At 33.2% G+C, this 72,089-nt stretch overlaps 4 protein-coding genes across 5 annotated transcripts in view; 2 read left to right on the top strand and 2 right to left on the bottom strand.

Moving 5' to 3' along the window:
* The first annotated feature begins 3,369 nt into the window (after positions 1 to 3,369).
* LOC134696432 (uncharacterized) lies at positions 3,370 to 32,928 on the top strand. 2 transcript variants are annotated; one of them, XM_063558239.1, is made up of 9 exons: positions 3,370 to 3,484; positions 16,533 to 16,854; positions 18,000 to 18,331; positions 19,522 to 19,751; positions 20,517 to 20,555; positions 21,672 to 21,916; positions 25,262 to 25,593; positions 29,007 to 29,224; positions 32,203 to 32,928. In XM_063558239.1, the coding sequence occupies exons 2-9, from the start codon at positions 16,535 to 16,537 to the stop codon at positions 32,356 to 32,358; spliced, it is 1,872 nt and encodes a 623-aa protein (XP_063414309.1). In that variant the 5' UTR covers positions 3,370 to 3,484; positions 16,533 to 16,534; the 3' UTR covers positions 32,359 to 32,928. The 2 variants fall into 2 exon arrangements, with proteins under 2 accessions (XP_063414309.1, XP_063414310.1); XM_063558240.1 differs by lacking the exon at positions 16,533 to 16,854 and having other exon boundaries at positions 3,391 to 3,484.
* Positions 7,197 to 8,742, top strand: LOC134698008 (uncharacterized). The gene is made up of 2 exons (XM_063560297.1): positions 7,197 to 7,559; positions 8,158 to 8,742. The coding sequence occupies exons 1-2, from the start codon at positions 7,215 to 7,217 to the stop codon at positions 8,740 to 8,742; spliced, it is 930 nt and encodes a 309-aa protein (XP_063416367.1). The 5' UTR covers positions 7,197 to 7,214.
* Positions 32,929 to 37,075: 4,147 nt separating the features above from the next.
* LOC134698009 (uncharacterized) lies at positions 37,076 to 42,615 on the bottom strand. Its single transcript, XM_063560298.1, has 3 exons — positions 42,446 to 42,615; positions 39,845 to 40,170; positions 37,076 to 37,388 (listed from the first exon to the last, which is right to left on the bottom strand). The coding sequence occupies exons 2-3, from the start codon at positions 40,168 to 40,170 to the stop codon at positions 37,076 to 37,078; spliced, it is 639 nt and encodes a 212-aa protein (XP_063416368.1). The 5' UTR covers positions 42,446 to 42,615.
* An 18,253-nt stretch (positions 42,616 to 60,868) lies between these two features.
* The window catches only part of LOC134698010 (uncharacterized), a 13,409-nt gene continuing 2,188 nt past the window's right edge, over positions 60,869 to 72,089 (bottom strand). The window contains exons 3-4 of the mRNA XM_063560299.1: positions 69,318 to 69,557; positions 60,869 to 60,981 (exon numbers count right to left, since the gene is read on the bottom strand). Of these exons, the coding sequence (XP_063416369.1) occupies positions 60,961 to 60,981; positions 69,318 to 69,557 (261 nt within the window). The 3' untranslated portion in view covers positions 60,869 to 60,960. The remainder of the gene's footprint in view (positions 60,982 to 69,317; positions 69,558 to 72,089) is intronic.

The following is a 72,089-nucleotide window of genomic DNA, read 5'->3' on the forward strand; positions in this document are numbered from 1 at the left end:
TACTAGAATGGCTATTGATAACCAACTAGATTTATTTCAAATGAAGTGGAGTAGGTAATAAACAAAAAGTTTGAAAACAACAGAGGTGAACAAATTGAACAAGTCACAGATATGACAGCCGAAATAAAAAATATATTACTGACAAACAAACATTAATTTAAGAAACTACAAAAATGTCTATAGGGCAAAAATATTCCAGAATTGTAGGTCTTAAATGCATTGGTAAAGATTATAACGAACGCTACCAGACCCTGAAAGAATGCTGTTTACAATCTATTTCCAACAAAAAACTTTCCTATTAGAAAAAAAAACGACTCCACGATTATACGTATTGATCGCATTTTGATAGAAAGCAAATAACAACATGAACAAGATGGATATAAATCTGGAAAATGAAAACAGAATATTTTGCTCCTCAGTAGTAAAACGGGAACAAAACGTTACAGCAGATTCTAATTCAGCATTGTCCTTATTAGTTCCTGAATCACCATGATTGTATATGCCGTTTACACATAAATCATCTTTGCCTGGAGGAAAATTGCCGCTCAATTCAGCAGTGTCTGAAACACAAACTACGCAGGTTACATGGGCATCAACTTCTGAAAAAGGTTCATCATCATTTGAGTTTGCTCTAACGAACTCGTTTTTTTATTGAAAAAGAAAATCGACATATTGTTATAAATGATGCAAAATTGATGCCAAATATGACTTAGCTATATCCTAGATGTATGAGTTACAACAAAGATGGTTTTAAAAGGGGTCAAATTCTGCTGATTTGAATACCACATAGCATTCCTATTATAAATATCAATCACTTTGGTGTATCTGTAATTTAAAATAAACAAGTATGCGTGATAGATACAGATAAATGACAGTTTGTACACCAAATTAATATTTATGACGATTTTCGAGGACTCGTTCATTTCAAAAACAATCTAATAGTAAACTGTAGACAAAATGCTTAATATATATTGATGATTCTGGTAAAAAAGTGAAACAGACTACAACTATGAAAAGCGATATCATACTTCTATTTGAATAATAAGGAATATTTACTATGTTAAATCAGGAACTAAACACATTCATGTTTACACTCTTACAAATTATAGGTAAGCTGTTTGGAAAAAAGCCTCCCTTCAACACCATTCTTTTTTTGTGGATTTGATTTATTGTTTTTATTGTTTTTGATGATTTATTTTGTATGTTCTCGTTTCTCTCTTATCGAATACAGTGATGTTTAATGGGTAATGGAAAATAACTCTCTGTAAGATGGTGCGTCTGAAGCACTTTTATGGGTTTACCTTCACCAGTAACGTTGAAAATAACACTATAAAGCCGAGGATGCCAAGACGTATGCTGTTAAAAGTAAACAAAATACGAATCTTAAAACTCATTTATCACCAAACCTTGTACCTTTGATAACTATTAACACTAAAAGGCATACAACAAGTAAATTCACAAACAAACTGAAGTCTAAGGAAACTCAAAACGGAAAGTCCCAAATTAAATGGCAAAATCCAAATCTCAAACAAATCAAACGAATGCATAACAAATGTCATATTCCTGATTCGGCACAGGCACTCTATTATATATACAAAATGCAACCACTAAGACTATTCAATACGTCTGTCAACACGTCTGTACTATAAGTAATACATGAACAAAGAAATCTTCAAATCAAATTAACAGGCGACAAAATGTAGTTGCTACATTTTAAAGACTTGAAGAGACAAAAGTATTATGGTGGCTTGTGAATCAATAGATAAGAATCGGTGTATCGGTCTAGAAAAAAAGAAGAAAATAAAGAAGAAGAAATCATAGGCGCATTACGGCATGTTTATTCCTTATTTATACTTCATGATATATGATCTATACACGCACTTTTAAAAGAATAAAAGCATAGGAACAACCTTTTATTACTGTTTTCATAATATCCCTCTAGACCTCTAACCTGAGACAGAGGACCCCATATCTTTGCAAGCTTAAGGCGCCCAATAAAACCGGTGTGTGCTTAAATGTCTTCTAGATGTTGTTTAGGTTGTGACATGTAAAATTTAAAACAAAATGAACAATATATGGAAGCAAAATAATGACAAAGTAGATACATTTTGCATACAAAATACTTTCTCTGACTATGAGGTTTTCGTAGGTTTTTCTTATTGGCCTCTAGACAAATGTCCAGGTTACTAAGGGTATCGAGATTAATCCCGAAAAAAAAATGCATGTAGTATGATAGGATATCTATATCTACTCCCGGGTTAAAAGAAAACACAAATAGGGTCAAAACATTTCGTCGAAATCATCATGTTTTTGTCATTTAAAAAAAAGTTTTAGAAATACATTTAGCTGTAAACAAATAAAGTCGAAAATTAATGTGGGGCATTCATAACTCATAAAGTGGCAAATCAATGGCAAAAAACTGAAGACGATGATGAACAAGTCGACAAAACAATATGAGGAAAGAATTAAGACTAAGGAACACGAACATCACCAAAAAACTGTGTGTGGGGATCCTTAAAGCTTTTAAAGGGTGCACAGCCCTACTCAATTAGTAAACCATGACATGTTCTTCGTCGTTAGTACACATTCTGTGTTGAGTCTCATAAGTTATGTCACATTGACGGAAAAGAGGACAGGGTTGTTGTAACGACAATTGGAACATATCCGTAGTAATCTGTCTGACAGAAGCCAAATCGTGACGATGTCCGTTGAAAGTAGGATGATTGAAATTTTACTATTTGGAACCATAAAATCCTTGTTAGAACCCTCTATCAAGATAACTATTGTAGAAACGCAACTCTGGAAAATCGTATCGACTGTGTGATATATACTCCTTACGAAGGTGGTGATAGAATGACGATACGAAGAAACAGAAAGTTAATCATACAGTAACTGTAATAATCCCTAGCATTATGTCGAAAGCTTGTGTTCTCAATCGACCCCTTTTCATTTTCTAGATGTAAAGCAGACGTAAATTACCCCCCCCCCCCAAAAAAAAAACAAACAAAAACAAAACCACACACATATAATGCGTATAATTTTGTTCTCACAAGATAATCATTTTCTACACCTGGAATCCTCTCTAAATTTCTACAGCGATTATAATGCATCTATTCATTAATATTATCTTTGATAAGTTAATTATAAAATCAAAATGATTTCAGTTTAAAAAGTATGATCCCCACACACACGTATAATTTCGCTCTCACGTGAAAATCTACACATAAATTCCTCATAAATTTCTTCAGTGATTGCAATGCATCTATTCTTTAACATTATCTTTGATAAGTTCATTTTAAATGATAATAATTTCAGTTTAAGAAAAATAAACCCTTTGTGGCCCTCCTCTTAATAAAATTATTGATTGAAGTTTAAACTACATAGTATGTCCTTGTTGCTACGGTGTAATTGATATTTTTGTAAAGATTAATAAAGGCAGGAACATATTTATATTAACTATTAGATATACTGTTCCCAGATAAAGGTAAGTTTTAAAATAGTGCATTGTATACAATATTTGAAATAGTATTCATATTTTTAAACTGGAGAACACAAAAGAAAAACGAAGCTAATGAGGACAATTCGTTGTTGAAATCAATTTTATAAAATAAGGTATGGTATAACATGTTGCTACTTTCGTTTTTGATTAGGAATGTGAAATGTACATAGAAAAAAAACCTTGTTTATCCGTTTGGATTTAATTAAACAATTAAACAATTTGATAGAACTGTTCGGGCGTATGACATTTGCGCCGATTTTTAAAAATTCTCATTCTTTCATTTGCGCCGATTTTATATTTGCTCCTAATAGAGGTTTCTCAACATCTTACGAACGGACGAAACCGTTATGGAGCAGTCATTGTGTGCAGTAAAATATTTTTAACGATATTGTAGCATGTTTAAAGACAACAATAAACAATTACATACTCTTTTTGCAACCTTGCATTTTATTGTTTTGGTTAAAGATTAGTGTTCTGATTGATTTTCTGTTGTTGAATGTTACGTATTCATACGTTGAGTTTCGTTTGTTTACATGTCAAATATATGCGTTTGATTTATCTCCCTTACCCATTAAAAAAGAACATTGTTTTTCTAATGTCGTTGTTAAAAAAAAACTTGCATCGTGTGCCACTGTGCATTTGATTTATTTATTGTTGGATGTTTAACGCTCAGTGGCAGGAATTTAACTCAATGCACATCACGACAATATTAGCATTTAGTTTCCCTTTGTTAAAGGATTGATAAGTTATTGAGATGATAAAACTTTAGTTTGTTTCATTTATTATATCAACACGTCTTTGCGCTAAACCCAGCACAAAGTTCTACAACACATGACAGTTGCCATCTTGGATGACGGTACAAGGAACCAATGACCCTAAATGTTTTCAATACTTTGATGACATGCTCAACATAAACACGCCTGCTCTTGTGTAGTCTATTAAATTTTCTCATCCTCCTTTTTTCTCTCGCATCTGCCCGAAACATTTCGGCAGCCTTTAAATAAGTTATATGGCACGATAAGAGGGGGAGTGTTTGGGTATATGCGGTATCCTAAAATAAAGTACCCTGCTGGAAAGTCTAAAGGTAAACCAGGTCCAATTGGTCCGAGTTGCTGATATGCATGAGCGTCATTTTCATGTCCAAGAAAGCCAGAATGGATATAGCAAATATTCTTTTCGTTGTCAATTATCACCTGAAAAATGAAAAAAAAAATATGTATTTACTTTTTTAAAACAATAGTTTTCATATGGAATTGAACATTTTTTTTTATACCAAAGTAACCATAGTACAATTTTAAGATTTCAACCAAATGCTAGGCTCATTTTTCAATCTGTTCGCATATTCTTTTTAACAGGTTAAATGTATACATTGACCAGTTATAAGCAGCAGGGTCAATCAAGTTCGAGTACAATAAATATCATTTTTTTTCTTTTTAATATTGTTAAATTCATTTATAACTGATGTGTAAAATAAACAGGTTATTCACTAAACATCTAATCAACCCTTTCCTTATTTTTTTTATTTATTTTTTTTTATTGTTGGATGAAATCTTTGGTCGAAGATTTTTTTTTGGAAAAAAGGGGGGTGTACATGGAAATGAAAACCATTGTTCCAGTTTATGAACAAACAGCATGCATTGTGAGAGTTATTCATTAAAGATATTACAATGTAATAAATTGAAAAAAACATTGATTTCCTAAAGGTCTATAGGATTTTTTTTAATTTATTTTGATAAATAAGGTGTGTTTACATTTAGCTTTTCATGTTATTTATATACGGATAACCGTTTATCTCACCTGTGTGTGAATACAATGATAATTACGGTGCCCACTGTAAAATTCCTGCTGATGTTCAACCATTGGAACTAGAATCTCATGAGAAGTACCATCAATGGACCCTACGACATTTGCCATTTCTCTCCAATGTCCTTGCTTCCCTGTCCATTCTTGTACGCTCGGCCAAGTAACAAGTGGTGAACAAACTTCCCAAAGTAATACCCACATGTTGTTAAGAAGTTTACCTGCATTGGCTACACTAAGTCCGAAAGATAGAGATAACAGGGTATACGTCGGATATTGTCTTAACCAAATCAATGTTAAAAGCACTCTGTTTTTGAGAGAAACATATAACTATTTCCAAATCTAAATAAATCTGGGGAATCCTTTGTGATATCATAATTACTAAATTGTCAAAAGAACGAACAGTTTCTCCGGAAAGAATCCAAAATTCATAGGAACGGTTGCAGAGAGTTGCGTACACATTATTCGTCGTTAATGGTTCCTGGTTTTCTTGTTCTAAAATTCTATCTCGAAGGCGAATATTGAAAAATGGTAAAGGCATTGTTACAAGTCCTAAATATTCCTGGTACATCTGAAACAGCAGTAAGATACAAAAGAACTTTTCGTCTGGAATGTATGGCGGTGGTGGACAAGCCATCAGTTTAAAGCGAAAATACATCAAAAGCAAAAAAGCCAATGTTTTCTCTTCTTCATTCATCCTGGAATGAATAAAAAAGGTCTGTTCGAATGGTAAACATGTATACATGAGGCTCCCACAGGGTACCCCCCTCAGGTCGCAAGGTCGCTTTTAAATTCGTCGAGAGGTCGTTTTTAAGTGAAATGTACAGGTCGCATGTCGTTTTTCCCAACACAGAGAACGGAAGTTGGTTGGAGGTCGTTTTTTTCCAAATTTTACAGGTCGCAGGTCGTTTTTAGAAGGCCCTCAGGTCGGAAGTCGCCTCTTAAAAGCCCAGAGGTCGCAGGTCGTTTTTAGAAGGCCCTCAGGTCGGAAGTCGCCTCTTAAAAGCCCAGAGGTCGCAGGTCGTTTTTGACCCTGCGGGAGCCTCATACATGCAACGGTCAATTTTTGTCTTCGAAACCATAATGCTTTTAACTAGGCTTGCTTAATTTTTATCGATTTTGTTGTGAGTTCAGCAGTTTGAATAGCCAACGACAAATGTGTTCTCGGTTTGCTATTTCTTTCCGGCTTTAGGAATTTGATAAGCTGGAAATGCATTATATTTTTTTTAATACCGGGATTGGCTTCAAATGAGTTTGTTAAAAATAAATCGATAGTGTTATCAAATCAAACATTGAACGACTTATTTGATTTCAAAAATTCGATTAAGCGATACATATTTTGTTCCGGGTCCAGCTGAAGCCAGCCTTTCGGGTGGTATATTTTGTGGGTGTTTTGAAGACTTATGGCTGGCCCACGGCTGTATTCTGCTCTTTGGTTGGGGTGCTGTCTAATTGACACATTCCCCATTTCCATTCTCAATCTTAAAACTAAAATAACTGTATAATAATTATTATATATACTTATGTATGTATAAGTCTGAAAATTACAACAAACAGTGTTAGAGATAGCTTGTCTACTTACAATTTTTTTTTATATGTATATACAACTCGTCTACTCTAAACATCAACCCAACAAACATGTATTTTTTTTCTCTTTTGTATACAAATATGACACTGTAACATATCATATTTCTTTAAAAAAAAATGTAACTGAAATTCACACTTGAAAAACAATCCTCAAAACAAATGAAGAAAACTATCATCTATTTATCACTTTTAAAAAGTTCAACAGTTTGGTTTTTTTTCGATCCCGCAATTTTTTTCGTCTACGTTTGGTCTTCACGCTTATCTCAACCGAAACGGAAAACAAATAATCGAACAGACCGTTCTTTGCACGAGTGAATGTCTTCGAAACATGGCTGAAAAGAAGAGAACGCACGTGGAAATATCAGTGGAGGAAAAGCTTCTAATTGTTAAAGGCTATGTAAAGAACAGATGCAACTGGCCTTCTGTGTACGCAGACGTTAAACAGGCCATAGACAGACTACCCGATAAATGTCAAGCCCTCTACAAAGATGGACCTTTTGAAAAAGTTAAAAGAAGAATGTCGGATCAGATAACCAAATTGTCATCAAAAGACCCATTATCTATACAAAACGAAGAAATCAGACAGCTTATAGCCGAAATTAGGACTAACGATAGGAGATATACCAAAAAAGGCCACTCAAACGAAAAGAAACTTAAAGCAAAACATCAAAAGGTAATTTTCTATGTATAAGTTAAAGTTTCAAGTTTAAGAAATGGTACATCTAACCACAATCTAAATTTAAGTTTCATCACGTAAATTCAAGAAATTTAGAAGTTTAAAAAAATGTGGTAAAAAAAAGTTGAAATTCAAGAAACTACTACATGTTGTATGCTTAGAATTAAAAAAAAATATACGTTATAACAGTATAAGGAAAACTGTTGAACAATCAAAAAACTTTGTTGATTTTTAAGAAACTGTATAATGTGATTTCAAGAAACTTTCATGAAAATATTAAAAAAATTGTTGAAATTTCCTGATAAATTTTTTCTTGAAATTCTAACATATTTTCTTAAATTCTATTCATTTTATTTTTAATTTTGATCTAAGAAATTTGAAATTGCAACGCAGTTACTCCAGTATTTAAAAAAAACACACACACACACAAGCATTCAAATCCCTTTCTTTTCTCCAGAAACATACCGTACCTCTACCTCCTATCCCCCTTCATTTCAAATGCTGGATCACAATAACATCTACAAATTGCGGATACAAATATATGTTTCTATCCCCATGAACAGTGTGTCGTCACTCTGTTTTTTTTTTATTACAGAAAGGTAATGGTGAGCTTGTAGCTTATCATAGAAAAATTGCGATTCCAATAGATGATGAGATAGATGTTGTGCCAAATGATCAGGCGGGGGTGAATCATAATCAGGTGGTGGTTGATCAGGAACAGGCAGTGGTTAATCGTGATCAGGCGGTGATGAATCATGATCAGGTTGTGGTGAATAATGATCAGGCGGTGATAAATAATGATCAGGCAGTGGTGAATCAGGAACAGGCAGTGGTTAATCGTGATCAGGCGGTGGTGAATCATGATCAGGCTGTGGTGAATCATGACCAAGTGGTGATGAATAACGACCAGGTGAATAATGACCAAGTGGTGGTGAATTACGACCAGGTGAATAATGATCAGGAGTTGGCGAATAATGACCAGGCGGGGTTGAATAACGATCAGGTGGTGAAAGACGATCACGATAACGGCCCAACCCCACCAAAGAGAAAACCTATATCAGAACTTGCAAGAGATGCATATGAAAAATACATTACTATACAAGAACGTGTACCTCAATTTGAGGATAAAATGTCAAAGTGTTATTTTAAAGGGATAACAAGATTCTTTCGGAAAGTATGAGACAAAAAATATGCTTTTCAAATTTCGGTCACAATTTTTGTTTCCAAAAATTAAAAACAACACGACCATTATCACTGAACCAGCACACTTTTTGGTTTAAATGAAGCACGCATTCGGGTGCGAGATTTTCTCGCTGTGTTTAAGACCCATCGGCTGTTTTCTGCTCTTTGATAGGGTTGTTGTCTCTTTGACAGATTCTCCATCTTCATTTTCAATTTTATTCGTGCAATTTTATTATAGTTTCTTGTTTTTATGGCTCGCGGCTGATAATTTTGTCACATACAGATACAGAGTTGTTGTTTCCAGTGTTACAGATCTAACGCCAAGTGCTGTATATGTAATTTAAAAGTCTCGCGCAGTAGATCTAAGGTCAATCTCTGTAGATCTGACGTCTACCACTGTAGATGTACTCTCCAGCGCTAGAAAGGTCCATTACAGTGTATGCAGGAATAGATGAAAAAGGTTTTAACACCGCTATATATATTTTTTTGTTTTAAAAGGATTTTTTTTTTGGAGGAGGGAGGGGTTTTCAGTAGTTGACATATAAAGTTGAACTCGATAAATTGTAAATTTAATTTAGTAGTTTTGTGTAGTCGAATTGAAAATATGAGTGATACAGCACCAACAAAACTAAAAGTAATAATTATAGTTATTATTAATCGTTTACATTTAAAAAAAAAATACCTGCCTAATATATATATATATGGAAACAAGTAGAACATAAACACAGAAATAAATTTTACATCACACAAAAATAGAAATAAAAATGGCCATGAAATCAAAACAAGCCAAAGGCTAAACAATATACATTACTAAACATCATTTACAAGTCAACTGGCTTTGTTTATTCAAACATATATTTCAACTTTTTCCTATATTTATCTTTTTGCAAATTTAGCTTGAAAATAAATCATTTAAGGCGAAGAAGTGCACATTTAAATTTAAGAGGTTTGGGGCAACAAAGTTATCTCGGATGCGAGGAAGTTTTTTTTCAAATTAAAAACCGGCTTATTCATAGAGGTGTACAGTCAAAGATCTATTTTACCCTTTTTTGCCCTGGAATTTTCACCTTTAATTTGAGCTTAAATAAGTTTTTCATAAATATTTATTGCCTCTCCCATCCCAACAAAAATACACTAAAGTACAGATCTGAGACTATTTGCAGTCAATAGAATATTTCTAAAACTCCGAATGGTTTAAAAAAAACACCTGCATGTATGTTTTTGTTTGGTTTTGTTTTGATTATGCGGAAGACATTTCTAACGGAAGTTCACAGCCGATATTCCAAAATTAATGAATAAATAAGCGCTCCCTCTTTTTTCGTTACGGCAAGTTACGTCAAGTTAGGGCGATTTTCGTTCGTTCGTAAGATGTTGAGAAACCTCTAATTGGATTTACAGGTAAGTTAATACTTGTACATGTACTATACCTTGAAGGTATATTGGTAAAATCTGGTTATAAACGTTGTTCACTTATGTTTAAGTTATTTTTGATTCATATTGTTCTGGAACTTCGTTGTAACACGATGGACATATTGCACACTGAAATGAGCCGAGGAGTCAAATTTTTAATCATCGACGACCATACATATCGGAAGGTCAGTGTCCTGAAACATAACAACATATCTTATCGATGTACCATCAAATCGTGTAAAGCCAGAGTCACCACAGATTCTGATGGTCTGACTATTGTCAAAACACAGAACGAACATAACCATGTTGCAGATGACCGAAAGACAGAGGCTAAAGAACTACTGGTACGGTCAAGGAAAAAGTCTGGAGATGTTTTTATGGATGTTATCAAGAAATCCAGGCAGCTACGTGTGTTAAAATGCAAACTCTGGAAATGCCCGCATCAGTACGTAAGCCAGACAAAGAAAAGATGGACTTTGTAATTGACAATTACGACAAATATAGAAGAGACGAAATCACAAGAAAGGAATATATTAGATGTGTTGCCTATTATAAATACTCGGCAAGAACAGTCTATGGAAGAAGCGTATCGATAAAAACTTTTCTTATATCAATGAGCGATATTGTCTAATATCAATTGTAAACATGCAGACATTTCATGCGGAAAATGTTGTTTTTGGCAACGAAAAATTAAGAAAATACTAACTTTGTAACTTATTGTTCATATTGTTCAACAACAATTGAGTCTAAATATACATTCAGGAGTTAGCTAGAGGCTAAAGTTTATGTCCGTGTAAAATTTGAAGTGCTGTGTTTTTCTTATATACATAAATATGCAATGCGATACTTTAAAAATATCAATGCGATACTTTTAAAATATCATAGCGGTGTTTTTCTGATATCAATATTAGTACTTATTAGTATCTATATTTGATTACTGTACCCATATTTTTACAATTTTACTCATTATGTCTGTTTTGTTTACGCACCGTTGTAAATATGACAGATTTTGATGAGACTGTCATACACGTGAGAGGTTTAGCGCTATAAAACCAGGTTCAATCCATCATTTTCAAAAAGTAAAATGCCAGTATCGATGGGGTTTAATTAACAATGTCATAAACAAATAGCTAAGTATCAAATTATTGTTCACATACTATATTACATTAATTTTTAGCAATTTTATAATGTACGCACCGAAATAATTTATATCTGATATGTTCGCAGTGCACGCATGTAAGACTTTCTTTATTGATAACAATGAATCTAACTTGTGACAAAGCATTATGCTTTGTGGAAAGTTGTCTCATTGGAACTCATGCACCATCTTCTCATATCTATAAATCTTTAAAATATCCCCTTATACGTAACTGCTTTCCAGACCTCCAAAAACGTCATTTGGGTGCTGAATCTTTTGTACAGTGCAATATAAACTAGCACACGTCTAAAGCTTTAACGGTAACGTCAGTTATGATGGTACAAGAACGGTTACGTCAATAAAAATACCAAATAAACAGCACTGAAAGATCTAAATTTATAATTCTAGTATGACGTGCTTCTTTTGCTTTGTAAACAACACTGACAAAATTCTCGATAGATCTATACTTAGCGCAGACTCAGAGGTATTATACATAATAATGGCTGTTATGTACAATATACTTTTCGCGTAAATCTACATGCATTGGAACCTTTTTGCCGATTTTATTGTTTTAAAAAGTGCAATTAAAAAAAAACCTGTTATTCTTATTCGGATGCATAGTAAAAAGAAGTAATTCACAAGAGCTCGGAGAAATCAACAGGATAAAATTTGAATATCACGACCCAGTGCATGTGTAAATTTCCACTTTACAATTTGACTATACTTTTTGGACCTTTAGGATTATAGCTCTTCATCTTTTATATAAGCTTTGGATTTCAAATATTTTGGCCACGAGCATCACTGAAGAGACATGTTTTGTCGAAATGCGCATCTGGTGCAACAAAATTGGTATTCAGCTGTTTCTAAAAGGGGGTTTCAAACCCAGGATAAAGGGGGGGGGGGTCGACCATATGTCCCCCTTGAAATGCATTGATCGGCCAAAAAGGGGGTTTCAAAACCCCGGACACCCCCCCCCTCCGTATCCACCACTTGACGTTACCATAAATTACTTAAAACCTTTACTAAATTTTTCCATAGATATAAAGATTTTCTTTTGAAGTCTGGTTGTACCTGTAGAAAACTTATTTCAAACGGGATAGCACATCCTCATTTTTACGTAAATGTTGTTAACCGTGCCCGGAAATTTAGAAATGATCCATGTAAACTTGTTGCTCCTTTAAATAAACTTATTCTTAAAGGTTACCTATTCAACACTGTGATAAGATCATTGAATATTGTTTTTATTGGTATAAATATTGACTTTGTTATAAGTAGATTAAAAGCTAACTAAATATTACTAGTATGTTATATACATATATATTTTCATGAATCTACAATCTGTAGATACCTGTAACTTGGCATTGCACAAGGTCATGTTTTTCTCTGGCTGTTTATGACGTCTTTACACTAAATCCATTGACTTTGATCTAGGTGTCAGATAACTGTGAGTACTCTAAGATCTGTTCATTGTGCCTTTTGTGTCGGGATGTATTAGTACCCGGCCACGTCCACTTTTATTTTTTGTTTATCTGATGAGTTAAGCCTTTTTCAACTGATTTTTATAGTTCGTTCTTATGTTGTACTGTTATTCCACTGTCCCAGGATGGGGGGAGGGTTGGGATCCCGCTAACATGTTAATGGGAGAAGACTTTATAAGTTTGATTAACTTGTGTCTCATCCCTTTTGTACATTTACGCAAATAAAATATGTTTAAACTAAACATGTTTAACCCCGCCACATTATTTATGTATGTGCCTGTCCCAAGTCAGGAGCCTGTAATTCAGTGGTTGTCGTTTGTTTATGTGTTATATATTTGTTTTTCGTTCATGTATTTACATAAATAAGGCCGTTAGTTTTCACGCTTGAATTGTTTTACATTGTCTTATCGGGGCCTTTTCTAGCTGACTATATGCGGTATGGGCTTTGCTCATTGTTGATGGCCGTACGGTGACCTATAATTGTTAATGTTTGTGTCATTTTGGTCTTTTGTGGATAGTTGTCTCATTGGCAATCATACCACATCTTCTTTTTTATAGAAGACATTTTTGATCCCAAAACATTAGGCCGGTCATGGACTAAGATTGTAAATTATGTTTGCGGTTTTCTTGACATGCCTCGTGACGTATCCTCGTATTCATTTTATATTAGAAAACTATAGCAATTATATAATAAAAGTATCGCATTCATAAATTTTTGATATTAAAAAAGTATCGCTATGATATATGGCAAACATCGCATTGATATAAGACAATATAGCAGTAACTTTGACTTTTAGGTGATTTTGGCTTAGTAAACAATTGAATTCATCTCAATTGCTTTCCACTGAATTTGCTACATGATTTTTATTGAATGTGTTCACCTAGAAATGATAAATCGTGCAATTATGTTTCATTTATTCAACAATTTAATTTTGTCGTTTAAATACACCTTGCTTGTTATTGCATAAAATAATTCATGGAAATTATACAGCAGACGTATGTCGTGTTAAATGTCATCCTGTTTTAAGAAAAGAATAATTACTTTATACCGCGAAATCTGCCTTTTTTCGTACAAATGCTAACATTCGTCTGAAATTTCCCACAATGCAACTCGTTGATATAAGACAATATCGCGCGTTGATATAAGAAAAGTTTTTATCGTATCGCACCTTCCATAGACTGAAGAACAGATTTATGATTTTAATGTATTCCGTTTTTATGGATTTGAATGCTGTAAATAGATTTTTAATTCGTCATTTTAATATAAATAGAGTGCTTGTATCTAAGATTTAAAGTATGTGAATATAGTGCTTTTAAATTGACTTATCCTGCTCGAAATCCTACTTCCATCTCCCCGTGGTGAGCAGGGGACAACAGTTATATACATGTTATGATTGACAATTCATAACATTTGTACAACTGGCTAACGAAAGAGGTCTATAATGATAAATGAAAAATAACATGACTTGGATGGATAGTTGTCTCATTGGCACTCATACAACATCTTCTTATATCTATTCACCTGTAATTTACCTGTAATTTACCTGTAAAAAAAACCGGCACAAATGAAAAAAAAATCGGCGCAAATGAAAAAAAAATTGGCGCAAATGAAAGAAAAAATCGGCGTAAATGAAATGCAGATCGGCGCAAATGCAAAACGCCGAACTGTTCTTTAAAGGATTCAACTCAAATATATGGCTACTCTCACACCTAAATTATCAAGAATGACATGATGAGGGACTATATGATATACGAAATTCAAAACATCTATTAAAACATACCAAAAAGCCAACATCAAATTTCATTTTATTACTATAATACATAATATATGAGCACGAGAGTTGATTAATATAAAAAAAGAAGATGTGATATGATTGCCAATGAGACAACTCTCCACTAGAGACCAAAATGACATAGAAATTAACAACTATAGGTCACCGTACGGCCTTCAACAATGAGCAAAGCCCATACCGCATAGTCAGCTATAAATATACCATTTAATGGAATTCAGCTGACCAAGCATCAATCAAACCATCGGCAATCAAAACACGGTCGCCAAATCCTACTTATTAAACTCATCGTAGATACCAGTATTTAAAATTTTGTAAGCCAGACGCGCGTTTCATCGAAATAGGCCTCCTAAGTGATCTTGAATAAAAAAAGACTAAGGCCAAATACAGCATGGAGCTAAAGAGCATTGAAGATTGTTTTAGATTTCAAGCGGTTTTATTATTCTTTATTGATTTGAGAATTCAGATTTAATCCACACCCGCTTACTAATTATAGATCATTGAATTCTCTTTAATCTTGCCACATAGGAAATGGGGAAATACTTGTCCACGAAACGTCGTGAATAGGAAACGTTTAATTTTGAAGTCGACACTGTGTTGTGAATTCCGTATGATATTCTTGTCAATAATTAAAACCATGCCCAACGACAGAAACAAAACCAGACAGCAAGATATCTAGATGACAGCAAATGTTCATCAACAGTTGTAACGTGTATATACAAAATGCCAAGCTATAAATCGTCGTGAGCCTAGAAATATGATAAAACAAATTGATACTATGAATAATATGCTATACTCATCACTTTCTGGAGGACAATACATTCTGAACATTAACAAAAAACATCTTATACATTACATAAAAAGGTTTTAAATAGCAATAACAGTCAGATTATTAAAAGATCATTTTATTGAATAAAACATTTCTGTGTTCGTATTGAAGAGTGTCGTGAGGTAACAATTTTACCAAATTGAAAGGACAATCAAAAGCTATTACTTGATCTATAATATCGAACGAGATTTTTGCAATCCTAAACATAATGAGATTCATAACTTTCGTATAATGTATCGCATAAATTATAACTCGTTTCTTAAATTTAACAGCACAAGAAGAAAAGCACTTACAAACAGCTGAGATGAATCAATATTTGACATTTTTTTTTCAAAGTTAAAGTAGGCAATACATTAAAGGTATTTAGATAAGGCGTTAATTTGAGACGTGATGGGGACTACTATTTGAATCTCTGTGGAGCGTACTGCCTTCAATGCAAGACAATTTACAATTCCATTCCCAAGAACCTCAGTTCAGTAATTGCGCCATAACAATACCACATTGTAATCTGCTTTGTCGGCCGGAACAACACAATTGTGATTGCTTGAAGTTTGTTTTTAATCCTTGAATTGGTTGTAACATTAACCCTTCGGTAAAATATACTAGAGATGTGCTTAAATCTATTAAAACAAGTTTTTAGACATATCTGGACTATTTTTTACAGTGTTGAGTTTAGCAAAATATCATAGAACTGTACGAAATTTACGCTTAACGGTCACATACAATATTCATATTCTGAATCATAATTTGCCATCAGATCAGCTCTATTGTAAGATGAATTAAGAGGCTTTAACATTAAATTTGTATGATGCCTCGTTCACACGAACATTTAATTCGAAACGAACGCGAATCGAATTCGCTTATCGCGTTCACACACTCTTCTTTTTTAATTCGAATTGGCTAATTCGAATTATCCAATTCGCATTAGAAATACGCTTTTGTTAATACGAATTTAAAAAAGTTAACGTCGTTTGGACAGTAAAGCGAATTTGACCTGCATTGCAATTCGAATTAGAATTGACGTTAGGACGTAAAACGTTTCGAACGCGAATTAAACTAATTCGAATTAGTTAATGCGAATCGAATTCGAATTACGTGTGAACTCAGCATTATATTGTCATGTTTTCATTTTCTAACGTATAGCAATGGACGATGATAAATGGGAAAATGCTAATGTGCAAGACAAGCACACCGAAGTGTTTCATATATATAATAATCAACAAGATGATCCTGAGCATTCAAAGAAATTAAATATTATATATGAGTGCCAGCAACTTGTAGGAAATGACAGATCAGGAAGATTACCTCTAAATATTGCCGTGATTGGACCTCCAGGTTGCGGAAAGTCGTCGTTTCTCAACACAGTTTTTGCTAGTTTCAATACTGACAGTTGGCGGGAAATTGCACCTTTTGGATTTTACAAAATACGAGGTTCTCAATTACACTTCTCGGAACGTTTCAAAAGGTTAGTGAAGTCAATTTCTTAGTAGACTAAATTCCAATAAAACATAGTGGCCAATGCGGATCTAACTATATTGTTATATATACGCAAGTGTTTACCTTCCGAAATCACCAATGTTAATTCGCGGTATATTTCGGAGGTACATATTACTCAATTACTAATTTTCGATGTAGTGTTTTGTAAATTGTTGTTTATCTTTTCGTCGTTTATTTTTTTGTCAATTGTACAGACCGTTTCCTTGTTTTTATAACAAGGATACAAATATAACAAGGATACAAATATATAAAAAAAATTATTCTCAAGCGTTAGTTTAATTCCGATGCAGCAATTAGTATTTATGTATGAATAATTAATTGAATCTAGCGTTTGTCTTACTAGACGTTTTAATAAAAGGGTATTTACAGTACTGCAAAATCAGAAACCGATCTACCTGAAATATAGTCGAAAATGCAAATACCGATATTATATCATAGTACATCATGTAAAAATTATCAGAAGATCTTTTTCCCGCTATTTTTCAATATTATAAAGCATTGTCTTGCCTACCGTTCAAAATACCAATCGATCATAAAGAGCTTTGTGTAATTTTTAGAGCAACAAGTACGTTCTTCTATGTTTTTCTTTTTGTTTTGCTACGAAGATGAAAAGTAGAAGTCTCAGAACAGATGAATTAAAAAAGTAATGAACATGTACAATTAAGAAACTGAACCTTCATTGTAGTTGGTTGTCTCAAGCTATATCTAAATAATGCGTCCTTGTATAAATGCGGTTTAGAGCTGACATTTGAAAAAAAGAAACTCTTCAAGAAAGTAGAAAGTTTGTAGAATACATGCATCCGTTCACATATTTTGTAGCTGAAATGAATACTAGTATTAAGGAAAAAGATTTCATTCTTACTTAAAATTGTCTTAGGAAAGTCATTTGCGTTCGTTCATACTTAAAATTAAACGAGATAATAGGTATGGTCATTTCATTATATTTTAATTTAGGTATTTTAAATCATGAATACAACACATCAATTCTAAAACGACAATATTAAATAAGTATAAATAACAACTTTTATACATACTGGAAATTATTTATAATACGTTCAAGAACGATAAAATGAATTAAGATGTATTACAATATTACCTATTCTACTTGAGCAGCTTCACTAAAAAAGACTATTACAGAGGAGGCTCCAAAGATGACGGTGTTCTGTTCCCAACGTTTTTGGACATGACTGGTTTTCCTGATGAAAGTTCTAAAACTGTTCTGGATCTGTTAGAGATGGTATTTTCTGGTAGAATTAAAGAGCAGCAGAAACTGTCGAATTTCGTACAGGGAGCCAAACACATGTCTTCAAGTGTAAATCATTATAACAAAGAGGTCAATCATCTACCGGTCGATCGAATCATTGTTGTTTGCACACTTGATCCTGATTCAGCTTTACCATCTGATTTATTGTCTAGCATAGTGGAAGCTTCAAGAAAAAACAGAGGTATGTTTCCGAATAATTAATGTTTGAGGCACGAACTATTTTTTTCGTGACATTTATAGCACAAGAATATCTAAAAATCAGCATATGTTAAGTTATATTGTTCACTGACATTTCTGATGCAGGGGCGGAGCCAGCCGTTTTAAAAAGGGGGGTCCCAACCCAGAGTAAGGGGGGGGGGGGGGGGTTCCAACTATATGCTCCCATTCAAATGCATTGATCGTCCAAAAAAAGGGGGATTCCAACCCCCGGAACCCCCCCCCCCCCTGCATCCGCCACTGTGATTTATCGTATATATATAACATCTCCATGCCTTATATATCATGTACTGTAGTACGCCGCTAGATTAAAACTGACGAGGAAAGGTAACACACGGCCACCGAAAGCTTTATTAGTTTGTGAAGCCCAGGTGGTCGTGTGGTCTAGCGGGACGGCTGCAGTGCAGGCGATTTGGTGTCACGATATCTCAGTAGCATGGGTTCGAATCCCCGCGAGGGAAGAACAAAAAAATTTGCGAAAGCAAATTTACAGATCTAACATTGTTGGGTTGATGTTTAGACGAGTTGTTGTATATTTATATATATATATAATATAAATGTTATAAAAACACATGTAGTTCAAATACTGATAACTTTAATAAAAGAAACAGTCACATCAATCAAAACAAATATAGTTTCATATGACCACGATTTATGTTAGACTTACTCGTTTACAAATAATGTAGCAGTTGTTTTTTCACTCTTAATGTCTTCAATTCACACGAAGTCACACATCTGTTTGGCCAAGTATATGAAATTATAAATGGGTCCTAAAACGAAATGTATACCCATCTGTCATCCAGATTTAGAAAAAAAAGTTGTTAATGTTTCCTAGTAATAACATAAACGGTACCAATGTTTCTACAACAGATGCGCATTTCGACAATCAATGTCTCTTAAGTAATGTTCGAGTCTAAAATATTTGAAAATCGAAAGCTTATTTAAAAATGAAGAGCTACGAGCAAAAAAAGATACATGCCTTAATTTTAGATTATTTCAACGCAAAATCCGTATTTAAATGCCATTTACAAAGTTACATATAATCAATGAATAACGATTTTTGCAATGTATAAAAAATGTATATTGTATGACAGTTTTTGCAAGTTTTCTCTTCGCTAATGATTAACTATTCCTTATTGTGCCTTATTTTTATAGATATTCCCGTTTATGGAGTTTTGACAGGAAGAGATAAATATAAACCAATATATAACGATAAAGTATGTAAAGTGTCAGAGAAAGTAACCAACTTTTGTCAGGTTCTTGGACTTCCAAAACATCGGTTTGCATATATTACAAACTATTGTGAAGAGTCTGATCCGGACCTTAAATATTTGAATACAACTATTCCACAATTCGACGTACCAGTTCTCCGGTTCATGAAACAGGTGATTATTAACAAAAAAATCAGAATTTCCAGTTAATACGCGCCGTGATCATTCCTATTGCGGCGTTTATTTCTAAATGTTGAAAAAAAGATGTAGTCCCTGTATTAACCAATGCAGGTAATACAATCATCTAAATGTTCAATGCAAAAACCAGGTTAGAAGTGAAAAAAATAACAAAGAATGAACTAAAATGAACACAACAAAAAAGACATAACATCACAGAAACAATTAGAACGAATGAATTAAAACATTGCACAGTACCTTAAGTTTGTATCAATAATTTTATGCTCAAACGTAAACATAGCAGTAATCATTGAATCTTATACTGTAAAATGCATATATTGTTTTTGATGTATACGTCCTGATAGTATAATTTCAATATGAATTTTAATCAAGTTCTGACGTGAAAATACCAAACAACACAACACTTCTATCGAAAGGTTAGACGGTATTCAAAAATGTTTAAGCAGAACAAAATATTCTTGCCATGAATCAAGTTACACTTGTCCCCGGTTTCTTTTATTTCAAAAGCCGTCCAACAAACTGACAAATGTCTGCCACTGAAACGGAACTCTATCTCTGTGAATATTCTACATGTATTATAATCAAAATGGACAAACCATTGAGATAAAGCATACATAGGCCGAAAAATTCAGACAGGGAAAATGATAGATTCATTATACATGTAAATATCTTTATCATTACCCAATTTTATCTTTGTGATTAGTGTTTATTGATCTGACACACAAAAAAAATATTTTTCAGGTTCTTATTCCCACGTGTGAAGACGGATTAAGGAAAACGGTAAGGAAATAAAATAGGAAACTTCATTGATGTTCCAGTTGCTAAATATTAATTTGATTAATAGGAAGCTTAAGATCACATGAAAACAACAACCTTACTTTGTGACGAACCACACTGATCCCCAAAAGAAACCCACCGAAGATAATCAAAAAGCATTTTGACCGACAACATATTTGTTGAGTTAGGTGGAATGATAATTCAGTAGATTTAGTTGGGCATCACTACTTATCGACCTGTTTTTAAAACCAATATGAAAAAGACTTAGTGGATTTGAACCAGCTGTCAGTAACTGCGAGTACTCTCAGATCTGTACTAAGTGTCTTTTTGTTGTTGAGATGGGAAGTACCCGGTCATGTCCACTATGTGTAGTATTGTATTTGTATCCATCGGATGAGTTAAGCCTTTTTCAACTGATACTAGTTGACCGATGCGATATTGCATTGTCCCTTGCACTCCTTAGATACCAATATAGTCGTCTGATTTTAATTTTACTGATTGTGTCCTTATGCCGAATGTAACATTTTGACTGAGAGAAAAGCTTGCCTACTCGACGCATCTGGTCTCGCTTCTTTTGGAGTTGCTAGATGTTTGTTTTTACCAGAATGTTTCTGTTTTTCGTCGGTTGTCAATAAGTCATCATCGATAAAATATGGAGTTTTTTTTTAAAGATATGTATAAAATTGAGAAAGGAAATGGGGAATGTGTCAAAGCGACAACAACCCAACCATAGAGCAGACAACAGCCGAAGGCCACCAATGGGTCTTCAATGTAGCGAGAATTCCCGCACCTGTAGGTGTCCTTCAGCTGGCCCCTAAAAATATGTATACTAGTACAGTGATAATGGACGTCATACTAAACTCCGAATTATACACAAGAAACTAAAATTAAAAATCATACAAGACTAACAAAGGCCAGAGGCTCCTGACTTGGGACAGGCGCAAAATTGCGGCGGGGTTGTAGAAAATTATACCCATAACAATGAAACATTCAAAAAGTCCTTTATTGTCGTAGTTCATTAGAACTATAATCTCTAAATGTTCTTTTATCTAAGATAAGCCTTGTAATCCGTGTATGGTATTAAAAAGCTATTGATTGTCCTTCACTATATCTAAGCAGGTTAAAGTCACCCAGCAAATTAAAAAAGTAAAGGAAAGATTACTTGCAAACTGTAAGAGTCTAGTTGGTAAAAGCGGCCAGGATAGAAAACCGCTAACAATTGCCGTGATTGGATCACCTGGAGGAGGAAAGTCGTCTTTTCTCAATACTGTTTTTGCTGCATTGGGCAATAAACGATGGATCGAACACGCAAAATGTGCTGATACTGGTGAAACAGGGAAACAGATTACTCAAAGTCTTAAACGGTTAGAATACGATATGATTACCCATTTACTGTTGACTGCTATTTTTGACATTTTTACCGTTTATTTCTGGTTTTTTTTTTTATATCATATATGCATATCTGCAATTACCGGTAAATCCTTGTTTTCTCAAGTGTATCAACCTTAAATCAAATTTAAAAGCAAGCCTATCATATTTCTGAGTATCTTAAAATCTTATAAATAAAGGAAACATTGTTATTATAAACAATTATAATAATTGATTGCAACACGTTTCTGCAAAATTGAAATTAAAAAAACACTATATACAATGTAATACGGAATATAATCGGCGAGCTGGAAAACACGCATTCTTTAAACTGCCTTAAATATGTCAACCTAAAATGTTTAGTTTTAATGTGCTAATGTGTTCAAAGCGTTTCAAATAATATAGATACTCGGTGATATTTAAATTCTGCAGGACTGGTGCGTGCATGATTCTTGAGCAAATGCAAAATGCAAGTATTTTTATGCCAATAAGACGATACATTGTCGCACCACGGCACGCTACCATGTTTGCATGCAGGTTTAAAATGAGAAATGCACCTTATGCAATTTGGTAAAAAACAATAGTTGAACCATCTAAAATACAAGGCTGCATAAAAGGTTTATGTTTAAAATATATAACCATATATTGATATGTGTTGCTTTTTCAAAAGTGTTTGGCAGAATCTGCGTTCTTAGATATAAGAAGATGTGGTATGAGTGCCAATAAGACAACTCTCCATCCAAGTCAACATTTATAAAAGTAAACCATTATAGGTCACAGTAAGGTCTTCAACACGGAGACTTGGCTCCCACCGAACAGCAAGCTATAAAGAGCCCCAAAAATAACTAGTGTAAAACCATTCAAAGGGGAAAACTAACGGTCTCATCTATATACAAAAACGATAAATGAGAAATACTTATGAACCACATCAACAAATCACAACTACTGTACATCAGATTCCTGACTTAGGACAGGTGCAAACAATTGCAGCGGGTTTAAACGTTTGTATGGTACCAAACCTTCACCCTTATGTGAAACAATAGTGTAACATCACAATATAGAAAGACACACTAGGATATATGTTCATATATGAATACATTTTAAAACTTGTGGTTTGCTACAATCTTCATCGAATTGTGCATAATAAATCATAAAATTGGTATCATCAGTACCTTCTAAATATGTATGCGATAAAAAGTTTCTCATTGTTTTGATACAACTTTCTCTAAATAATTGTATTACCAATCGCTGCTGTTAATCGTTTTTAAGGTTGTATGAAATATGCACTTTTTCTGTTTTTTAATACTGTGCTATTATTGCAAATGCCTAAAGGTGTTTTTTTTTCGTAGTCCCAAAAAAAATTTGGTATCTGCTGTTTGCCAATTGCATTGAATAAGTGTTTTATGACTCACTTCAGTTATCTTTGATTATTATAAAAGCCATTGAGTAAAATTTCACAATGAATAACACAGTTTAAATTGTTTTTTGATAAACCTCCAAATTAACAAACCCTGCGTACTATTTTTCCGCCTGTGAAACCTCTCAGCTGGAGATCTCAAATGTCATTCTCATTTTGCACTTTTAATAATGTGAAAATAATTTTACGCATGCAATCATTCACCAGTCTTGTACAGGTACCTGTGTTCCTGTCTTGTGTCCTATTCCAGATTTTACAGTTGTGAATGAGTGCGATTCAAACGGCGTGTAATGCGTGCATAATAATAGATGCTGAATCTGTTACGCACAAGCCATCGCTCTTTTTATAGTTAATGTGATTCCCTAATTATTTTCAACATCAGCAAACTACTGCTAATTTGTGCTATTTTTCGTAGATTCGGAGAAAGGCGTAAGGTGATTGCCTGCCTTCCTTTAAGATATAATATAATCACATCTTAAAATCCGGCCACCGATTTATTTTACCATTTTATTCATTAAAACGTTCTGTTCTATTGTTTGCTTTATACTTAATCTGTGTTGATATTGGACCTCTGGTTGTTTCTTCTTCATGTATTCAAATCAAGTTGCAGCTCTAAAGACGATTAATGAGTTGTTTTTAGTTAATTTAATGAGTTTTAACATTTTGATCTTTATTAACCGATTTGCTTATTGTTGAAAACCACCGACTACATATTATAAATGAAAGAGAAGCGAAAGATACCAAAAGGAAATTCAAGCTCAGCAGTAAAAAAAACTGACAATGCCATAGCAAAAAAAAAGATAAAACGACAAAAAGCAGTCCACCAAACACAGCATACATGAAGAAATCTTAAGACTAAGCTATCGAACTTTGAAAAAATCGAGGAGGGGGATCTTTATGTGCTCTGGAAGGGTAATCAGATTGTGCACCACACATGCTCACTCACTACAACCCTGTAATTAGTCTTATTTAGTATGTTACATTTGAGGAAACCAGACTGAGATTGTGTTTACAACAATTGGACCATATCCATCGTCATTTCTGTGAAACAGATATTCCATAATTTCAACCAACTTCTGATGTTGTCCGTATAATTTTCAAAGAGATGATTCTAACCGCGCGTCTGGCGTAAATACAATATTAAGTCCTGGTATCTATGATGAGTTTATTTACAACCACTGGGTCGTTGCCACTGCTGGTGGAGTTTTAATTCCCCGAGGGTATCACCCGCCCAGTAGTCAGCACTTCTGTTTCTGTGCTGACATGAATTATCATTGATATGGTCATATTTATAAGTTAACTGTTTATAAAACTTTTTAATTTTTGAAATACTAACGCTTTTCTACCTCAGGAATAGATTACCTTAGCTGTATTTGGCAAAACTTTAGGAATTTTGGTGCTCAATGCTCTTCACCTTTCGTACTTTATTTGGCCTTTTTCACTGATGAGTCTTTTGTAGACGAAACGCGCGTCTGGCGTAAATACAATATTTAGTCCTAGTATCTATGATGAGTTTATTCACTAAATGGAACCCTTGGTTTAAAAACTTTCTTGCACACGGGTCCTCAATGCTCTTCACCTTCATACTTGTTTTGCTTAATAACTATTTTGAAACTGATGAGTCTTATACGTCTGGTGCCTTTGATAACTATTGTAAACAGCAACCCTGTATCAAGGAAAAAATGATTTGAAATGCAACCTCTGGAGTTTTTACCAAGTGGTAGATACATGTATATACTCTATATGCAGGTGCTGCTGAAATGTTGCTACATAGAAATGGAAAGCTCACAATTACATGTCCTGTATATGGTTTTATTATTGAGAATGTCATTTTTGTGTACTGTTTTTAACATACACCATTTAGAATACTGTGATTTCAAAATAAAATACAATTGCATAGTAACTGATAGAAATGTTCATATAGGTTCTTAAAAGAGGACTACTACGGAACCCAGGATGCTTATTTGATGCCAACATTTTTAGACATGAAGGGTTTCGAAGATGAAGACACGCTTTTGAAAACGGAATTGCTTAATATAGTTCTAAGTGGTAAAATGGAGAACGGCGAGAAATTTTCTGACATTGATTCGTATTATAGAAGATATAGCATACAAGCTTTGAGAAAAAAATATTTAGGAACCAGAAAGAAAATTGAGAGAGTAAACAGATTAATAGTTGTGTGTTCAGCTAACCCTGATGCGAGTTTACCAAAAGACCTGTTCGAAATTATTCTTGAGGTCGCGAGCAGGAATCAAGGTAAATTGTAATTTTTTATGCACCCGCCGTAGAGGAGGGGGCATTAAGTTTTACCCTTGTACGTCTGTACGTACGTACGTCCCAAAGTTGGTTACCGTTCTGTAATTTTAGTTTGCCTCAACCAAATGTTATGAAACTTGTACACAATGATTATTACCTCAAAATACAGATCTAGTACAAATTGGGGTAGCGTCATATTTACCGTCCCTTTATATTATATGCAAGCGGGGGCATTATCTGTGTCCCATTTTTAGAAACATTAAATAGCAGAAGATACAATTAATAAAATAAAAAAGAACCAACAACACGATTTATAAAGGAAAGTTATCATTTTGCAATGTTTCGTGTAATAAGTTTGTTTTCAAATACCATTGCAATGTTTTTGATATTTTCTTTAAGGGTTTTATCAAATACAACTCAGTATTTAGTCTGAATACTTAGACTTGTTTACGCTTCCTGATTGTAGTCAGACGTGTAGGGTATTGGCGTTCGTATACTAGTCTGTAAAGTCGACTTTCCGAAAATTTCAAAGACAATTACCTCGTTTTGCGTAAATAAAGAAACGACTTTGTATTTATGTTTATAAAAGAGAGTCGAAAGAGACCATATGGACATTAATAAGTGGAAAATAAACCGACTGTGCCATTGCTTAAAAGGGAAAAAAACATAGACAAACAAAAGTACACAAAACACAACATAGAAAACTAAAGACTGAGCAACACGAACCCCACCAAAAATAGGTGTTATCTCTACAGGTGCTCCAGAAAGGTAATCAGATCCTGCTCCATATGTGACACAACCTTGTTTCTCCTTTTGGTACAGACCCAGTTATAAGTTTTATTCGGGGAAAAGGGGACTGGATTGTTATTTCGCCAATTGGAACATACCCGCTATCATCTGTGAAACTGGTATTCCATTTATTGATAATAAATGAATCGACCAACTCGTCCGTAAAATTTACGAAGGGATGATTCCAATTTGGCCACTTGTAACTCTAGCTTAAATAGCTTCCTTGGGAGAAGCAACCATCCATCAAGGAAATGCTTTCATTTTAAATACCCATGCATGCATCTTAGAAACATACTTAAAGAAGATCTGAAGTTTTATGTGCAGATGTGTAGTCTGAATGCAAATTTATTGTTAAAAATCAATAAATAAGTAAAAAAGCACTGAAGCTCAGATACCACATTTTTTTCTAACTTTTCAGAAAAAAAGGTCTCGTTTAAGACGTGACACAATTATTGTTTATAACTCTTGAAAATCACAACTCACATTCACAATTTTGCTATCAGACCAAAGGAATAGGATTTTTTTTCTCTTATTTAACCTTCTACAGTTTCTCCTTGCATTTTATTTTATGCGTACGTGAAAATTGTATGGTCCTAATAATAACTGTAATTAAAAGCAGCTAAATTTAGTATAAAGGAACTGTTACTCGTAGGACAAATTTACATATTTACATTGTTATACGTTATGTTGCCCCCCTCCCGACTTTAAAATGCTTATATCAGCAAACCTTGAGTTCAATATTTTGACAGTCGTCTATCACTATTTAATTACATGAACTATCTTTGTGCTAATGTATATTATCTGTTGACATTGGCTTCTACTAGGATTGATGTTCAGATCATATCTTCTAAAATATTGCTGTTAAAATTTGAAACCCGAAGAAATTCAGTAGAGTACAGCCTATCAAACAATAACTTAGCAGTGAAACCTAATACATTTGTTATTCAATACATATTTGATTATTTCAATTTTTGGCAACCTTCCAAGATTTCAAGAATCAAGAGTCGTTCCAAGATTTCTGTTGTACATCTTTTGAAGCATTTTATGTATGAGTGTTAATTTTCTATCTTTTCGGCGTTTGATTTTTGAATCTTTATATAAATAATGTAAGTCATTGATTTAACGTACAGTTTTCTTAAATGCTCCTGTACCGTTCTCATAATCAAAACAAAACAATAATAAAAACCAATTGTTCAGAGAACAATTGAAAGTCTTTCCACCTGAAAAGATCTTTTTTGATATCATAAATATCAAAATTCTGTTTAAAATAATATTTCTAACATCAAATGATAGCTTATTATACGCTGATTTAAAAAATATATGGTTTCGAGACATTTATTTTTAGATAATTTGTTACTTCCGGTTTGAAAATTTTCACTTCCGGTATTATTTGATAGTTTACTTGACACTGCTTCCAAAAATATATGGTTCTTTATACTCGTGCATTACACAAGAACAAAAAATAGCTACTTCCGGTTTACACAACGTCTCTTCCGGTTGGCTTTTTCAAGGTAATTTGGCTTGCAACCTAATGCAAAAGTCCCAATGAGTTATATCCCCATATGCGTAATTCTAAATATAAGAGGGGAGAAAACTCCAATTTAATGTAAGCGTACCTTTTCAACCAAAATGTATATGTTACGACATGTCGAAACTAACAATTTAGTGAAAATATGTTGTCGGTATCTTATACGATTTTTTAAAAGAAGTGAAAATAAGCCAAAATCTAGAATATGACCTTGACCTCTGACCTTGACTTAAGTTTCTTTTTTTTGGACCAAGGACATCACATCAAAAGACCCTAGGTCTCTATCACTTAAGGTTTACCAGTTAGAAATGCATATCACTTACATCAAATGCATAAGGGGAATAACTCTCATATGGAGTCTCCGAATAGCTTCGGTCAAAATAAAACGTAACATCCTGAGGATATAATGAGCATTTTGGAAAAATAAATTTGTCGCTTCCTTTCACAGTTGCGAAGGAGATCTCATAACAAGAAAAACAGTGTTCGGGGAAATAACTCCTACACAGAAAAGTGTTTGATTAAACAGGGTCAGTTTCAAAAGCGTATAGACTGTATAATATTATATACAAAAAAAACTAAGCGACATCTTTTGAAACAAAATACAGCGCAAGAAAAAAATTAGGCGGAAGGAAAAAAAAATAATCAGAACAAATCCAATTGGTCTTTCCACGGAAAAGTGGTAAGACCTAATAAATGATTGCAAAATTGATCACTGGCTCAATTACTGCTCTGTTAAAACGCACAAATGACTCACAATACCTTTATTATAAGAGTTGTCTCTCATACTCCAGGTCTAACCATTAAACATGCAGATCGTTACTTTCAACACAGGTCAAATACAGAAAGACCAATCTCATGAACAAAAACCGAAAGTTACAACTTGATAATTCATGTGTTGTATGAATCCTCCTTACGCTTGCGAAAAATAAATTTATTTATATCCTGACAGACCAACCTAACATTACAAAGTGTAAATTATTGAAAATAATGCCGTACAATGATTTTCTTATTTGCCTCTCTGTATGTGCATCTTTTAGAAAAGGTATCTATCCATTTTAATGAAACTTTATGCATCATCTTTTTTTTCATTCTATAGAAATTACCATATATGGAGTATTTACACAGACAGATAAATACACTTCCGATGATCCAAGAGTTGTGGAAAAAGAGAGAACATTCTTGATTAATTTAGGAATTCCAGAAACACGATTTGCTAGAATAATGAATTACTGTCCGGATGTTGTCCCTTCGCTGAAGTACACAAAAACAACAATGCCCTTATTGGATATTCCAGTTCTACGATTTATGCGAGGGGTAATAATTTGATTTTGAAATAGCAGAACATACATATGTAGAAAAAAAGGGGCGAAAGATACCAGAGGGACAGTCCAACTCATAGATCGAAAATAAACTGACAATGCAATGGCTAAAAAAGAAAAAGACAAACAGACAAATATAAGTACACAAGACACAACATAGAAAACTAAAGACTAAGCAACACGAACCCCAACAAAAACTGGGGTTGATCTCAGGTGAACCGGAAGGATAAGCAGATCCTGATCCACATGTGGGACCCGTCGTGTTGCAAACTTCATATACGATGTTCTAAGAGAAGATACAAAACCATCACTAGCTTAAATTACAATCGACCTTGTTGTTGCAATTTCCCGGAAATTTTTGCTATATACAAAAGAAAGGCAAAAATTATCAAAGGCACATTCAAACTCAAAAGTCGAAAATAAACTGGTAATGCCAAGGTTCAAATAATCAATAGACAAACAGACAAACCAAGTGATTAGTATAATTCGGTAGGTCATATTTGGGGAAAAGGGTACGGAATTTTATTTACGACAGTTCGAACATATCAGTTGTCATCTGTCTGACAGATCTTTTATAATGGTCAACCAATCTGATGTGGCGTCCGTACCATTTTTCAAGTGATGATTTCAACTCCAACACTTGAAACTCTTGGTTTAATAGCTTCTTCGTGAGCAGCTACCTTCGATCAAGAAAAGCATGATAGGAAATACAAGCCCAGGAATATCGTATCAATTTGGAAATATTTACGCCGTATGCAGGCTTATTTAGTTGAAAATAATATAGATAAAGGTAATGTTACAGTTGGTTTAGATTACAAATAATGTTGGTACGATGTGGTACGAATCAGTGATTTATATTGGATTTGAAAAGTTTACATTTTTAGTTTTACTCTTTTCCTAAGTTTCAAAATTTTCGGAATTCGGAAGGTGGTTGGCTACAAATAACGTATAAAAGGACTAAGAATGGCATTGAATCCAAAACAGAAATCTGAGTTTGTATTTGTTTTATCCGTGTCCGGCATTTCAAAAATTTAAAGGATTAATAAGAATGATAAACACATCTGCAACCTACTGAATCAAACTTATGACATACGGCATATTTGTATTGGGTACCTAAAAACATGAAAAAAAGTAAAATATCGTTAAATTTTCATGTCAGCTTTCAGTTGATGTCCTTTTACTAATCTTTCTGTGCTTTTAACTCAATAAAAGAACTTGTTATTAACATTTGTGATAAGGCATATGAAAATAATTGAAAATAGTCTAAGCGTTTTGTTTTGTTGACAGTTTGTTACATGTAGTATTCATATCGTTATGATTGTGCCACTTTAATAGCAAAACTCACCTGCACCATGAAAGCTCAGGGTAAATAATCTGACTGCGGGATTCATAAATACCGAGTCACGTAAACTGCTGCTGTATAATAACAAATAAGACAACGTTACAAGAGAGTCTAAATCAATCGGATTTAAGTATCACATAGGTCACCGTACGGTCTTTAACAATACGAAAATTATACCGTTAAATCCGACATAGCAAAATTTGAATCAATTGAAACAAATGAACCAACAGACTGATCAATGACAAAACAATAATCGAAAAACAAATGTGAGATACAGAAACCAAAGACAGCCACTGAATAGAAGTCTATTGACTTAGGACAGGCACGTATTGATATGGAGGGGTTAAATTTGTTGATGAGCTAGCTATAGGCCCTCTTACATGTACCTGCTACAGGGGTGTAACAACACAACTTAAAAACAAACTGTAGAAAATTGTGGGATATTGCTTGACACATAAGATCGGCACGAAACACCAAACAACTCAACTAACATTTACCCTTGTATTTATATTTTACTTAATTTGTACTTTATCGAAAAAGTTTAAAGTTCTTATAATATATACAGTATATGCTATTAACTTATAAAACTTTTTTTCTTGGCATCTGTGTCAAATTAAATTTCTACTACAACACTTTCTTTATTAGATTTATTTGAATGTTTGTTTTAATTTTTCAGGCAGTTGTGCTGCATGTCTGTGGTGTGTGTTTATATAGTTTTGGCTGCTGGATCCAAATCATTTCAAACTCACCCATTTTGTCGATTTAGGTTACTATCATAATTTTGTCACTACAACGGAACTATTCATATAAGGTTCAGCGAGCTAGAAAACCCGGATTAACCCAAAATTTTCTTCGGGAAATGCCTGTACCAAGTAAAGAACATGACAATTGTTTACACTCTTTCAGTTGGTCGATTTCTTTTGATATTGCCAGTTTTTGCGGACTTTCCCTTTTTGAATTTACATTAGAGTTCGCTATTATACTCTTTCTCTCCATATTTTATTTTAAACAGCTATGAGAAGCTTTGAGTAATCTTAGATCGATGCTTTGTATGTTCTGTCTTTTTTGCTAGTTGTTTGTGTTTCGTACCGATCTGGTGAGTCAGGTCATTTACAATAGTGTGTTATAGTTTGTTCATACGTTATGTTATATTACCACAGTGACAGGTTACGGCAAAGGTTGAGCGCTGACAAACATGTGCCCATGCCGGATTCATTGATAGCCTAACATACGATGTTTGCTAACCTTTGCTAGCTATTTACTAACGAGCTCGTTTTTAAGGCTTATATAAAGTTGCTTTAATTCACATATTTTACCATCTAGTTGATAGACGTCTCATTAACCACCACACGTACCATTTACTCTTTATACTTAATAATTTTACTAGTGTATGAAATGTGGTTGGCTGATATTTTGAGTGTTTTTATAGTATTTGTCAAATTTCACTAGGTTTTTTCAACTTTCCGATTTTACCCGTGTGGGAATCAATAAAAAGTTGACCACACATTGTGTTAAATGTTAAAGAAGCTATATCTTTATAACCACACACATACAAACTTTGAATTATACTATAGGTATATCTTTTTAATGATATTTAAATACCAGAATATCAAAATATATTTATGTTTCAGGTATTGACACCTGAGCCTATGGACTCTGTCATATATGACCCTGATGAATCGGAACCTTTTTGGAAGCAGGACTGGTTTAAAACATGTTTATTTATACTGTTTGGATTATTAATCATGTTTTTTTTCATGGCAAGTTTGAAATTCAAGATGAAGTAAAATAAGGATCACACACGTTACACAGTACTAAAACTACATGTTATTATTATAATCTAACAATCAAACTAACCATTGTCAGCCAACAACCAAACTGACTGACCATTATAACCTAGCAAAACAATTAAATATAATCATTATAAGATAACAAAAATCTCATTATCTCACGTTGTAACAGAAATGACCATAGTAAAAGAGCACCAGAAATATAAAATCTACCAACCAAACTATGAACATCATTTTTTTTCTTCATTTCTCATTAAATACTGTTCTTGTATATGTACATGAAGTTTTACCTAGCACTAATTGTATAGGTTGCACTTTGTAAACACAGCTGTTTCTCATACCACGCCTCTTTTGGGTAGAAATATTATATTCATAAATAATTAATCATGTTTACATACTGGTTCCCAGTTCTGATCTATAGGTTGCATCCCATAGAGACATAACTTGAGAATGTTACCAGTAAATATACATGGGAATATTGTTTATATTGAAATCTTTCGATGCAGGGTAATTAAGAAGTTTAGTGTTAGTTTAATCTCTTAGAAGTTCGGGGCATATAACATGTATAAACGTTGAAAATATGCCACACAGACCTATATTTTGACCTTTGAAAAAAAAAGTGTATATGAACTTTCCATTCTAGGTTATGATTTTTTTTCAAAACTTCATAGTTAAAGTGATACGGTTTTAGCCGTAAAGGGAGTTCCTATGGGAAAATGCATTGGCCATATTTACAGAAATGCAACCTGTATAGTTTTATTGTTGATATTCACCCCAAATGTACTAAGTGTCAGATTAGCTTTATTGATATTAAAGAAATTTCTTGGTATTCTTAACGGAAGATTTTATACACACAGAAGAACTATACTTAACAACAAGATTTTCATTTACATGTGAATAATATCACGCAGGTTTTTTCAGACGTGATAATTTCTAAAAATTGTTTAACATTTCACAGTGGTATCATACTTTAACTTTGTTCAAACCTTTTTATATACCTTTGACCTTGATTAACTATCCCTTATAACTTTTATTAACTATGTACCGTATAGCGGGTTATTTTCGCGGGTGTAAAATTTCGCGTTTTTCATTGAATAAGGCATACGAAAAATTTTGGCGGTTATTATTTTGGCGGACTCAACATTTTAAACATTACCTTTGCATGTACACTTTTAAATTGGCGGAATTTATTTTGGCGGTTTTGTTCTATCCGCGAAAATAAGCGAAAATTTACACCCCGCGAAAATAACCCGCTATACGGTATTTGCATTCAGATTTATTCGTTCATTTTGTGTATTTATTTACGTTTTTTTGATTGAGTAAATCCTTCTAATTGATATTTCATAGAGTGTCTTTCTATGTTGTAATATTATACTGTTGATTCAAAAAAGGGAGAAGGTTTGGTACCGTTTAAACGTTTAATCCCGCTGCAAATGTGTGCATCTGTCATAAGTCAGGAATAAAATGTACAGTAGTTGTCGTCTGTTTATGTAGTTCGTACGTGTTTCTCGTTTTTATATATATTAAGACCGTTGGTTTTCCCATTTGAATGGTTTTACATTAGCAGTTTTGGACCATTTATGGATTGCTGTTTGGTGTGAGCCAATGCTCCGTGTTGAAGGCTATACCTTGACCTATAATGATTTACTTTGATGGAGCTGTGTCATTGGCACTTATACCACATCTTCCTATATCTATGTATACTCCAATTGCTTTTTTATTTATACAGTAAGTTCGGAGATACTCCGTTTTTGCTTCCGAACTCATTTTACTCACATGTTGTTCTCACATAAGTATGTCATAGATATATGTAGTGTTGCATCAATATAACTTTATCTGAATCAAATATAAAATTATGCATGCTATGGTTAATATAAAAAAAAGAAGATGTGGTATGATTGCCAATGAGACAACTATCCACAAGAGACCAAAATGACACATACATTAACAACTTTAGGTCACCGTACGGCCTTCAACAATGAGCAAAGCCCATGTCCCCTTTTAAAAGGTTCTCAACAAGGTTACAGGTCATGATAAAAAGGTAAAGTCGAATATATGAATTTAAAGTTTAAGCTTTGGAACAATCAATGGCAAAAAATTGATAGATTATCGTAGATGTGTTTATACTCATTCATATATTTAGATCTACAATTCAGTGTTATTTAACAACTTTTTTCAACAACAATTTAATTTGATGTAGAATGTGTATTTGAGTACCTCTTGTCTGTCTTTCGTTGTTTTTGTTCAGGTCATATCATTGTTTGTTTTAATCGATTGATGTGTTTGTGTTGAATCATTGGTATCTTAAGACTCTGTCTTTTATTGTTGTAAGTGTCACGTATTGCATCCATCAAAATATAGAGTTCTTTACATAAACCATGTATCGCCATATTCAATAATATATGTGTGTGTGAATCTTTAGTTTTCACATCAAAAGTTGAAAACAAACACGCGCTGAAATACATTTCATCCATCGGTACTTGATTAAATCACTTAGACCAATACACGAGTGACATAAAAAGCACACAAATGGAACTTGACAGTTGGACGTTGACAGATACCATAAATATAGATCATTTTCTGAGGTGACCAAAAGCTACAAATTATACATTTATTGACATTGAATATTGCAAGATAAGTAGAGGATCATTTGCTTGACAGTACACGGGTTTTGTTCCTACCGTTTTTCTTGAATCGTCTTCACGCGATGGAGTAAGAACCTGAATCAAAAAAAAATAAAGCATTCAAGTCAACACAATTGATTAATGATAAATAATAATGCATCCATCAATATTCTCTGTTTAACTAATAAGTTTAATTGCCTATCTATGGTCAGGGTGTTCATAGTTTTTTGTTTGATGTTTCTCAATTTATTTGTTCATCTTAAATTTAATATTGTATCAAACTTTAATCTTTTAATTATAATTGTAAACAATACTCCTACTCAAAAGAAATTCACAGGAAGTGATTTGTACAATTAAAATAAATGCAAATTAGTAACAGAAAAAACATTTCCTATGTTTCTGACCCCCATTTTTTTCCGAATGATGTCATGTAACAATTCAAAATCACCTCTGTGTACTAAAAGCTCAGTGACTGCATTTCTGAACATTTTACCTATTACCGTATAGCGGGTTATTTTCGCGGGGTGTAAATTTTCGCTTATTTTCGCGGATAGAACAAAACCGCCAAAATAAATTCCGCCAATTTAAAAGTGTACATGCAAAGGTAATGTTTAAAATGTTGAGTCCGCCAAAATAATAACCGCCAAAATTTTTCGTATGCCTTATTCAATGAAAAACGCGAAATTTTACACCCGCGAAAATAACCCGCTATACGGTAGTTTACTTTGATTTGCCCAGATAAATTTGTCAACATAACATAATTCTTTGCGACATTCAGATGTAGTTTGATACAAAATCGAGTTAAATCTACCACTTCCTGCATGAGGAAATTCCTGTACAAAGTCAGAAATATGATAGTCGTTTTGGTGTGTTTGAGTTTTTGATTATGCCTATTGATTAAGGACTTTCCATTTCTTTATTTTCCTTGGAGATCGGAATATTTGATAATTTACTTTTTACCTGTTTTAAAAATCGGAGAATTGATACATCGAATTGTGGAATAGTTGTAGTTAGGTATTTTGTGTCTGGATCAGAATCCTCACAATAGTTTGTTATACATGCAAAACAATCCTACGGAAGTCCAAGAACCTGTCTAAATTTGGTTAATTTATCTGCCACTGCCTCGTTGGATAGGTTATATTTATCTCTCCCTGTCAAAACTCTATACATAGGGATTTCTATAAAAAGTAGACAGATACTAAAAGAATATGAATAAAGAAAAAAAAGACTAGCGACACCATGTACATGTATGTGAGAGAAAAAAACAACAGTCTACAGACGATATTACGGAAAAGTAAAAAACCTAACATCACTTCTTTGTACCATTGTAACGTTATAGTGTCTGAAAAAAAAAAGAATTTTGAATCTTGAGTCTCAAACGAGGAGGCAAACTCATGTATTCCTTAATCATTAGCAGGTTCTTCTCCTGTGCTAGTAGTATGACTATTATGTATTACTGTTTGTTTGGCTTTATTTCTGATACTTAAATTTAGATTTCAGCTTTAAAAGTGAAATGACACAAATTGTGTCCTAACAAGGAACAGTTCCTAGATCACAAATGAAGGATTTATTATTTCCCTGACGTACGGGAATTATGAGAATTTCGTCCTCAAATATTTTTTAGAAGGCGTTTGTTATGAGATCTGTCTACCGAATCAGCAGTGGGGTATTCGTTGTAATTTGGATAAAGTCATTTAGGACTGTTTTCAACGTCATTTGTACCACACTAGATATTTACGACTAAGATTTTTCTAAAACTGAATAATCGAAATACAATTTAAACCATTAAAATTCCATGAGATATTTACTTATTTAAACTCGGTAACAAAGCGACTTTTTTTCAAAATTCGACGCTCCACTATAAAAGTTATGATATCAAACTGTCTATCGAATTTGTACAGAGCAGATGCATCTGCATGTGCATGGTAAATGCCTATGCAGTCATTGGCACCATTCATAAATAGCTTACAATTTGTTGATGTGGTTCACTCGGTTTTAATTTGGTACCCTAATTTGTTTTTGTTTAATCGAATTATAACTATTGAACAGCGGTAAACTATCTTAACTTACCTCTGACTTTTTTAGCCGCTTCAGAAAATGGCAGATAAAAGGTATCTTGGGAGTGGCGATTCCGGATCTAGTGTTGAAACAACAATGATTCGATCGACTGGTAAATGGCTGACCTCTTTATTATAATAGTTCATAGCTTCTGCGGAAATGGACTTGACTCCTTCCTCGATATCAGCCAGTTTCTGATTTTCATTGATTCGACCAGAAAATATTATCTCCAACAGGTCCAAAACAGTTTTAGTATTTTCATCAGGAAAACCAGTCATGTCCAAAAACGTCGGCATCAGGATACCTTCGTCATTCGTAGCTCGGTAATAGTCTTTCTTTGAAAAGCTATTAAAATACAATTTTAGATATGTGTATTTCTTGTTCGTTCTCTCTCGTTGCAGCTTTATAGATTGATGTTAGTCTACTGTTATTCTCTTAAACTAAAGTCAACGTTCCGGAATAATTTTGATGAAGAGTTTATTGAAATCGTCACTTATTCGAATGTAATCAGTAGTAACAAAAAGTTGAGAAAACTTTACAGGCACTCAACTCTCTTTCTTCTTATTAGTGTTAGTGTGTTTGAAGAGAGAAATCACTCTTTAGATAAAGGGTAAATATGGGGATTTTAATTAAATTACTAATACAAATATCAGGCTTTTAAATGTTACAGAAGGCTAGTGATGTCCTAGTATAATGTCTTATCCATAAACTCGCATGGATGAACATTTGGCGATGTTAAATTATGGATTTACCAAACAGTTTTCAAATAACACAATAACTCGTGAGAAACTTTGTGTTCAACAATTAAAGAGGGTGTAATTGTAATAGTCACCACTAACAACTGTCAACAACACAAAGTTCTTTTAACAATATGGCTAAGACAAATCAAATACTTTTAAGGTCCTCGGATATGCAGATAACAATTAATTGTATTGTGCTATTTTTAGCAATTGATCTCTCCCTTTTTAAACCTCGACCAATTGAAAAAAAAAGTGCCATGGAGAACAACTTTCGGTTTAGAATAAGAGTATCACGCTTAAATATCTCAACTTCTTCAGTGATCAAGATTGAGTTTATGTTGGATGTCTTTATTATACACGTTCAAATTCAAAAATCAAAACGTAATAACATCAGTTATTCGTGCAAAACGTGCAAAAGAGAGAACAAAGATACCCAAGTGACTTTCAAACAGAAAATTGAATATAAACTGACAACACCAGAACAAAAAAAGAAAAGAACAAAAGGCAAACAAAAGTATAAAAAAAACACAACATAAAAACTTATAGACACTTATATAGAATCACGAACTCAAACAAAACAACTAAGATTCATCTCATTTGTCCAGGAAGGATAATCAGATCTACTCCATCTGCTTAGGTAATTACAAACCCGGTGATAAATTTTATTCGGTATGTCACATTACGGGAAATGGATAGCAGAATTATAGTAACGACTATTTGAACATATCCGTCGTCATCTGTGAAACAGATATGCTGAATTGTTCAACGAATTATTGAAACACAAGGAAGAATAATAACAACTAAATGTGTGTTGGAATATTGTTAAATGCGACACATAAAGAAGCTTCCATATTCATCTTTTAATATGAGTGGCTCATTTTATTAAATAATCGGCAAATTCGGTGAGTTTCTATCACAAGCAGTCTTTCATGTATAAGTTTACTTTTTTAAATATTAAAACGATATTAATATGAAATCGTTGCTGTTGTGAATTATCGAGGAATAGAAGTTTGAGAACCCAACATAATGTCATAAAAATGTAAGAATTTCTTACTATGACCTAGATGTCCAATGACGTAGATGCAAGTAACACATGTATCAATACAAATTTCAAGAATATATTGCTGTCATATCGTGTAGTAAGGTATAAAATCTTTATGATCATTTCTATTGCTATTTACAGAAAAACACATGTACTCATTTTCGAATTTAAGATATGCAGATTGTTAGAGCAACCCTCATTCAGGATACTGAAGTTAAACAGAAATTTGCATATATTTTCTATATTAAATAGTTATCAAAGGTACCAGGATTAAAATTTAATACGCCAGACGCGCGTTTCGTCTACATAAAACTTAGCAGTGACGCTCAGATCAAAACAGTTATAAATCAAAACAAGTACAAAGTGGAAGAGCGTTGAAAACCAAAAATTCCAAAAAGTTGTGCAAAAACGGCTCAAAAAGTGAATATGAAATAAAATTAAACCTTTGTTTTCATCAAATATATTATATCCCTGAAAATATTTCCAAGCCACCTATCTCGAATCATGAGGTTTTGTATTGAGTATATCAAATGGTATACTATCGTTTCTAAACGCTACGAGACAACATATAAAGTGACATACAATGATAAGAAAAACAATAAAAAAGACCGCGTCGTGTCAATTTACATTTTTGACTGTGAGTATTGCAAACTAAGTTTTAAAAAGATTCTTTCTTAAAATTTACAATCAACATATTTCATATTCAATATTGCCCAAATAGAAGTATTGATCATTGACGACTAGTAACTTGAGTTCGGATTGTTCACCAACAGCAGTATCAAGCAAGTAATACTGGACATTTGATGAAAAGCTATGCTTTGGAATAGCAAGTTCACCTTTAGCATTGAATGAAAGCAATATGAAGAAGTGTATATTGAGTTCAAGATTTTCATACATGATTTCAATAGCACTTTAATATTAAATGAATGCAAACTGATGTCATTTTTATGATTTATAAATGATTAAATGCCTGTGCATTGCCCATTGTTTATTCATAAACATCCTTTAATTTCACGAACCTTCTAAACCGCTCTGTGCAATGTAGTTGAGGACCTTCTATCTTAAAAAACCCTGATCTAGCTATATCCCGCCAACAATCTGTATTTAAACTGGCAAAAACCGTGTTAAGAAACGACGACTTTCCGCAGCCAGTTTGCCCAATAATAGCAATGTTCAATGGTGATCTTCCTTGTCTATCATTTCCAACAAGTTTCCGGCATTTAGAGAGAAGTCTTAATTTCTCTGAATACATTGGATCATCCTGTTGATTATCATATATATGATATACTTCGCTGTTATCATCCTCATTTAAAGTATGTTTCAATTTACCTTGGTCCTTCTCCATCTAATATGGAAACAGAAACATTTTAAATATCAAATTTGGCATTTAATTCAAGACTATGTCTTTGCATATTTCATAAATCATCTTTATTGCGTGAGTTTATTCTGAATTTGTAACAGTTTTTTGAAGTTTTAATGAACATGTTACCAAAAATATAAATATTGCCATAAAACTTCAAGAATACGTATCCAAACTATGAATAGAAAAAAGAACATTACAAAGGAGTAAGTTCAGTAAGGGTCATATTTGGCCCCGATTATAAAGTTCAATGTTACAAGACGAAAAATGTTTCAAGTTGACTTTAAGACGCGTGAGAAACTTAAATTGAACTTTTTTTGTCAAAGTTTAATTCTAGCACGTTGATTTTTACATCCCAAAAATGTCAAAATATATTAGATTTTGGTAAAATTTTACAAAATCGGCTGAATTTCAACCATATTCAGGACCAGGAAACATAGAGCGCAGGCGTCGACAAACTAGATATTCAAATAAGACATGTGAAATATCTTCACAAACATTATTTTTAAAGATCTTTCTTGTCGGCGTATGCGCTCTATGTTTCTTGTCTAATAATCTATGGAATTAGCCATTTGTATTGATTTTTTCGTGGAAAATCAATATGCGTACAACTTGTGACATCATCATAAAAAGCAGGAACGTAAATTTTCAACAAATGGAATTGGCTTATTTCCTATCTAGTTATTGTATTAGCTATAATGTCTTGTGATATTGGTCACTAAATCCTAAATTGAAAACGCTAAAACAGGGGGCCATTTTAGGGCCTTACCGTACTCCTTTCAAGACCAAGATACCAAACCTTCTCATTTTTTCTGAAACAATAGCATAACATCAAAACGTAGAAAACCACACGATAAAATATCAATTGGAAGACTTAACTCAATCAAAAAACGTAAATTAACACACTATGAACGAATAAATTTGATCTGCAATACCTACAGTAAATATAGTATTAGGGACAAACACATAAGGCCAAAAGCAAACAAAATTCAAGCAAAGCCATGGCAAAACACCATCGCGAAATATTTAACCCTTCGAAAATAATCACTTTTGAAAAAAAAAAAACGGTTTTTATAATATCTACAGGTAAATGAAAAATAACTTTGTCGTGTTAGGTATACTACTTATGTGTATACAATTCTTCCAATAATTAGGAATACCAAGAAAGTTATGTCATGTACATACATAATTTAACACTAGATACAGATTGGGGTGAATATCAACAATAACACTATACAATTAGAGCTAGCTAAAACTTCCCTGTGTAGATTTAAGGAGAATAATCGTGATGTTCATACAAATAATGTAGTACGAACAAGTGAAAATTAGTAGATATTCCAAATAATCAAAGCTGGTATAAAGACAAGATCCATATTAATATAAAATAACAAAAAAAATTATAAAAAGTATCAATAGGTAGACATCGTCTTAAAGGTTTTATCAATTTTGTGGTAGGAATTTAAAAAAAAAACCAACAAATAACGATTTCACGATCTTCGAGAAACGATTTTTTATCATGGTACGATAAAAAAGAATAAGATGGTTCTAATGTGCTTTTAGTTGGCGTTCTAGTTGGTATTGTATATATATAGAACACCACCTTATCATTAAGTATGTATTATCAATAACTTGTGACGCCGACTAATGACACAGACAGATTACCGCCACAGTAACCCGACAAACTCATCTACGAATAATATTACATTGACGATATTAGACCATCTGAAACAAAATTCTTTGTACAAATAGTTTTCGCTTCCGTGTACAGCAGCCTGCTTGTATTCCTTGTGTCACACATTCTGTAACGATTTTGTTCGAGGCGAGTCTTAAAATCCAATGAATTTGCCTGCAACCGGTTTGTTCTACAATTATGTGATACCAAATCTTTAGTTCTGTGATTCTTTCATTTTAAAAGACGACACCGCCTGCACATATAAAATATCTCGTATGGAATTCCTTGGAATTCCATCTAACGCTATTGATTACTTGCATATATATATAAGTCTAGAAATTAGAAAACTCGTTGATCGTAAGAACGAATTCTAATGTTACTGATAAGTTGTCCATTCTTGGTGTTTTATCAACCCTGCTCGATACGATATACAACAAACATAGTGTATATGAACTATCAAAGGTCAATGTAGTCATAGTCTTATTCAAGGAAATTCCTAAGTTTGGAATTTTTGATAATGAGGTACTAAATATGGATATAATTTTGTTCCCTGCAAGCGAAAAGTAGTAGTATAAAATTGCCACGTACCTGTAGCTAGTTTATCAAATCTGCAATATCAAATCACTTCGACAACAAATATGTAAAGCTGTATTCCGGTTTTTTTTTGTCAGGATTTGATTTTTTTTCTTTTATATGAACAAATTATCTAACTCTTACAACATGAACAATATAAAGAATATGAAATATAAACCATTTTAAAATAGTGGTTATAATGCATTCTTTAGAGATAAGATCGACTACAGGTGATCAACAAGTATTAAGATTATTGATTAAAAAGACTTTAAAGGTCTGTAGTTATATTGATAATGAGGACCTTGACGGGCACTTTTTTCCTTTTTTTTGTATATTGAAATAATAACTAGAAGCTCACAAGAGTCGTATATGCTCTTCTTACACCGCAGCAAAAACTTTAAAAAGAGTAATTTCATAAGCTTTCATCTTTTCGTCATCTTACCTCATCTGTTTATGAATTCAAATCGTTGAAAAGGGTCTTTTGAGACCAATAGCTCTCTGAAACGTAAACGTACAGTTTCAACCAAACTAAGACATTGTGTTAAAGGGCTTACTATGACATTTGTGTGAAGAACAGCAGTACATATTTCCCTTTGTTTTTTACTCACGTGAATGAGTCAGAAATGGTTTTTAGTGGAGTTCGTGTTGTTTCTTATTTATTATTTCTAACTGTTGATGTAAATGTCCTTTGTTTTTGTGAGTCTTTGATTACTCCTTGGTTATGATTGTTATTGTCTTAGTTTCGACAAGAATTTTCCTTTTCGGTTACATTATAACTACAATTGTTTAAAATCGAATATGAAAACATGTTTTGTTTCTTTATGTGTCGTTTCCTTAGTGTAAACCCTAATCATAAGTCCAATTATAAACGATGCACAATTATCCATGCAAAAAACATCATTCCATATTGCACGATATACCAATCCCTATTGCAGTATATAAATATACGATAAAGGTAGCGATATTTTCATTCCAATTAATGGATTCGTGATCAGCAACGTAAGACTGGGATAAAATAAACTTATTTTTTTTTATCTTAAGCCACGCTGATAGATGTATCAGAACCACAAGCATATATCTTAAATACTAATTGATAACACAGGTTAAATATAATATAATATGAACAGAAAACATTCTTAACTGGAAGGGTTGTGCGCGTAAAAACATTTTTTATTCCGCCGTATTCTATGCGCCTGTCCCAAGTCAGGAGCCTGATATGGTCTCTAAAATTTAGTTTGACAGCTCATGTATTTTCATCCCCGTAATATAATGAAATAAATTTGGGAAGTTCATGAAAAAAATGCGTTATACACTGTTCACACTGGTGAATATATTTTAAAGACAACGAAATCAAAGGACGATAAATGTGATATCAGACCCTCAGTGCATTCGTAAACTTTTCAACTCTTATCATATCTTTTAAATCATTCGATGATATGTATGTATCTAGGCAAGTTACATATGCATATTGTGATACACAAATGATTGTACAATGCGTCTTCTTTTTGTCACAAACTGACACACAAAGTCTGATATTCTGACTACGAAAACATGTATCGAAAACTTAAGCATACATGTATTGTAAAAACGAATGTAAGTAGACCTGTATAAATAACTTTTGATGTTATTGTTATTGTATCTTAAAGTCATATAAAACCAGTGAGTGGTGAAAAATAATGTTTATCCAATTCTTGAACCAATGCCTGTATATATCATTAACTTAGAACTCTGTGCACGATTTTGTCATTTTTTACGCCAATATATCGTATAATCGTCAATTTTTTTTTCTCTCTGTCTGTTATGATTTAACAAATATGGCTGCTCATTAAATACCGTGTTTAAAGTCGAAGTTTACCGATTGTCACCTTATAGTAGACATATAGAAAAAAGCATATGCATTGAGCACGTGTTTTACATGTACAATCAGATAATTGTTTATTTTAATGACAGATCCATGCGTATTGCGATCGCCGGATTTTTACGTGGATGTTTACGCTCAGGTCACTATGCATACGGAAAATATGTCGGCGAATTGCTTCCTGGAAGCAAGCAATTAGAAATAAATAAACTTCTTCTAAATGTAGACAAATAAAAGAATTTTCCTCAGAAAAAAGCATATGTACATAAGTTGTATAATGAAAACTATCCATTTTGTTGTAAAAAATATATGCATAATTTTTTTTTAATTTGAGGTTTCTTATGACTTTAAAGTCAATCACCAATTGTTATGATGTCAATCGTGTAGATAATATTTAGATATTCAAATACCTCTAGTTTATGTCATCTGAGTTGTATGAAACAAGCTTGGCTTGTAAGTGTTGTGACTGTTTTACAAAAATTGTGCCATTTTCATTATTTGAATAAATTCTTTTCTTCGTTGTTTCCATTCCTATCGGATTATTTAGACCTTTGGTAATTAGAAAGATGTACATCAGATGTTGCACAGAAAACGAAATGGGGAAGTGGATAACGTTTCGTGCGAATATGAAGAATACACAACAGCTACTGCATAATAGACTTAAGTTCCTTGTAAGAGAGTAGGTGATGTATAATGACGATACCAATGACTACGTCTACTCGGGGTGGGGATATCTATCACATTCACTAAACTACACGCAGGCCTAGATAGAATACTAATAACACAAATTTTGTTATTGCAACCACATGGTATCGTTGCTTTCGAAGTTCACAAAGAGATACGAAAAATGGACATCGAAATTCATATGTCGAAAATAAACTAACAACACTACAGATAAAAACGAAAAACAAACAACAGTATACAAAACACAACATAGAAAAGACATAAGACTACATGAGCAACACGAATCCCAACCCAAAGCGGAAAAGGGGGTCTCATTTATATAATCATCGAATCCACTAGTAATCCTTTTTTCTACGGAGAAGGGCTGCAAAATGATGATTGTTTATTCTGTTGTTTGTTTTTCGATGATGCGGACTCTCACAGAAATTTTAAATTACCAGAATGATTAAAATGTGGTTAACAATGTCATTGTATGTTGTAAGTCTTAGTTGTGGCTGCATATATGATTATTACGCCGTTTCACCAGTATATACCAGTCCGCAAAAGGTGCTTATAACCATACTTTGCCCTTATTGAGCTAGGTTAACTAATGTTGGATTTATATGGCGTGTTATGCATAACAGGATACGCTTACCTTATCCGAGCATCATGTCTTGCTCCTTTAGGTGTTCTTGTGAATGCCTAACTTAATTTGCTGTTTACCTTAATCTGTATGAGCTTCTTTATTGGTTTAGAGTTTTGATCATCGATGAATAAATGCTACTTGAATTTATATTTTGAACGTTATTCAATATTTCTTTAAAGCACATATAATATGAAGGTTTTCAAGTAACCAATACTATGGCAGGTCATACCCGACAAAATTAGAACGGTGGCAAAAGAATAGGTGACAAAATTCGACTTAACTTCACGTGGAAAATATTATTTACAGTTAAGATTATTCAACTTTTTTAACGTTATAAAGATTCAATTTGTTACTTTTTCTTGAATATGAATACTGATCGTGCATTATCATTCATAACGAGCAGTTCATCATTATCGAGATTGCAGTCTATACTCCATGGTCGTTCAATGCAGTCTGAACGGTCCAATACAACGTTGGTTGTTGAATGAAGTGACTGTTTTACACAAATTAAGTTATGGTCATTACATGAAACAAGTAAATTCTTTTCTCTGTCGGTTGCCTCCCGTATTATTTAGACCTTTGAGATGGTATACATAATATTTCTCACTAGTCAAGTTGTGTACATTGACCTTATTAGTTTGCTTTTCAGAGGAGTACATATTTCCTTGGTTGTCAAGATGGAAGTAAAATTCCCCTGTAATTCTATTTCGTTTGACTATTTTTACAGCATCATTTATATACACAAAACCTTCATCTATGCAGTTAGCTATTAAGTTATTCTCAAGTTACACTCAAGTTGATGTATATAAACTGCCATGTATTTGTATCTATCACACATACTTTCCCTTCTCCCGTAAGAGTTACAGCAATGCGGTTGCTTTTCATAAAAGCAATACTATCAGATTCACCGCTTAACTCAATTTAACTTTTTTTCTGACCATCTTTGTTATACACCATACATCTAGGATATGATTTTTCTGTTATAGCTATGTAGAAATCTTTTGGCATGAATTTTGCATCAGTAATAAAAATATTTTTGTTTCTTTTTTCAATGAAAAAAAGAATTTCTCAGAAAGAATTTAAATACTGAAACTTTTTCTCTGGCTGCTGCACAAAGACCCTTGGTAGTTGGTCTTACGGAAACTGACTACAATGTCACAGGTAATGACACTAATTACAATTCTGAAGGCAAGGTTGTAGAATATGAGACAGGCATGGAAGGTGCGTTTGTCTGAGGAGAAGTAAAATCTATAACTGGTTCAGGCAATTCAAAACTGTCTGTTTCTGGTTCGTTTGGTTCAAGTTCAACTACAGAAGAGCATTATTAAATATAATTACCTGTTTAAGAGATTTTTCAAGCTTGCTATTTGTTTTCGGCAAATTGCGATTGACTCGTACGGTTATACTATCTTCAGTTTTCTCGTAAGACAGTTTGGCGTCACTGATACCTTTCAAATTGCATTCTGATAGGGTCTCTTGACTTTTGATGTTACCATCCTCCATATGTGTCATGGGTATTAACATCAAATATTTTTGTCCTAGAGACAGCTTAGATTGATTTGCAGTGTCATCAATAATTTTGTGTAGGTCGGTCATATAATCTATTTTGCCTGAAATATTCTTTACCCTTTTGCTTAAATCACTTTTATCGTTTTCATATGTTTTGTTTATGTCTTTCTCGACCTCATTTTGCAAAAAAATCTAGATGCGTATCAATGGTACTTTTGGTGTTCTCTACTTCTATAATGCAATTGACCTTCACGGTTTCTATATCTCCCATATGTGATAGTTCATTGTTTGCGGCTTTAGTTAAGATGGTTTTGCGTATTTCGATCCTTGATAAGAGGTTATTTGTGGTAGTTGCCAGTTTGCTTTCATCTATAACGTCATCAATCTTCTCAACTTCGCAACAATCCCTATGGTATTGTCGTTTACAAAGAATGCAACACGGCTTGTCATGTTTTATACAAAAGTATTCTAAGTATTTATCGCAATGTTCATCACATATGAGCCATTTGTCTTTTCCATTATCTTCCAGTTCTTTCTGCTTGTTAGACGCTTGGTTTCCTGAAAAAGGGGGCTAATGTGGACACGTTGTGATTTCTGCTAACTTTGAATGATCTGTGTAAGGATTTACAGTTATCACAAAGTGCTTCCTCGCATTCGGAGCACCAACATTGTACAGACACAGTATGACCCTGGTCTTGACATGGTTGACACTCCATTATCTAAAACAGAGTAAAAATGATATTAATCAGGACTAATCTTGAGGAAGTCTTGTTCTAGGCTAACAGTGTTCAGGATTTTAGTTTCAACAATTTCCAGACGTCGTCCTTTTTTATGTTCATTTTATAATGGCGTTTATTTTGGACTGACTTGGAATAATGGTAAAAAATATTCTGAAAATGTCAACAGTAGGTGTTTTCTATTTATAATTTTACGTGTGATATACATTATCCAGTAATTCATTTTAGGGTGGGGAATCATTATTCAATTATTAACTGTTCTACTATATAATTCTAAGTATTTATTAGCTTGTTCATTATAATCATTCATGCTTTCTATTTGTCATTTATATAATACTATGGGTTTGGTTTTTTAATCACAAATTGTTTAATAAAAAAAAGATGTGATATGCTTGCCAATGAGACAACTCTTCACAAGAGATCAAATGACACGGAGATTAACAACTATAGGTTAAAGTACAGCCTCCAACAATAAATATAGCCGATACCGCATAGTCAGCTATAATGACCCCGAAATGACAAATGCAAAACAATTAAAACGAGATCAATAACGGCCTTATTAATGTACAAAAAGATGAACGAAAAACAAATATGTAACACATCAACAAACGTCTGCCACTGACCTACAGGCACATACATACAGAATGTGGCGGGGTTAAACATGTTGAATTATATAAAAATAAACTTTGAATTGAATTGAATTGGTTATAGTTGTCTAAGAGTGTTAATAGAACAAATTTATCACTTAGAAGAGACCATACAGTCTAGATCTGACACCATTTTAGTAGACAATGAAAATAATATATATTAATAGTAACTTCAATATTTGATTACTTACTAGATGTGTTTTGTTAGTATGACTTTTGATAGATTATCTAGAAATGTTGCCAATGAAAGTATTTACCTTTACTTCAAGCATCCATAGCGATAAGAGTTACATATAAACATACTATACGAATTCGTTTTATTTTGTGTTACCTCCATGATTGAAAGTATAACCTTTCTGTTTACAATAAAAGAGAGAAGGACGAAAGATACCGAGGGAGAGTCAAACTCATAAACAGAAAAAAAAAATGACAACGCCATGGCTAAAAATAAAGACAAACCGACAAATAATAGGACAGAAGATACAACATAGAAAACTAAAGACTAAGCAACACGAACCCCACCAAAAACTGGTGGTGGTCTCAGGTGCCCCGGAAGGGTAAGCAGATGGGAAACATGCCCATCAAATCCAAAAAATATTATATCTTTTTGAAACACAAAATGCATTTAACTTTTATATATCTAGTCACAGGCTTGTTTTAGAATAAATAAATCCTATATACCTTAATATAACATTAGGGTATATAGAAAATTTTTATATGAGACAAGCGCCTGTCTATCTGGTGGATGACAGGCCTTAAAACTTTTCCAACTGGACAGTATTATGTGTTCAGAGTAGTTTTTTAGGTGTAAATACAGCCATTTTGTCTATTTGTTATGATGAATGTTAATGAAACAATGTACAGGGCTGAAATGATTTCTTTTAAAATCCTTTATGAAATTGTTATTGTAAATACAGTGTTTTTATATTTGGACTATTGATAAGATAAAACATAGCTACATGTAAGTGCAACATGGATTTTTTTTTTGGACAGCGTATTGTCCTAGTTCATAATTTCAATGACATCTTTTCAGTAGGGTTCTTACACGGGAAGTGTCTGTGGGTTCTTATTTCCGCCTCAATACAAAACAAACAAGAGCGAGAAAGAAATACACAATGACCCAATTTTAGTATATACCTGATTGAAGTTTAACACGCATCGATAAGTACTAAAAATATAAATATATACATTACGCAAAGGTAATTGTTGCGCCAGTGGCTGGAATTACTAGATATGATTCTTCATATTTCGTATAAACCTTCTCACAGAGAACAGGAACTCATAAAACTATGAAATTATTGTGTATTTTGACCGAGTATCCCCTCCAAGTACAACTGTGAACTCGTTGTCATTTACTTGTTTGCTTACGACCTCATAAACATGATAAAACTATCAAAATCATAATCAAAGAGGAAAATTGATATATCAATATTTTGTAGGACAGTGCAAGTAGAATGTAACAAATCAAACTGTATACATCTCATATTATATCCTAAACATGTATCCGATGCATTTGTGGTCATATGAGGAAACCATGCAAACATTCGTACACAATGCGATATCAACATAAAATTGAAAAAAAATTACAGATACATGCTGATACAATCAATTATACCTCTAAATGAAAACTAAACAAAAGAATTCGACCTCTTGTGTTTCGAAGGTAGAAAAGTGAAATGAGCTTTGTATGCGATTGTCAAGATGTCACAAAAGTTACTTTCCGTAAAGTCATTATAAATAATTGCATTCACGTTGTTTAATTTTCATATTGTACAATTGTTAACAATGCAACTTGCAAACAATCGTTTTTAAAACGACCATAAGACATGCTGTTACGTCATTTAGGCGGGCTCCTTATAAACTGCTACGTTTTTTTGCCCGACATAGAAAAAATCTTAGAAAAATTACCAAAATTTAAAAATGAATTGTCAATCGTTTAAGACCATTCTCAAAGTGGCACACCTAAATTTGACATTTGTACGCAATTTCAAAGTTGGATGTAATATGACGGGGTTTTGTTAATTAATTTACGAATCGAACACACCCGTCCTATATATGTAACATCACATGACTTTTAAGTGATTAAAACTAATATTTTTTGAATAATGTTTGACATGTTTTTTTCTTAAACAACTACAATTACACCGACAGTTATAATTTCTGTATTATTTTAAAAAAGTTTTGTTACACATTTTGTTACACCTTAGTTATACAGTAATCCGGATTGGTTGACCATTGTGATGTTAATTGAGTTTTTGGGGTAGCATAGATTTATATCGTTGTATTCCTTTTGTTAGTGTTAACCAATTGTCGTTCTGAATTATTTTTTATACATCATTTATTGATCTTGCAATTTCTGTTAATTTAGTTTGCGCCTTATTTCTTTGGTGTCACATTGTGGCTATGTTTGAGTTTGATCATACAGTATAATTATAGGTTTCATAACGAGTGAGAATTAGATATCGCTTGATATCAACTCGAGTTATTTAATTTCAATATAATAATAAACGAGCCTGTGGCGAGTTTGTTATTACTATTTAAATTAAATAAAGAGAGTTGATATCAAACGATATCTAATTCTCCCGAGTTGTGAAACCTATTTCTCTTATGGTAAACATGCTTTTTGTGCTTAATAAAAAAAATCCGCGAAACGTCGACCCAGTCGCTTGAACATAACTGCATTGTGACGTCATATGTCCTGTTCGTCGTCAATCTTCAACATAAGACTTTTTTAAACATTTTGTACGCTTCAGAATGTAATAATATTTGAATAAGAATATATAAAAAGATGAAAAGTGTGCGTATTTTCTATATTATTGAAGAAATCGCTTATCTCCGTTGCAATGGAGGAAATGTACATCATTGTGACCTTTAACTGTCAACAATGACCTAAAGAATAGCCAATGAAAATGCCGCAATATCGTTTCAGGAGGTTTCGTTGGCCAATCAAATTAACGCATTTTTCGTATCACTTTTTCGTATCACACTCCGGACAGTGTGATACGAGAATTATCTATTCATGCGAGAAATAGATAACAGGCCCCAACCATAAGAGAATAAGTCGTTAGTTGCCCGCGAATGGATTTTTTTAAAAAATTTCTTGTGACTCTTTGCGTCTTATTTGTTGATTGCAGTTGGTTTTTGTTTTGTGTCATGTGTCATGTGGCGATATGGTGTGATTTTTTCTTTTCTTTTGATGTGTTTGCATCTTAAATTGGGATTACACTGGGTTATTTCATGATTTCTTTTGTGCTATATTTTGGATACATTTTTATTCTATCTTATAGCATCTTACAATTGTCCGACGACATAATGTGATACTTTTTTTGTTCGCCAATATTATTCAAATAATTCATACGATTTGAATTTACTATTTCTATCTATTTCTTTTCTTAATAGTTTACCTACAGTCGAAAATTTGCAAGACATAAAGAGTCTTTACTTATTTAACAGTTTATCACATAAAGACTCGATTGTATTATAGTACCTTACTTGAATAACCGTCCCACTGTTAGTTGTATGTTTGTTCTTCACAACTCAGAAACAGATTCAAGAATATCAAAGTTCCCTTATATTAATTTTTACCGTATACGGTGGCTCACTCTATTTTTCTTATACATGCTCACTATTACAAGTCAAGTACTGTAGAAGTACACGGGTGTCTTCATATTTCATGTACTACACATGCGTATATATATATTACTCCAGTGTGAAACATGCAACAATACTTTACCAAAGCAAGCCAGGAAACAATCCATCAACAAGGAAGTAAGTTAGTCATTTAACTTCAGGTGTAACACCACTAATTCGGGCCCGGCCAGAAAGCACATACCAGAAAGTAGTACATATTTAACACAAAATAGTTCCTACGCATGAGTGTGACTTTCAAAATATGTAGAATATTTAGGTATTTTTGGTATCAAATGAAAGCTGAAGGACTGGTGATCATTGTAGAACACTTTTGGACTTTTAATTTTGAATATTAAAAAAACTGCCTCAAATTTTAAAAAGAGGGTACATTTTGTCTGTTTGTCAGATCTGAAGTACCTATTTGGGTACATCCGAAGTTCTGGGAACCAGTTCTTTCTTATATGCAATTAAAGGTATGTTGATTTTGTCAGTACAAGACACCATAAAGTGTTGCTTTGCAATGCAATGATTGCCACTTTATTTGAACTTAAAACACAAGAGGTGTGCCTGCTTGAAACGGAGGAATTTAACATAGAAAGCAATGGGACCATGAATTAGTGGTGTACTGCCTTCAAAGGGGATATAGTTTTCTTGTCTGAGCGCGAACATTTATTGTCCGCCTCCATCAATCAAATATATTTTTCTTTCAAAACTTAACACTATAAGGTTTTAAAAGATCAGAATTTATAATATTTGTTTTTGGTTTTAAATTTTGCCTGACAACAATATTTATTCAAACGAATTTTGGATCAGACGATATATTTTTTGAATGAGTCTTACACCTCACTCTTTTTTACAATTTGAAGTTAAATTCTCGTTCCCGTATGTAAATAACCAGCACAAAGACTTTCATTATCTTTTTTTTAGTGATATTGTTTGCCTTAAATTATTGGAAATTAAAGGTTTTTCCAATTAAAAAAAAAATGGCTTAAAATTATTCCCAAAAAGACAACTTTTTTCCGAAACAGTGCAGTCTCGGTAGTAATTGTGCATGAATACAAACTGAAAAACACTCATTTAAACAATTTTCTTGCCTAAAATAACTATACGTGCACATTTGAGGGTCTATTTATGTATCATCACTGACCAAATTGGGTCTTATTTTAAAGCACGGTTTGACTCTTGTAAATGGGTCTATAAATTGAAGTTTCAATCAAATTCATTGTTAATTTAGAATTTCCCAATTTGATGAAAATGACGCATATTTTCCCAATAAAAAAAGGGTAGAGGTATTTTGGAAAAAAGCCAACAACATCACTGCCCCCAACCCCCAACCCCCTATTCCGCCTATGTTATTTAAAACGTTGTTCTTCTACATACTTAACTCCATGTTATTGTCTCAAGTCTTCAGTCTATGCACCGAACACTTACAATCAATCAAGCCGTCGCTTAAAAGAGCAGCGGCTTGGGTTAAAATTGTACTTACTAGACAGTCTTTTATAATCTGTTACAGTTTTGTGTACAAGAGTTAGTCTTTTGTTATATTAATAATAAAAAGGAACTATGATGATGTTATGGAAAATATTGAGTTTGCTTGATATTGACAAATCAAAATCTCAAGTCACATGGTAATGTTTGGGATGCTTAAACCTTTGACATACTTTGTAAGTTGACAAATGAATATACTAAAGACCTTTTTTTAGTGTTAACATTTACGGTTGAATGGCATGTCTTATGTAGAATGTACAACCTGTTTTATTTAAAAAAAAAATGATGATTCTAAAAGATAACAAAACTTCAGCATATGCTCTTTTAACTTTTCCTGAACAGGGCTCCAATTTAAAAAAAAAAGAGTTCAGATCATCAAGTTCTTTGAATAAGGAGAAAGGGGAAACTAATGTCACTGCTATAGCATCTCAGAAATTATATTAATTATTACCATCAGTATTACAAGACTATGAAGGATGCATTCACATCTCTTCTGTTATGGATACGTTTGACAAATTCTGCATATAAAAAAAACAAGTTCCTTTTGTGGCATAACTTTATTCATATAGATTATTTCTCCTACATATCTTTATATATTGTTTTATTTAGTTCAAATTGGAATCTCAGATTAGCATCTGGTACTTTAAAACCTCTCCTCTCAGTTCTATGCCTCTGGTCGACATATGTATTTCAGAATAATTCCTGACTGTCAGATGTATAGCAGAACTTTCATAAAACTGCTGTCTATCTCCCTTTTCGACACTGCAAACAAAAAATCGAACAGGCAATTAAAGAGGGCTGCAACCACATGTTCCCCGTACAAACGGATGGGACCTCAGAGCTCTTTACCGGATCTGCCACTGGATTTATACATCAGATGCATCACAAAATATAAACATATTATTAAATATACTAGAATATGAAATAAAGAAAAATATAAATCGAAAATGTTGAATTATCATTTATGTCTACGAAACCACAAGATCCTTCTTAATTGGCCATGTTTTCAAATCATATCAAATGTTTTCATTGGTCTTCACTTGTTATAAAAATGTACTGAATTTATTGTTAGCTAAACTATCAATGTTAGGTTATTGCATATTCTTCAGAGCTGTATCTTGAACTAATGAATTGAAAAAGAGGGGATGGATATACATACTAAACATTTGTTTGTATTTTCAACATATCTAACAAACATGTGAGAAAAAATAGTTTTAGAATTTACGAAATATTTCTCTCATTCTGTAAACAGATACTGTATGATTGTTAAGGTATTTTGGTGTTTTTAAATTCACCCCCCTTTTATTGTAGTATACACCAGAAAAAACATTTAGTTATGACAAAGAACTAATAAACGATATTCCTATAATGTAAGGCTTCAGAGTTTCATATCATTTAGCGTCACTGATGAGTCTTTTGTAGACGAAACGCGCGTCTGGTGTATATACAAAATTAAGTCCAGGTGTCTATGATGAGTTTATTTAATACCACTGGGTCGATGCCACTTCTGGTGGAGATTTATTTCCCCGAGGGTATCACCAGCCCAGTAGTCAGCACTTTTTGTGCTGACATGAATTATCATTGATATGGTTATATCTATAAATTATGTGTTTACAAAATTTAGAATTTTTGAAATACTAAAGCTTTTCTACCTCAGGCATAGATTTCCTTAGCTGGATTTGGCAAAACTTTTAGGAATTTTGGTCCTCAATGCTCTTCAACTTCGTACTTTATTTGGCATTTTTAGCTTTTTGGGATTCGAGCGTCACTGATGAGTCTTTTGTAGATCAAACGCGCGTCTGGCGTATATACAAATTTCAGTCCTGGTATCTATGATGAGTTTATTTACATTCGACATGGTTATCGGATTTTTTGCATGAACCCCTGAGAGGTTCATGCTTATATATTGGCGAGTTTTGGATGTGTCTATGGGCCACTCGATATATCTCGACCGGAAGTCAGAATAAAATTCTCGGAACGTCTCTAAAGTTTTCGGTCATTTATACAGGTCTTAACAGGTTGTTATCTACGTCTTTGATATGGTCCCTTGATGGCCCTTGACGACGCAATTATAATTGTTTTAAAACGACCACTGTACACTGTGTGTATCTGGGTCAATTATAACGTGGTATTGTCTGTTGTCTCGATAACATGTAAACTAATTATGTTTGAAGATTTAACCACGGAATTACTGTGTATTTCATCATAGACTTACGGGAGAGAACATTCTGGTTAAAAATGTTAATATTTTGATCGGAAAACAGAAAGATAATATTCTTATCAAAAGTATATAATACAATCGGAATCAAAGAAATATATACAAAACATATACTGTATTTATTTTTCTGAAGAAACTAACAATGATTTGAGTTGCAATTAAGAAATATGTATTTTATATGACAAGATACTCTGCTTTGGTATTTTTAAATGTTCATTTGTAAAGGAAACATAAAAATTAAATCTAAATAAATTTTTGCATCCTACAAAAAAAAATGTGTATAAACAATAATCATTATACTTCTACGTTAATTATTTCATATCGTTTTAGTATTAAGGTTTTATGAGTAATTATTATTTATTTGTGTTTATTGTAATATATCCATAAAACGGAAAGTAATAAAGATCAATTTATTTAATATTTAAATTTTAAACGGTTGTGAATAAAAATACTTGTGTGTTTTCAATTCATAAAGCATGATTTTAAATCCTTGCAGCTCACAACAACCGTTAAAATAATTAACAATAATCACAGCTAAATTTAATTACAACCATAATGTTGATTATTTTATACTGTTAGTATGGATTTAGAAGTCTTTGCTTATATTTTGTATAGTAATATTTTCACATAGTGGAATGTTAGAATTTAAAAATAGATTCATTCGATAAATAAAATGTCCATCCGTAAATACTTGACGTTCGTGTTTATTGATATTATATATAATATTCAAAAGAATTTGAAAAAAAAAAAATACTAACAGGAATGTTAATTTATTATAAAATTTTAATTTAATTTTTGTTTGTTTGTTTTAATAGTTTAACCTTATTGCGTCTACATATTTGTACTATCATGGTACGATTTTGAAAACTGTATTCATTGTGTGTCCAACTATCCTACACGTCTTGATTCATTCACATTATAGATCACATTTCAAAAGCACACTATCGGTTTGCGTTCTAAAAAATTCCGGATAAAATGTCAATCAATCCGGAATCAAAACATTTAATGTAGGCCGTTTGACATTCGAATTCAACTAAAAGATTAAGATATGTGATGACGCAAATGCGTATTCTTTTCCTGAGTATCAGTGAGATGCTTTCTATTTACTATTCCGTGCGATTAAATACTACTGGCATGTAATACTATTAAATTCACTCGTACAAGCTTATTTTCGTTTTTGTTATCTAAATTCAGGACACGGCAGAAAGAGTTGTACATGTGACTTTCAAGCACGGTCATCATCACTAACGGTATTGTGACCTCGAGTTGTTTCTTTTTTGAGTCACTGTACATGTCCTATTATAAACTTTGACCTTTTCGAAAAGCTAAGGATTGTCTACCGAAGGAATTGATTCCTTAACTTTGTAATGTATTTAACCTTTTAACTTTTTTCATTCGAGCGTCACTTATGGTTTTTTGTAGACTTAACTCGTGTCTGGCGTTTTTTTTTTTATATCTACATACCTTTTTATATATATTGGTTATTTGGAAAGTGTGTACAGGTATTCATAAACTTCTGAATTAAGAAATTCTTCGGCAAAACTAAGTTTCCCTGTAGAATGTTTGAATTGATTTAAGTAAAATCAGGAAATCCTTAAAATTTGAGATGTTTTATGAATCCAAAAAAAGTCTCTTCATAAGAGGTCCCAATCAATTGCATGCCAAGACAGCTTCAAATACGAGTTGAGAATATAAAGGCATTCATGTAGGAAACAAAATATAAAGATATGATAGATAAAATAAATGCATCCAGAACTCAAGATTATAAAGCAAACTGAGTGCATAAATTTATATTGCGATAGATTTGTGTAATTTGCATAAGTCATCCGGTTAGTAGAAATTAGGATTTGCCAAAGGGTTATAATCGGAAACATTATGTACATTCCCAAGTAATAAATAAAATAGTCAAGCTTTAAAATAACTAATCAAATAGAAGCTGTAAATATATACTTTCAACTGGCTTCTTCTATTCACAGTCAATTATTTCAATTCAAAAGCAAACACAAATTCAGCAACAATCTTTTGGTGACCCAGCATTCAGCGGTCTTAGGTTCGTGTATTGCTTTCTTTTTTTTTTTAAAGAAAGCAACTTGTTTTATCTACCACTGTTGAACCGTTCAACCGTTCAACATTGATAGTAAACAAAAATTCGATAAAAAATGTTGAATGTAAATGATATGAACCTCCGGTCTTATATTGAAGGACAATATATAAGAATTCTGAGGTTCATAACATTTACATTCAACGGTTTTATCGGATTTGTTTTTACTATGAACCGTTCAACATCAATAGGAAAATACAAATCTGATATAAAAACGTTGAATATAAGTGATATGAACCTCCGAAGTCTTATATTATAGACTACGGTAAATAGAATAATTGAAATTCAGTTTATTGAGTGTGGGAGGCTATTTTAATCCACTTTAAGAGTGTGTATTATATAATGTTACAATGTAACAAACCTATCAAACACACCGTGAAAAATAACATTATCTCCCCTGAAAATGCTTAATAACAAGACACAAAAAACTGCTACCATTTTTTGCCCTATATCACATAATTATGAAAACACATTACATAGATAGGGAATAATGTGTTTGTGTTCAGGTTTGAATGTGTAGGTGGCACACTCAGAACGATCGTCTCTAGATTGTTTTAAGAATTTGTCCCGGCTTTTCTGGGTTCACGTAGCAACACGTTTCTTTCTTTTCAAGCTATTCCTGATTATGATTTAATCCAAAACATGCATTTATCCCAAAGCAACAACTATTAAACAACTCAACTATACCAATGGTGATCGTCTAACTCCTATCTGATTCCTTAATCGTACTTTTCTTGACGACACCCATCGTTGTAGCGTCTACCATTTGAAGTAGCGAAATTACATGACTTGTCAGGAGAGCGAAATAAACAAGGGGAGCAATTTTATTGAACCGCATTCCGGACTGAAAAGTTAATTAGATTGAAAACACCCATTGATTCAAAACTTTTTCATTCACGTTTTTTTATCTGTACATTTAAGTCGAGTCTGTGTGTATTCTATTTCCCGTGATAATATGTTGAATAGCTTCCATCGGTGTTTTCATAGTGACAATATTCAAACCACTGTAAATTATATGATAACCCATTTGTTGGGTACTTTATTTATTTATAATATTTGTTCATTTCGTTGGTAAACTTTAACCATGCATTCCGACTTAGGTCTATATGAAAAATGCTTGATTCTATTCATAATCAGGCTCTGAATTGGAGTGATTTAGCTGATTTTTGAAGGATTTTACCACGCTTAACAACCAAAAAAATAGAGTGTCTGTCACCATGGCAACCACTTATATTTTCATCATTTTGTCATTTTTGAAGGCCGTACTATAACATACAGCAATTACATCCCTATATTTGATCTCTCGTGAATAGTTGTCTCAATGTCAATCATTGCACACCTTTATAACCACGGGCAGTAATCAATCTTTTTGGGAAACTAGAGAGTTACGGATTAGCAGATGAGACGAGATCATGAGTAAAATCATTCGTAAGTGGTAGAAAACAACAAGTACGCACCGCCAGCAGCTACTCAGAATTCAAACAGGTGACAAGCGGCATCTCTCAAAGCAGTGTACTGAGACTAATATTGTTTGTAATTTCGTAAACGATTTACTATTTATCCTTGACTCAGACTGCTACATATTTGCTGATGAGACCAATGTCTTTTGACAAATATAAACAACAGATTATAATGATGCACTTCAAACAGACTTATCTCATCTAGAAACTTGGTCAAATACTTCGTTGTTAAGATTTCACATCGATAAATGGAAAGTTCCAAGCCGGGAGCCGTGATGATAACAACCACAAAAACATCCTGTGTAGCACAACACCTAAACATATACATGATATAGATAAAGAAAAAGATAGGAATAACCATTGAAATCAAATAAACTTCGAGCAACATATGAATGAAAAGATATAAATGAAGCCAACAGTATCATGGGATTCATTTGAAGGATATTCACTTTCAACAATGAGGAAATATTCCTTGTACTGTTTAAAGCATAAGCAAAACCAAACCTCGAATATGTCAACGCTATATGGATCCCATTTAAAGTTAAAGATAAAACAGCAATTGAGAACAATGAAACTGATACCAACACTGAAAGCTATAAAGTATTAAGAACACTTGAAGAAACTTAAATTACCAACATTACAATACAGATGCATTAGAAGTGACATGATAGAGGCTTACTAACTTACAACTGTTATAAATGAAACAGCGTTGCCGAAGTTGTTAACACACAACACTACTTCTGTAACTAGAAGAACAATAAACTGGCTATACAAAGAAGCAACAAGAATATAAGATCAAATTTTTTCACCGAACGAATTGCCCCAATATGGAACAGCTTACCCAGCAATGTTGTAAATGTACCAAATATTCAGTAATTTGAGAGCCGACTGGACAGATATTTAATAAAGTGTGAGATGAAATATAAATATAGAGCAAATGCTGACACAGGAATCGGAACCGAAAAAATCAGCAAATAACTAAAGATCTGAGAATAGTGGGTGATCCAGTGCTCAGTTATGAAAGACTATGTAAGTAACATGGGTTCATTCAGTTTGTTTTTGCCTTTGAACTAACTGTCTGCAACTAGATCAGTACTTTTTTTTTCTTTTTTCTCTTTTTAATTGTCTGCTTAGTATTGAGTTGATAAGTCAAGTTCTTTTATATCTTACATGAATACTGTACCGTGACATGCTACTCTTCACATTTTTGTCCTTGGCTTTGATGGAGAGTAATAGCTGTCTAGGTCTCATGATCTCAATGCACATGTAGGAATAAAGAAAACTTACATTTTCTTTTTTTAATTCTTTGTATACATGGTATAGTTATCTTTAAATAACTGTAAACAGTTATGATCATAAAGTACCTTCAAAAAGAACTTTTTTTTTTTAAATATGTAAAAATTTCATAAGAATGAAGAAAATTACAAGAAAAATAGTTTATGTTGATATTTTGCCAAAAAAAAAAGTACAACATATAACATAACAATATCACAGTATATTATGATTGTCTAAGTTCGACAATAAAAATCAAATGGTTTTGATCCTTTTAAAACTAATCAGCTTCAAAATGCTTTTATAGATAGTCATCAGCTGTCTGAAATAAAAAAAATATAAATTTTTATATAGATATTCTATTCTTTGTTTTCTTGAGAACATTAATAGTTAAAATTGCAAAATATTATCAACAAGAATGTGTCGGAATCCCAACTGGCACTATCATTTTCTATGTTCAGTGGACTATTAAACCGGGGTACAAACTCTTATATGACATTACAATTAAAAAGATCATATCATAGGGATCAGGTGTACTAAATTTCAAGTTGATTGCAATTTGAACTTCAACTTCATTAAAACTAATTTGACCAAACACTTTAAACTTGAGTGGAACAGTATCATTTTCTCTGTTTGGTGGATCACGAAATTTGGGCCAAAACTCTAATCACTCATTAAAATTAGAAAGATCATATCATAGGGAACAAGTGTACAAAGGTTCAAGTTCATTTGAACCTCATCAAAATCTACCTGGATGAAAAACTTTCAACCTGAAGCAGGACAGACAGAGGGAGGGAAGGACAGACAGACGCACGAAAAGACGACTAAACAGACTTGAAATACCTAATATCTAAGATGAAAGGATTGGGGTTTGATTGTTTGTTTTATTGAATTGTTTGATATGCTACAGAGTTAACTGCAACAAGAATGTTACTATTGCAGCCTGTATAAACAAGAGTGTACACACTGCATTGTCTCGCCTTCTTTATTAATCATTGATATTATGTTGATAGTCCTAAATAGAAAGCTTTACTACAACTATCACATAAACTTATATAATCCAATAAAATGAGGTCAAGGTCATATAAACCAAACAAGAAATACATGAACACCTTACACCCATTCAATACACTACATGTAAATATAGTTGACATAGTGCTTATAGTTTCTTAGAAACAGACTTTTCTCTATGTATATTGTTTTCAAGATAATTGATATAACTTAAGATTTAACCCCTATGTTCTATTTTTAGATATATCAGCCATACTGATTGGAAAATTTTGTTAACAGACACATTTTGTAGTCTAAATACTAATTGATTGCAGCCAAGTTTGATTAAATGAATAAGGTGGATGCCTAATAGTTATCAAAGCTACCAGTCAGGGGCGTTACTTAAACAAGTTACTTTTTTTAATTACTTATACAAGTATTTTTTTATTTTAAAAATAATAAAATTACTTAATAGAGTTATTTTAATTTTCAATAGAAACATAGACTAAATGAAGTTTTCATGATTTTAAACATCATTTTATATCATAAAATAAAGAATTTATCAGATTTGAGAGGAGTACAGAGATAAAGGGCTACTTTGAAAATAATGACAAAAATATTACTTGAATAAGTTATTTTAAACATTTTTGATAAAAATAGCAATTACACTTATCTAAGGCACATATGTATTTGATTTAGGTTACAAATTATAAATAACTTCAGGTCTTAATTAATTCACAAGTATCTATCTATTTATATCAGTCTACCTTCAAGATTTTAGAGGAAAATGATAATTTAATAGTCCCAAGAGACCAATCTTTGACCCAGAAGCGTCGGTATGAAAGATAAGTGCGTCAGAAAGTTAATTAGTGTTTCTGAAGAATTAGTTTTTATATATCAAGGGAAAAATAACCAGATAACTGTGAAAATTATTTAAAGCTAGTAAAATCTGTATTCTTGGACACCTATAAAAATAATATTCAGTAAAATAACTTATATAAGTTATATTTAAATTAGCCTCGTTTTCAACATTACTTGTATAGGTAATTTTAATTGTTACTTGTTTAAGTAATGCCCCTGACTGGCTACCAGGATTATAATTAATACGCCAGACGTGCATTCCGTCTACAAAAGACTCATCCCCGACGCTCATATCAAAATAGTAATAGAGCCAAGCAACTACAAAGTTGAAGAGCTTAGAGGCCCCAAATCCAAATAGTTGTGCCAAATACGGCTGAGGTATCTATGCTTCAGGGATAAGAAAATCCTTAGTTTTTTTAAATTCTGAGTTCTGTACACAGTAAATTTATAAAAAAAATATACAAAATGGGCTCTATTTCACCCTAAAATTTCAAATTGATATTTGTTGGCTAACATCACATGGGTAAAGCTGATGACCGTAAATGCATTCACGGTCATCCCAAGATGTCGGATGAAAAATTAGGTCAGTATTTGTATTGTCTGTTTAAGTGTTTCTATATCATTTTTTTTTACAAAGCATACATTTGTACGATGTAAAATTATAAAGGATTCACACGGAAATCGCAAATTACTGCCGATAAATGACCGTAATTCGTGATTAAAATATTTTCAAGATGACCGTAACATATAATAAGGAAGACCGTGATTGGTAAATAGATGGCCGTAATTTGTAAGGGATGACCGTAATTTATTAAAGATTACCGTAACATTTACTACCGCTGTCCCACTAGGCCACAATCGCACTACGATCTGTGAAAAAAAAATGCAAATTTTGATTATCGTAGTACGATCGTGTAGATCGCAGTAACTTCGTATCATGGTCATGATGAGCGTGGTCAACTTTGAACATGTTCAAAACAATCGTGGTGAGGTCGTGCCAAAATCCGGTCGTATTAGACGCGTAGTGAGAGCGAACTAGATCGTGGTAAGATCGCTAAGCTCGCTGTACCATCGTAGCGAGAGCGTAGCGAAAGCGTGATTCTATTCGGAGAGACTGCGCTACGATCTCACAGCGACGTTATTACGACCTCACTACGACCATCACGTTCTTACCGCGACTCAACTACGCTTCCACTACGACTATACCACGTTTACACCATGCTTTTCAAGCCAATAGTACGCCCATGCCGTCCTCATCACGCTCTTTTTACGACCTGACTACGTTCATACTACGACAATCATTGTCATTGTCATTTTAACATAAAATATATTAAATCTCTCCAGGTTTTGTTTGTCTGTATGCGATTAAGACTTATTGTCAATTTTCTCTAACGGCTCAAATATGCTTCTCGGTTTTATATAGATCAGACCGTTGGTTTTTCAGTTTGAATGGTTTTACACTTGTTATTTTTGGGGCCTTTTATAGCATGCTGTTTGGTGTGAGCCAATTTAAGGCTCCGTGTTGAAGGCCGTACCTTGACCTATAATGGTTTTTCATAAATTGTTACTTGGATGTCTCATTGGCACTCATACCACATCTTCTATATCGAATGACAAATATGTGTCATCTCTGCTATCGTTCACTAAAATATCGTCATTTGAGCTTTATGAACCAGCAATAGGTTGTAATTTAGGTTAGATTGATCGGTCTGAAATCTCTGCTGCATCAGGATTCGTAACTATCAGAGCTTACTCTGTCTCTACATTAACCCCTACCACCACGCCAACGTGTTCTAGTAGATTTTGGTGGCATGACTGTATTGTTTCCGAGAAATCTAAGTATCAATCAGAAATAGAAGGAATGAAATTGTACTGATATAGAACACGATATTTGCGTTAATGATGAGAACGTAGTAAGATTAGTTTAGTTTAAACAATATTTTATTCAAATAAATTGGATTGAATTGGGCAACAGGCATAGCCTATGTAAGTCCTCTCCACAACGTAGTAAGATCGCGGTATGAACGTAGTGTAATCGTGGTAAGAGCGTTCTTACATCACAGTAGAAGCGTGGTAAGATCGTGTTGCAATCGGTTAAATCGTGGTATGGTCGTAGTGAGAACGTGATGAACGTTGACAGATCTTGATAAGCGTAGTGAGGTCGCAGAATAGGCGTGGTGAGAACGTGGTGTAATCGTAGTGGGATCGTTGTAGAAGCAAAAAACAACAAATGATTTTCCTGGGTAGTCACTATCCATCACTTTGTGCATAATTGCTGACCAACTGGGTCGGTTGCATGTCAAAGGCAAGCATCCTTTTAACAGAAGGTCCAACTTCCACGTTGTATCGACCATATTTGGCTCATAATTCATGGTTGCGAACTCTGCCTGTAACGATTGTTTAGATTGCATTTTATTATATTCTATGTTATTTTTTGCTAGGTCAGAGACTTCCTTTAGTGTACGAGACAGCCTAGGGACAGCTTTGTCAAGTCTGAATCCCGGTGTGACAACTGCAATCATTTCCCATACCAAGAAATGTTCCATGACCATCCAAAGTTCGCAGATTATGGTCTACGTTATCCGTTATGTACTGAACAAATGTGCCATTCCCAAACTGTGTGTCGGTTTTGTCATGAGCAGCAGCAGCAGCAGCAGCAGCATTAAGTTCAAATCGTTGAACCTCTGTGTAGGAAGAGGCAAAACCATGAGTGTTCCAAGTGTCCAATAAAAATCTTGATCCAAAGTGATGTTGCATTTGTACACTGAGGGCAATTTGTAGTGGTGCAATAAGTGTTCTTGGTCGGAAAGCCTGAATAATAGCTTGACCTACAGATGCAACATTAACAGAAAAGTCGTTTTGACTAGATAACGCATGTAGTAATGTTTATAACGAATCTGTGACAAAGGCAATATTTTGCTCTGAGTTTATATCATCAGAAGACGGATACACAGCTTTTGAATCTTTAAGACTCATAATATCTGCTTTTCTTAACTTAGCTGCTGTTTCTATCATCAATAGCTTTTCTTTTTCTGGACTCTTAGATGATGGTCTTCTGTAAAATTTGTTTAGTATAGATGATACTGTTCTCCAGAATGTGACTATTTTCGGCTTTCCGTTTACTTCCGTGATGATTATATCGGATCCACAATAAGTTTGCAGTCTCTTTTTCATATGCACCACACTATACGCCTTATATCCACGAATATCTTCCATAGCCTGAACAAGATCGCTCACGGATGCAAGTTCGTCTTGTGTTTCTTTTAATTGTCTTACTATTTGCAGGAAAGCTTTCTCTGAGGAATCTTTTTTTTTGTCGTCCTGGTGTCGTTCGTTTGACCTCTTTGTTTGCTAGCTTCGAGACGGGGATTTCCTTACCAGTTCTAAAATAAACACTACAGGTTTGGTGGTATATTGCATCTGCCCGCGTGAAAATATGATTGTGCAATGTTGAGCATTCTTTGATTTCAGACCATTCATAATTTCTTTCTTTGCAGATGATTCTAAGAGTCTTTGAAAAATCGGGTTTCCTGACAGAAAGAACACCTCGATTCCACTTTTTTTGGATCTGAGCGTCACTGATGAGTCTTTTGTAGACGAAAACGCGCGTCTGGCGTATATATAAAATTGAGTCCTGGTATCTTTCATGAGTTTATTTGTTCTCTGAAAATTTTGCATAATATCAACAGTTCTTCTGGAACTCAAAATCAGGAGTGGGAGGTCGTAAGTCACGACTTGGTTCGGCTATCGATAAATTCTTTTCTCGCATGTCCTTCTTGATTGAGTTAGCATTAATGTAATCATGGTAATCAAGTTGACATTTCTGATTAACTTTTTGTCCTGGAGTTGTGACGATTGTATCACTTCTGGTTTGGCTGGTCCTATTAACTGTGTGACTTCCCTTTTCTCTTAGTTGTGTTATTTCTTCACCTTTTTTTTTTAGAGATAACCGACAAAAACACAAGCATCCATCATTACCTAAAAACTAGAGGCTCTAAAGAGCCTGTGTCGCTCACCTTGTGAATATTAAACAAAGGACATAAATGGATTCATGACAAAATTGTGTTTTGGTGATGGTGATGTGTTTGTAGATCTTTCTTTACTAAACATTCTTGCTGCTTACAATTATTTCTATCTATAATGAGCTTGGCCCAGTAGTTTCAGCAATTTTATGAAAATTGTTAAAAATTGACTATGAAGGGCAATTACTCCTTAGGGGGTCAATTGGCCATTTTGGTCATGTTGACTTCTTTTTAGGTCTTACTTTGCTGTACATTATTGCTGTACAGTTTATCTCTATCTATAATAATATTCAACATAATAACAAAAAACGGCAAAATTTCCTTAAAATTACCAATTCAGGGACAGCAACCTAACAACCAATTATCCAATTCATCTAAAAATTCCAGGGCAGATAGATGTTGACCTGATTAACAATTTGACCCCCTGTCAGATTTGCTCTAAATGCTTTGGTTTTTGAGTTATAAGCCAAAAACTGCATTTTACCGGTACCCCTATTTTCTATCTTTAGCCATTGCAGCCATCTTGGTTGGTTGGCCGGGTCATTATACCACCTGCAAATTCACGTCATTTAATGAAGACAGTATTTTGATACACACTATAGACAATCATGTTTGTTCACAAACATTTAGATTTTGAAAGAAAGTTTTGAATAAAAACACTGGTAATTCTGCATATCGGTCTGTACATTTCAGTTATACGCCAAATATACATTTAGAAGAACAAGCTATATTATTCAAAATTTTTTTTAAAGATGTTCCTCAAATTTGAAAGTCAGTGGCGATTATGTAGAAGAAGGGTGTAAAATAGAATTAAAAAATGAACTTAATTAGGTCGTTAGTTTTCTCGTTTGAATTGTTTTACATTGTTATTTAGGGGCCTTTTATAGCTGACTATGCGGTATGGACTTTGCTCATTGTTGAAGGCCGTACGGTGTTCTATAGTTTTTAATTTCTTGTGGAGAGTTTTCTCATTCGCAATCATTCCACATCTTCTTTTTGTCGAGCCTTCCACATTAGTCGAAAAAGCGATCCTATATTTCGTTGTCGTCGGTGTCGTCGTCGGCGGCGGCGGCGTCCACAAATATTCACTCTGTGGTTAAAGTTTTAGAAATTTTAATAATTTTCTTAAACTATCCTGGGTTGGTACCAAACAGGGACAGAAGGTTGTTTATGATCATAAGATCGTATCCAGAAGTAAATTTTGTAAAAATAAAATTCCATTTTTTCCGTATTTTACTTATAAATGGACTTAGATTTTCTGCCAGGAAACAACACATTCACACTCTTCTTATAACTTTCTTATACTAATTTGGATTTGTACAAAACTTGGACAGAAGCTTCTTACAATCAAAAGATAGTACCAACAGTAATAATTTATTGATTTATTTCCTCAATTTTGTTGAGTCTGAGATTAACAGAAAGAGTAGACGAGACACTGAGTTCCGCGGAACCCTTGCGAATTTTTTATATTTATGAACTATTGCCAAATATTGAAGTAAAACTAAAAGAGACAAAGCGATACGAAGACTTCATTTCCGTATTGAAATCCATATCTAATGGAATATTGAGAAATTACTGAACATGTTGCCTTTTATTTGTTACTGGATGTCGGATGGTTTTATTCCCAGTCAACAATATACTCTACAAGATATGTTCCAGAAACGCTGGCATTCTGGATTACTATCAAGAAACTGTTCAAGGGTAAGGGGGTTAACTTTTTAGGGGTTATAAAGATAAAAACACTATCAGCCTTGTTATGAATTGCAGATCTTGTTACGGTCATCTCGATTATGATTTACGGTCATCTAAGCGATTTTTTTAAATCCAATTTCCTGTTTAATACACATTTCTCGGTAGTAAATTGTGATTTCCGTGTGAATCTTTTATAACTTTACATCGTACCAATGTATGCTTTGTAAAGAAAATGATATAGAAACACTTAGACAGACAATACAAATACTAACCTAATTATTCATCCGACATCTTGGGATGACCGTAAATGCAGTTATGGTCATCAGCTTAACCCCAGTGTAACATTCGAATAAATCATGTTTACTTCAATGGCTAGATAGGAAATATGATTTTTGTTGAAAATTTGATTATTTGTGTTATAATCATGTTTTGATATCATATTCACTTGGAACAATTACACCCACACTTGATCCCAGTCTTTCCTTTGTAGTATGGAACCTTGTAGTACAATTTCAAAGAGATCCATACACTTCAATACAAGTTATTGTCTGGAAACTAGTTATGGCCATTAATCCCAACGTTCCTTTTCTAGTACTGAACCTTCTTAATTAATTTCAAAGAGATCAATTCACGTAAACTTAAGTTGTTCTCTGGAAACGAAATTTGTCTGTGACAAAGGCGACGCAGAAGACATCATACCACTAAACAATCCAACAAAAATGTTTTAGTCGTAAAAAAATAGTTCTGTTTAATGTAATTTCAACAAACTTAAACATTGTTTTTTTTTTATCTTAGATACATTAAACTTAATAATTAGGACAAAAAATGGCCCTTACCAAACTAAGCTTTTGTCTCAGTAGAAGCAGAAGAATTGTTGTTACAGTACATAGATGACGACAATAAAAACAAGACTATGGACACAAAGTGATGGAAAAAGGTCAGATATGGCCTACTGGACAGTTGAACCAAAGTGTTTACATCAAATATGAAGAGACATTAATAGTCTAGTACAATTTCGAATCAGACAATACTAATTATACAACAATAAAATTTCTCTATTTCATACTGTTCTCGTATGTTGGTGTTTACTTACAATTGAAGTGACTGGTAAACTAGCTATTGGAAGAGAATGCACAGGCATCAGTTCACCTACTCTTAATAGCGGAGGTCCAACAGTTGGATTTTTGGAAATGACTAGTGAACCTGGTACAGTTGTATACACAGACAGCAAGCTTCCTGGATGTATTGGCTGGTCTCCAGAATTGAAGAATACCTGTACACATTGTTCATCTGGTTCTGTAGGCCTTTGTGTAGGTGTCTGCTGTTGAGGTAACTAAAATATCAATCAGAGAAAATTAAGATATTTGCATACAAGTCTAACAAACCATAAGTTTTCTTCTTTTTAAACTCTAACAGTGATTGCAGTTGATGTATCATATGAATTTTAGATCAACGACTAAATTTTGCACCATTCCTAATATGTTTGCTTTATGTAACTTTCTTTTAACCAAATGTTCTTGATTGTCTTAATTTGAAGCAGTCTCGACCTCTCAAACACTATCAGTTATTAGCATCTAACAAGAGTTCACACGCTGAAATGTCTCGCCTTCTTTACTTATCATTGATATTATGTTGATAGTCCTAAATATAAAGCTTTACTGCAACTGTCAAATAAACGTAACCAAGAAAACTAAACATTGACCAATGAACCACAAAAATGAACCATGAAAATGAACCATGCCAGGCAGGCATGTACAGCTAACAATTATTCCATACAACAAATACAGTTGACCTATTGTATATAGTTTAAGAAAAACAGACCAAAACACAAAAACGTAACACTGAGTAATGAACCGTGAAAACGAGGTCACGGTCAAACAAAACTTGCGCGACTGACAAATAAATCATAAAAATACTTCCATACACCAAATATAAGTGACCTATTGCAATTAGTATTAAAAAAAAGACCAAAACTCAAAAACTTAAGTTTGACCACTGAATCATGAAAAAGAGGTCAAGGTCAGATGAAACCTACCAGCTAGACATGTACACCTTTCAATCATTCCATACACAAAATATAGTAGACCTATTGCATACAGTATAAAAAAAAACCCAGATTAAAACACAAAAACTTAACTATAACCACAGAATCATGAAAATGAGTTCAAGGTCCGATGATACCTGCCAGTTGGACATGTACACCTCACAGTCCTTCCATACACCGAGTATACTAGACCTTTTGCTTATAGTATCTGAGATATAGACTTGACCACCGAAACTTAACCTTGTTCACTGATCCATGCAATGAGATCGAGGTCAAGTGAAAACTGTTTGACGGGCATGTGGACCTTGCAAGGTACGCACATACCCAATATAGTTATCCTGTTACTTATAATAAGAGAGAATTTAATATAACAAAAAAACTTAATTTTTCTCCAAGTAGTCACTGAACCATGAAAATGAGGTTACGGACATTGGACATATGACTGACGGAAACTTCGTAACATGAGACATCCATATACAAACTTTGAAGCATCCAGGTCTTCCACCTTCTTAAATTTAAAGCTTGGCTAACGCCACCGCCGCCGGATCACTATCCCTATGTCTAGCTTTCCGCAACAAAAGTTGTATGCTCGACAAAAATGTTGTACCACCTGATTATATTCTTTATAATTGAGAATGGAAATGGGGAATGTGTCAAAGAGACAACAACCCGACCAAATAAAAAACAACAGCAAGGGGTCACCAACAGGTCTTCAATGTAGCGAGAAATTCCCGCACCCGGAGGCGTCCTTCAGCTGGCCCCTAAACAAATATATACTAGTCCAGTGATAATGAACGCCATACTAATTTCCAAATTGTACAAAAGAAACTAAAATTAAAATAAAACAAGACTAACAAAGGCCAGAGGCTCCTGACTTGGGACAGGCGCAAAAATGCGGCGGGGTTAAACATGTTTGTGAGATCTCAACCCTCCCCCTATACCTCTAACCAATGTAGAAAAGTAAACGCATAGCAATACGCACATTAAAATTCAGTTAAAGAGAAGTCCGAGTCTGATGTCAGAAGATGTAACCAAAGAAAATAAACAAAATGACAATAATACATAAATAACAACAGACTACTAGCAGTTAACTGACATGCCAGCTCCAGACTTCAATTAAACTGACTGAAAGATTATGATTTCATCATATGAACATGTATTGACATAGTACTTTTTGATAAATATTCCTAAAGTAATGAACTAGGACAGTTCTCGCTCGGACACACACACCATAATCTAGTATATTATAAGAGCATAAACCTGAAGCACGTGAAACCATGAATTATGATAAGAACCTTTCTCATAATAAAAGTGTCAGCAAAGTAACACTAATAAACGGTTCTATACAGGCAAAAATCTTATTTGATTGAAATAAATTGCTTCGTTAGCGCAGCCTGATACGACCGTAGTGGTAAAACCCTGTACATCAATTTCCATCACATGTTTTATCATGAGTTAGTCTACAGTTTCTTTTATTTGTGTACACTCATTTCAACAAAAAGGAACAAGACTTACTATATTTGTTATCGCTTCTTTTTCTGAGAATGTAAAAAGACACACCTGTTATATAAGACTTCTGTTTATTGATCTCAACGTTATAAGAATGACACTATTTATCTACAATATCTAACAGTCGAATGACTCTCAGTCAGAAACTGAGATAATATCAAGTGATTAGTTCTATGTAAAATTCTGTTCAAAAAAATACTTTCCGCCTACTCCCTTGAAATTTTTTTATCAACTATATGTTAAAGTTGCAGTTTTCCCTCCATTTTATGTTTCAACATAATTTTTTAAAACAGAAGTTGCAATAAATGCTTT

This window comes from Mytilus trossulus, chromosome 14, assembly GCF_036588685.1.
Source record: "Mytilus trossulus isolate FHL-02 chromosome 14, PNRI_Mtr1.1.1.hap1, whole genome shotgun sequence".
Taxonomy (NCBI): Eukaryota; Metazoa; Mollusca; class Bivalvia; order Mytilida; family Mytilidae; genus Mytilus; species Mytilus trossulus.

Excerpts from the sequence above, each read along its gene's own strand:
- LOC134698008 (XM_063560297.1), top strand. The coding sequence starts at position 7,215 with ATGGCTGAAAAGAAGAGAACGCACGTGGAAATATCAGTGGAGGAAAAG. Across the intron at positions 7,560-8,157 it reads TTAAAGCAAAACATCAAAAG|AAAGGTAATGGTGAGCTTGT; the intron begins GTAATTTTCTAT and ends TTTTTATTACAG.
- LOC134696432 (XM_063558239.1), top strand. The coding sequence starts at position 16,535 with ATGGACGATGATAAATGGGAAAATGCTAATGTGCAAGACAAGCACACC. Across the intron at positions 16,855-17,999 it reads TTCTCGGAACGTTTCAAAAG|CTTCACTAAAAAAGACTATT; the intron begins GTTAGTGAAGTC and ends CTACTTGAGCAG. Across the intron at positions 25,594-29,006 it reads GGTCGCGAGCAGGAATCAAG|AAATTACCATATATGGAGTA; the intron begins GTAAATTGTAAT and ends TTCATTCTATAG.
- LOC134698009 (XM_063560298.1), bottom strand. The coding sequence starts at position 40,170 with ATGGAGAAGGACCAAGGTAAATTGAAACATACTTTAAATGAGGATGAT. Across the intron at positions 37,389-39,844 it reads TGCACAGAGCGGTTTAGAAG|CTTTTCAAAGAAAGACTATT; the intron begins GTTCGTGAAATT and ends GTATTTTAATAG.